Below are 72,089 nucleotides of genomic sequence, written 5' to 3'. Positions count from 1 at the left end.
GAGGAGCTCAGTCAGATTCATAGCACTTTCCATGTTTAGCAGTTGCAGAAGTGCGTATTGAACGAGGATGCAGTGGTACCATTGGATGATATTCAGGTTGATGAGCGCCTTAACTATGTTGAGAGGTTGGTAGCTATTCTTGAAAAGAAGGCAAAGGTTCTGCATAGCAAGGAGGTACCTTTGGTAAAGGTACAGTGGCAACATCAAAGGGGATCTGAGTGGACCTAGGAACCGAAGGCTGAGATGCGGGAGCATTATCCGGATTTGTTCACCGCAATAGGCTTCGAGGACAAAGCCTAGTCCAAGTAGGGGAGAGTTGTAACATCCCGATTTCCTGGTATGATATTTTTTCTTTTAAAAGGCAAGTTTCTCTTCGTACTCAGTGAGTTGATAGCCTCGACTCGACGTTTTGAAAGGCTTTTAAGCCGTACATCTTTTTGGACCAACTCGACGAGTTGGTGAGGAAAACTCGACGAGTTGGCAGCTGGATGAGAAACCCTAAATTTTAGGGTTTTGCACCCTATTTAATCTCCTTAAGTCCTAAGGTTGATCCTTTATCAGCCTCCAAACCCTTTTTGCAGCCCTAGTAAACCCTAATTCCCCTTCCCTCTCTTTTTTTGTTTTAGTGTGGTTCTTTTGGGGCAAAAGGAGAAGAAGTTGCAAGAAGGAAGCAAGGATCTAGCAATCTAAGCTCTCATCTTCAGTTCGACACTATTTTGGATAATTGTAAGTGTTGAAGATCCGATTTTTATCTATCTGTGTAGCTAGATCATGAGTTTTGTCCCTTTTTCTCCTTATTATTCGATGTTGCAATGGATGGGCTTCATAAAGTTTGCAACTTCATGAATCTCCAGGCCGAAGTCACCTTATAGTGGGTTAGATCTAGTCTTTAGCCAATCCTTGATGCCATTCATGGAGTTTAGGTCATATTTTCCCTTATTGACCCATTTTGGGTTCAAGACATGCATGTCTATAAAGCACCAACCTTTGGGACGGTTTTAAGGTTAGAATCTCGTTTGAAAAAGTTGGATTCCAGATCTCAAGGATTTTGTGCTTAATGGTTAAGCCTTTGAGCTTTCAAGCCCTATGGAGGGGTTTTTGAGCATTTGGAGTAACCCCAATGGATAAAGTTGGAAACTTTATCCTTTAGACACATTTGGAGTTCAGATCTGACCCTTAGAGTCCCTAGAATCGAAGAATCATCTGAATGTGTTTAACTGCGGAAAACCCGGTGAGTTTTCCAGCCAAATCGGCAAGTTGGCTAGAGTTTTCCCGGCTTTCTGAGTACTGTAGAAACTCGACAATTTCATAGGTACACTCGACGAGTTGGGTCAACATGGACTGTTGACCTAGACCGTTGACTTTGACGTTGACCATGGTTGACCAAGTTGGACTTTTGAGGGCATTTTGGGTATTTCGGGATTTTTGATGGGCTTGTTCATGATGGTTGTAGGCATTGATTCAGGGGGTAAGATTCAGAGTCACACCTTATCAATTGTGTACTACTTGTGAGGTGAGGCTTCACTGTTGTGTGCGTAAGCCAACAGGCCGAGGCATTCCAACCCGATGGTTGAGGTCCTAGGGTATTCCATCCCGATGATGATTGAACCCATAGTATGTTGGCATTCCAACCCGATGGTTGAGGGCCTAGGGTATACCACCCCGAGGATGATTTGATCCATAATATGTTGGCATTCCAACCCGATGATTGAGGGGCCTGGGGTATTCCAACTAGATGGTTGATTATGCCCAAAGTATGTTGTTATCATAATTGTGCTGTTTTTTATGTATTGATATTTTGGGAGAAATTCACTAAGCTTTGGACTTAAAGTTTGGATTATGTTTCAGGTACCTCGGTGGATCATGGGAAAGCGAAAGCGTGATCATGCACCTCCTCATATTTTGATTTTACAATTTTGGGATTTCTCTGATGTGGAACTTATTTTGAAAACAAGTTGTAATAAATGATGGTTTTGTGGTTGTTTAAAAAGTTTGAAATTTTCAAGAAATTTACGATTGTTACATTTCACTTTCTTGAAATGATAATAAACTTTTTGTTATTCAATTTTTGATCTTGATTTCCATATCTCAATGTGTTGGTATGTATTTTATTACATTATCATGAGTTCATCACTACTGCTCTAGTTTCGTTCATGCTGAATTTTACTAGGCTTGTTATTTATTATTGCTTTATCGCTTTTGTTTCTTTTGTTTTCATTTTGTATAAATTATGTCATCTTTGAAGACACCCAACATGGAACTATAATCTTTGTGTCTTACCCTGTTACAATGTATCAAATGTTTGTTTTATTTACCACATCCAATAATCCAGACATTTGGATTCCTACAAACAAGTAAGTTAATAAATATAATATTATATGATTCAATATTTTTACAAACTATTGTCCAAATGCAACCAAGTTTATGATATTTCAGTAATGTGGTTCCCTCTTCTTTCCAGATCATTAAGACGGTGTACTATATTTTTTGTTCTTTATGTGCTTCTTGATGTTTACTTTGTCACAAACTTGATTCTTGTTGTTGTATAGGATAACTTTAAATTTGAGGTAAATATTTCTTGAATCCTTTATATATCTTTATTGCTCACTACTGAAATTCCATCTAAAAAACTACAAGCTTTTGTGCCTTCTTAATTGTAACTAGTTAAACAACTTAGAGTATAACTTATCTGGAAAACAAGTTTTCTAAAATAAAAGAAAAAATAAAAATAATGTGGTGGCTGAGATGGCATATTGATTGTCGTGTTGGCCGTTTTTGTTATGGCTTTAGTGGAGGAAGCAAGGGAAAGAAGAGGATGAGCTAGCGGAGGAAGCGATTAAGAGAAGAGGACGAAGCCATGGAGCAATGGTTGTCATGCTTTTCGATGACGGGAAGCACTCTTGAGTCCGTAAACGATGAAAATTAAATACGACCCAATTTTTTTTCTTTTAAGATTGACATACGAAATATATATAAAGCATCGTACATTTTTTTAATTTTGATATATGACACTAAAACATGATATACATTTTATATGTTGTAAATTTATTCAAAATATGATACAATTATGTCTTTCGTAACATCTTCAAATTTTACAGAAAGATGTCATTATTTTTAAGGCATTTGTTTTTGTTGTAGGGCATGCTATCCACATATAAATAGTGTTAAATCCATTTACATTCTTTTAAAACTATGTCTGACACTTTTATACATATGTTTCATTACTGTTGTGCAAAAACATGAAAGAAGAACTCTGGAATATGAACATGAATGAAACATTCTTAAAAAACTGGTTATTTTTCAAAAACAGAATAGAAATTATTTTCTTTTAAAAAAATCATTTATAAATGTTAGATTTATGGTGGAAAATAGAGTCATTGTGTCGTGTTTTTGTCTAACACGACACAACGCAATAATATTTTATGTAACACGAACATGACACGACACGATGCCGTGTTTTTTTTAACTAACACAAAAACGAACAACTTAAAAAATGAGAAACACGACACGACACAAGATAATATAATATAACAGTTAGTATATTTAAATAATATTTAATCATCCATAACACGATAGACATAAAAAAACACGACAAACAAATAATAAATCGTGACAATTTTGGGTCGAATTTTGAACATCAACAAGACACGATTTCATGTTTTTTTAAACTTGACATGACATGAACACGAATTCAAATTTCAGTTTCCTCTCAATTTCGTTTCGTGTCATGTCATCAATTACCACCCTTAGTTCGATTACTTAATTTCCTTTTTTTTATGCATCATTAATTGGTGCATGCTAGATTAGGTTCTTTTTTTTACAGCATCCGCTTGGTAATTGACTTCAAGATTCTGGGTCTAAGGATGTAGGGAGTAGTGCCACAAAAACCACACTCCCTACTTTGCCACATAGGAGCCACATAGATGTATACCACACAAAGTGTGGTTCTATGTCATACACTAGTTGTAGGAACCTTGTTATAGAGAAGGAGAGATGAGAAGAGAGAGGGAGAAACAATTCAAGAGAGAAGAGAGATTACGATTGTCGATAGACGTGATAAACACAATGAATGACCTTATATTAGGGCAAAAGGATATAGGTACTAGAACTAATCAGTCAAATGATTGTTAATCATTTAAATTATATTCATTTTTTTAGATTGTTTTTTTTTTGTATATTCGTATGAAGGTGAAGTTGTTAAATACACCCAAGTGGAAGCCTTCGTGCCTCCAAGTGACTGCTAGATTATCTCTTATTTGGTTTTCATTATTATTCATCAGAATTGGTCAAATGGACCAAGATTCTCCATAATTATATGTACCCAAACCGGCCAACAGAAAATGTCAACCAACCAATTGTTTTCATGATATAACTTGATTGGAAACGAAGTATGAGTCATCCCTTGATAGAACTATTTCAATAATATCTTATTCCTCTTCTTAATCATACAATTACACTAAGATGCTCTTTAAGGATCAATTGTGATATAGTTCCACAATCATTAAGATGATCACAAAACACGATACGAAAGTACTCTACTTTCCTTTTAGATTGAAGAAAGTTTTATCTTTCTGCCTAACAGATTCTTCTTATTTTTTCTACTACTCTCTGAGAAGTTTTCAAAGTGTTAAAATTATGCTTAATTTTATAAACACAAACATATTTACTGGAAGCATCAGTAAATCATGATGAATAAAGCTATGATCCTTTGTGGCGGATCTGAATAGTCCACATCAATGTGTATTAGAGTTGGTAGAAAAATATATATATATATATATATATATATATATATATATATATATATATATATATATGTATATATATATATATATATATATATATATATATATATATATATATATATATATATATATATATATATATAATCATGACATACAAAGTATGTCGTAAAAATATGTCAAAAATCATATTGTACAAAACATATGTCGTAATTTAAAGTCATAAATGTCTGTCATAATTACAAAAATGTTGCGAATTATGACATACAAAGTCAGTCGTAAATGTATGTCGAAAACACATGTCGTGTATGTATGTCTTAATTGTTGGTCATAAAAGTCTGTCGTAAATTTCATGACAGACCAAGTGTCTTTCATTTTCCTTTATGACATGAATTTCAATGACAGACATTTGTCTGTCATGTATAGGCATTTATGACAGGCATTTTCTATCAAGGAAAACTTTTTTTCTAGTAGTGATTGAAATCCCTATATAGTCACCAAGTTTCCCAACCTGACCCACTCAATTTATTTGTATCACAAATGTCAATACGAAGCTACATTACATTGAGAGATTAAATGAGATGTAGATCAGTTGTATAAGTGAATGTAAGGTCTGTTTATTCTTATGTTTATGTATTGACGATGACTTCCCAAACTTTTAAAATACATTTCTTCATAAATGCTTTGGTAATCTATTTATCATGTTTTTGTGGAAGAAATTCCACAATATCATTCTTTAAAATGTATACTCTGATTTTCAAATAAAGCATAAACAAATAAGTCTTTTCTTGCCGTGAAATCGGGGATGTCACATTTATCATGACAAGTATTCATTTTTAGACGCACATAAGAAATGAAACATGATTATAAAATAATTATAGTTACTTTTTTATTCCTCTTAGCTACCATATGGCCATATAATACCGTTTAGATACATTACTTTCTAATGTCAATATATTCTTCATGAAACAGACACATAAACATTTGATTTATATATCTATATATTAGTCTATCGTCTCTTATAAAAAGCATCACAAATTTTTTCCATATATCTAACAAACCCATGGCAGATTGTGACATTTGACCACATTGTTCGAGTGTTGTTAATAATTGTCACATTTGTTATGTTTAAGTGTGTTTAAATGTTTCAACTATATTATTAATGGTCAGGAAATTAAACTTAAAATGTCTAAAACAATGACAAGGTTTTTGCAAGAACCTTTCGATACAGTTCTAGTCAAAAATGTGATCGAGCGGTTTTTGCAAAAGTTTGACCGTATATCATTTTTGTAGTAGTGTAATCGGCGTAGTGTTAGTACAATCAATCATATACTCCATGATAACAATAACAAAATCACCCTTTTACAAAAAGAATACATTTTAGGTCTAAGATAGACGGAATTTACATAGCACCAAAGTTCATGCAACAATAAATTGGATCCAAAATAAGGAATATTGTGAAAGTGACAAAGATATCTTACCTTTGTCTCTCTTATTCAAATCAAATCACTCTTCAGTTTAGTTAGTTTTGAGGGAAAAACATAATTACTTCAACTCATTTAGTTTATTAGAGCACAATGTCTTCTGATTTCACCGGCCTTGCCGGTAAGAACTCCAATTTGTCCCATTTTCACCATTGATGCTTGGAAATCTTTAAAGAATGTGTAGCCATGAGACTTAGCTTGAAGCTTGACATAAGCGCTTGTTGTTTTGTCATTTAGAAGTGCAGCATCGGACTGAAACAAGCCTCTCCTTTTCAAGACAACACTGTAGTAGTCCTCATCGAATGATTTTGAACTCCCTGGATCCATTGCAAGGAGTGTGGTTTTGTCGGTTGGAAAGCATATTCTTTTCAATTGAGGTACATACCTCGGGTCTAGGGATGGATCAGTGTCACCTTTGCCTGTAAAATTGTACAACCTGGTCGCAATGGTAGAGCAGTGTGAAATCCCCACGGTGTGTCCTCCTTTAAAAAAATACAACTTCAAATGTTATATTGGTTGTTAACAAAAAGTCATTATAGGGGTATAAGTTCAGAAAAAGTTAAAACTTTTAGTTTCTAAAGCCCGAAAACCTTGCTTTCTTTTCTACCATAGAAAAGTTGCATTTTTTGTCTTTTTTGCTTACGTATTACAAAGAGTAAAACGAAAAGAAAATGCATGGTATTGGGAATTATTTAAAAGGAAAATCTGTTTTGTATACAGTAGTTAAAAAAAAATAGATGTACTGATCAAATACCTGAAAGAACAGCCAGATCTTTAACGTTCAAACCCTTGGAGAGAAATTGTGCTTTGAGTTGAGTAATGTTGGCAAAAGGAGCAGGTAGTGTAAAACTCTCAGATGCTATTGATACTCTTCCATCTCTTCTCCCTAATGGCACTGGCCAATATGGGCCCTTAATCTGAATTAAAAACAAAAAATTATACCAAGGTCAAGGAGTGAACCTCAGATCTCACTTAATTATATATATATAAGAAAAAGAAAAATATATAGATTTATTTTCATGCATGTATTTATTGTGACAATTAATTAAATACCTGGTGGATTGCATCTCGAGCTACCAAAGATAGGATATCTGCACAAGAGACAACACCAGGACATGCGGCTTCTACAGCAGTTTTTGCAGCATCAATAACTTGAAATCCTCTGAGTGAAAGATTTGGAATTCCGTCTTTCTCGGCCTGGTTTTTTCTGGTGGAGTTTATCAACACTGAACCATCACATCCCTGTAGAAACGTCATATATATCATGTTCTATCTTAAATTACAATTAATAATATTAATCAAAATAGATAAGCAATGCACGTTGTTGTTGCACATACCCTCACAAAGCAATCATGAAACTGCATTCGGAGCAAAGCAGCAGCAAGAGAAGGAGCACGATAAATGTAGTTTGCTGTTGTCCTTTTTACAATAGCTTCAGCTCTGGGACACGTCTTTTGGTAGAACCCTAACTTTAGCGGATAGCCATTGGCGACGTCAAAAACAAGAGCAACAAGCAAAAATTGTAGAAGAAGTGCAATGTGCTTTTGGATTGCCATATATATTGCTTACAGACACATGCACAGAAGGAGAGATGATTAGGAAGTTGTAGAGTCTTTAATTTATAGCTTTGATGATAACTAAGTCACCTGTGAATGCGTCTATGGATGAGCTGTTTTAGAGTTTATTTAAAACCAAAACTTTTTTTTTTTAATTACCTTTTAGGTTCATACTATATCTTGTTTTTCATTGTCAACCGTAGCTCCATGTACCAACTATATTCCAATCAATCAGGGTGTGGACTTTTAAACGGTGAATGTGTATTGTATGTTTGCAACAATCTGTAAGCTTTTCAAACTCGGTAAGTATATAAAAAATCCTAACTCTTTATGAATGTTGGCAATATAAAACAAATAAAGAATTTGGCAAGCACTCCGTGTCTTAGAAGTGCTTTCCAAGTAAACAGAAAACGAATTCATAAACAGATTATCAAATTATCGTTCTATGTTTTGTATGGGCAATTTTTCATTTATGAAATCACACTGGTTTATGTAATAATCTTTATAACAAACCAAAGAAACTGAGCCTATCGGTGCCAGAAGTTAATGGAAATGTGTCCTCAACGAATAGGTTGAGGGTTACTCTCACTTGGGCACCAGTAATTAGAAAACGAATTATGGGAGAAATTATATAATTATCAATCTATGTTCCATGGGCAATCTTTATTTATTAAATTATGCTCGTTTATATAATAATCTTTACAACAAACCAAAGGACCTGTGGCCTAGTGGTGCCACAAGTTAATGGAAAGGTGTCCCCAGCTAATAGATAGACCCTTGGAGACCACTTGAACAGAAGTATAGATTCCAATTACAAAAGTTACACTGTCATATTTCTTAAGAAGGAAAGTGAACAAATAATGTATGAGAAAAGAAATTGGTGTGTTGACATTTTATGTTGGTTTAGGTACATCTAAGGAGAATCCTTGTCTATTTGAACAATTCTTACGAATAAAAGTGAAAAACAAATAAAAGATAATATATGCAGTCACGTTGGATGCACGAAGGATTCCTACTTGGGTGTATTTAACAATTTGGTCTGGCATATGAATATACTACGAAAAAAAAAAACTGAAATAATAAGTATATTTTAAACGATGAACAATCATTTCTACATGCGTGTTCTTGTATCTCTGCCCCTTTTCCCTAATGGAATGTCAATCACTACGTTTGTGAAGTCTATCAGAACTATACATATATATGCTATACATGCATGCCCTTGCAAAGACATTTCCAGTGGAAAGCTTTTGTCGGAAAATTTAAACCAAACTGGCAAAATTCCCACAAAAAGGAAGCCCTATATGTAGCGACAAATTTCCGGTATTCCAACAGAAACATTTGTGTTGGAAATCAGTAGAAATTCTATCAAAAAACTGTCAGATACAAATGGAATTTTATTCAATTTTTTTAAAGATTAACCGTATGTTAGAATTTTGTTTGAAATTACAAACAAAATACCTAAACACTACAAGAAATGGGGGCATTAGCGGCGACATGTAATTGACACGTTACATGTCGCCGCTAATGCCTTGCGTCGCCGTTAAAGGCGTTGCCGCTAATGGCCACATAATAGTAATCCACGTCAAACGAGCCCCATCCGTTCGATTTGTTTTTAATCCAAGGGTTGTAACGGAACGAAAAAAGACAGTGACTTTTCCCTCCAGGGTGTCGCTGCTAATAGGTGTTCGTCGCCGTTAATACCTACGCATCGCCGCTAAAGGCATTCACAGATAACCCCCAGCTTCAGCTTCCTTTCCTATGTGAATCGTGTCTTCTCTTACTTGTGAAACCTCCGGCCGACTCCAAGCGACTCCGACTGTCGAACACCCCCAGCCGTCGGTTCCTGCCATAAGACCGCTATCACAGGTTGCTGATCAAACCTCCATTACCGGTGGCCTAGACCTCGATTACCGACGACCTCGACACAACTTGCAACTCCAAAATTTTGACAATTGAAGGTCAAATTCCTCCTTATTTTCTATTATTCCTCTGTTTTGATGGTAATTTGGGTGATGAATCTTTAGTGTAACTCAGACTTTGTTTGGTTGAGTGATTATATATGTATTTTGAGGTATCAAAGTTTTTATGCATTTTGAGTGATTATATATGTTTTTCAGATTTATGCAACATTTTGTATATGTTTTTTTAGATTTGTGTTTATGCTCAATGTGGTGTATTGTCTTGCAAATGAAATTAGGCATGAAATTGAAATTAGATGTGTACATTTGTTTGATTTTGTATATAGGTGTATACATTTGTATGAAATTCAAATTGGATGTCTGAAATGGTAGGTGCTATAAGGTATGGTTGTATGAAATTGGATGTATTGCTTAATTATTTGAAATTGGAATTTGAATTTGATGTATTGTATGCTTAATTGTATGAAATTGGAATATGAAAGTTGTATTGTATGTCCAAAATGAAATGAAAATTGGAAATGAATGTATTGTGTACATGTATGATTATGTGATATTTATGATTAATAGTTTGGTGTATATAAGATGAAGTGATAAAGTTCTTAATTTATAAGTTATAATGTTTGTATTTAGATGCTACTGTTTGTATTGTAAAGTGCTTAATTGATAAGTTAAAGTGTTTTATAAGTTGAAATGTTTGTATTTACATGTATGATTGTATTAGATGTTTATTATGTCTTTTTTTTATTAATAATATGGTTTTAAAGTGCTTAATTTTGTTTGTGACTTAATTTTGGCCATTACAACATTAGCTTAATTAAGTTATTAATAGCAACGTACTTTTAGTAATTTTAAATTATTTATAAAATAAAGTTAAATTAATTTTAAAAAAAATATTAAATTAATTGTAAAATCAAATTAAATTAGTTTTAAAATCAGATTAATATTAATATTAAAATAAAATATAGTTAAATTAATTTAAAAACTTAAACTAATAACAAATAAAAATATTAAATTAATTAGAAAATCAAATTCAGTTAACTTTAAAATCAAATTAAATTAATTATAAAATCAAAGTAAATTAATTATAAAATAAAATTAATTAATCATAAATTTAAATTAAATTAATGTTAACAAAAACTAATAACAAAAAATAAAATATTAAATTAATTATGAAATGTAATTAAGTTAATTTTAAAATCAAAGTGCTTAATTTTGTTAGTGACTTAATGTTGGTCATTACAACTTCAGCTTAATTAGGTTATTAATAGCAACATAATTTTAGTAATTTTAAATTAATTATAAAATAAAGTTAAATTTATTTTTAAAATAATCAATAAAAAATAATAAATTTAATTGTAAAATCAAATTAAATTAGTTTTAAAATCAAGTTAATATTAATATTAAAATAAAATTAAATTAATTATAAAATCAAATTAAATTAATGACAAAACTACACAAATAGTCCATGGGGTATGTTGAAAATTATCACTTTGGTCCAAACATGTTTGGTCCAATTTGTTTTCAATTTTTTTAAAATACCAATTTTTCCCTTTGTATTTTTTCTTTTTCCAAAAAAAATTTATTATAGAAAAAAAATACCCTTTACTCTCTAACGAATTCAAAACACTTTTTGAACAATACTTGTTGGCACCATTATCCGCGATCACCACCACTTGACGACCACCAAATTCTACCACCACCACCCGTCGGAATATCAGAATGGCACCAACACCACCAACATCACCGATCTCAAGAACTACCACTAACATCTGATGAATTTAAATATAATTTATCCATATCTAAAGAACAAAACATTCTATTTTTTCTAATCTGCAAACACAAATTCAAGAACAATCAGTTTACTTTGATCTACAAACTCAAAATCAAGAACAACCAAATCTGTAAAGCCACAAGAACTATCAGATTTTTAACAATAAAACATTACTAGATTTATAAACCTCAAGAACAACTCGATTTGTAAAAGCACAAAAACTATTTATAGAAAATCGTTCAAACCCTAACCAAACCATAACATCTTTATCTGTCTATTCGGAAAGTTCAATTCCTAATTTGGAAAGACGAAGAATAGTCATTTGAGTTCCGATAACGAACAAATATGTAGCTCCAAAAATGAACACCTTTTCTAAGCTCTTCAATGGTGTTGAAAACCTTTTGATGGAGCCGCAGTCTACAGATCTTGAAAGAAAAAGTTTGCGTTTATTCAAACTTTGTCACAACAAACCTTAGTGATACCATGGCATGATAAATAGATCTAGATACCACCTGACTAAGACCTTGACAAAGACAATAGTTTAGGGTTTTTAGAGGTGTTCATATTGAAACCTCCATGGCAGCGGCTATAACTCGGTGACGTCGCTAAAAATCGACATTCGTCTTCATTCTTAACTAGGGTTTCGAAAACTCTAATCCAGATGAGATGGGTGTCGATGTTAAATGACCTGGTGAAAATCTAAATCACTGGTGGCTCACCGGATAAGGAGAAAGACGAAGGTGATGGAGAGAAAAGCGGCTTTTTGAGAGAGATGGAGAGAAGGGCGGCGATTAGAGACGAGGGAAGTTGGGTTGGTTGGTTTTTGGTGTATCTGAATACGTAGTCATCAGTTTTTAGGGGAAGGAAGGTGAAGCTAGGTGAGTCTTGTTAGTGTGAGAGAACTTGGTGCCGAAAAAACCGAGGGTGGGGCTCATATTTTTCCGACATTAGAGAGAAAGGGAGTTGGGGGAGGGAGTATGGGTGGGGTAGGATTATATTTGTTTTCATTTTTATTTAATTATTAATCATAAAATTCAAAATTAATAAACAAAAAAAGGAAAACCAAATAGAGAGGGCATAAAGGTCATTTCATATACTTCCAATTATAAAATGGACCAAACTTGCAACAAAAGAAAAACTTTGGACCTTTGGTGCTAATCTAAACATTTTTGGACCAAAGTGACAATTTTCAACATACCACAAGGACCATTTGTGCAGTTTTGTCTAAGTTAATTTAAAAAATTAAACTAATAAAAAAAAGAAAATATTAAATTAATTAGAAAATCCAATTAAGTTAACTTTAATATCAAATTAAATTAATTATAAAATCAAATTAAATTAATTATAAAATAAAGTTAACATTTATATTAAAATAAAATCAAATTAATTATAAAATCAAACTATATTAATGTTAAAAAAAACTAATAACAAAAAAGAAAATATTAAATTAATTATAAAATCAAATAAAGATAAATTTAAAATCATAGTGCCTAATTTTGTTTGTGACTTAATGTTGGTCATTACAACTTTAGCTTGATTAGGTTATTAATAGCAACATACTTTTAGTAATTTTAAATTAATTATAAAATAAAGTTAAACTAATTTTAAAAAAATCAATAAAAAATATTAAATTAATTGTAAAATCAAATTATGATGTTATAATTAACAAAAATCATTAAAAAGAACATACTAAATTAATTGTAAACTATAATATTATGTAGTATTATATTAAAAGTACGGTGTTATAATAGAAAATAAACAAAAGTATGATGTTATAATTAACAAAATTAGGATACTTTAGTTTAAGAAAATACTAAATTAATTGTTAATTATAATATTATACTTTTATTTATTTTCTATCATAACATCGTACTTTAGTTTAAGTTTCTTCTTGATAATCATCAAGAGCCTAGAAATACCCGCCTAAAATTGATTTAGGAATTAATTTCGGGTTATCCCCGTTTTGGGACTGCTTTTTGAATACTTAATCTCATTTAGGATGTTATCATGTATTACATGATTGTTGGTTTAAGAAAGATTTGGTTGTCATTTTCTCTTTGCTCGTCGGGTATATATATATATATATATATATATATATATATATATATATATATATATATATATATATATATATATATATATATATATGTGCATGGGAGCTAAGGGTAAATACTGCCGAATTTTCCTTAAACATACAATCATGTAATACACGTTTACATATGAGATAAGGTATTCAAAAAGTGGGTTTAGAAGCTTACGTTTGTAAATACTCTATCCAATTCTGATTATTTGTTCATGTGTTCCCGTGTTCGGGATATTTTTTGAATCATCACCTTTATGAATACTTTAGTTGATTTTTGTTTCCCGTAGAGTAAAACTTAAACATTAAACTATGTTTCGGTTGCATCATGTCTATTTATAAAAGCTGGACTACTAATCCACATCGTCAATCTCCCGAGTTCTATCTAGGACTTGACACTTTTGTCAAGAGATCCATGTTCCACCTAGATTATAAAAGTGAAACCAGATGTCTATGTGAGAAATGTGATAATCGTTACTTCATGGATCTGAAAGCAATGAGACGTCATGTTCATATATATGGTTTCAGTCGGTCATACAAAATGTGGATATATTATGGTGAACCTTTAATTCCTCCAGTTGTAGATGTTGTATCGCCAACTAACGAGATGGTTGATGTTACTGACGATGTTATGTGGGAGTCGAGAGAAAATGATACCAACCTCGATGAAGAAACCTTGAATACAGGGGTTAGCGGTGTCAATGATGATTTTGAACAATTGATAGAGGCATTCAAAACCAAGTTATATCCTGGTTGTACGTTTTCTTTCCTTTATTTTTCAGATGTTGATGATCCATTAAGGATGAGTTTAAAATTTAATGGGCAACCCAAGACAGGATCCGCTCCGAGACACGTTATTGATGAAGACATAAAAGAGCAAATAGGTCGTCTACTACTTCGTAAACCGGGTAAACATCCTAATACTTTCAAGGAAAATTTGGATCGGAAAGGATTCGAGTTGAACTGGTCGAAACGTAGCATATTTTTTGAGCTCGAGTATTGGTCTTCTTTGCAGCCACTGTTGTAAAAATCCCGACTAGGTCCCGATTAATCTCCGATTAATCCCTAGGCGCTACTCGACCGATTAGGGGGCGCTTAGAGATTAATCCCTGCATACATAATGAGTGAAACATTATACAACGATGAAATTGTAACATTTTGAGGCATGATTAGTGTTGTATTAATCATATTAACCTATTTTGTTATCATATTAGTGGTATTGATGAACTTTGATATGATATTAGTCATATTTGATATTTTAAAATTCAAAAATTAGCAATTAATGGTCCCCGATTAATCCCCCGATAAATCTCCGCCTATGTCACACCCCCGAACCAGACGGCGGAAACGTCTGGGGGCTGTGGTGACTCAATTGAATACCATCACAATGTATATACATGAAACATAACATCATACAACACCAAACATTGGAATATTACAACTGGTAGCGTTTACATTCAGTACATTGGTTCAAAATATTACATTCCCAAAAGTAGATTGTTCAATACTAGTTAAACAAACAATAAGACATCACTGAGTACATTTTTCACTTCGGTTTACCTGTTACCTGAGAATACAAGTATTTTGAAAAACGTCAACATATGAAATGTTGGTGAGTTCATAAGTAATGTTTGAAATATAGTGGTTTGTATTGTTTTGAAAATCACCAGAAAATCCGATATTTTCTGAAAAGAACTTAGTATAAAAAGTGTGAAGATCCGTAAGTATGCTTGTTTGTTTCTATAAATATAAGAGTACGATTTGTAAAACTCGGTATGTAATTCATAGGTGTATTAATTGAAAACCCTAGGAAAACCCGACGTTTTCCTAATACTTTGCATTAAATAATTTATGTTTTGTTTCTTCGTTACGACAGGTGTATTCGTTGAGCTCCGGAGACGTTGGATTAATTGCGGATTGTGAATTGTTGTAAACGTACATTAATGAAAACGACCAGTTGACAACCGTACAAACGATCCCTTAGGCGTCGTTTGCACTATTCACTTAACCCAACCACCCGGACTCATGTAGCCCCACAACCGAGGGGAAAAGAAGAGGGTGCGAAACCCCGGTATTTCCCTACGTCGTTCAAGGCTATCGTGAATGCGAAGGACCCTTAGTCCGACTCGCATTTGGTGAATTCTCGACTTTACTAGCAGCACCAGAAGGCCCTTGAGGTCCAAGAACACAAAGCCTGTAAAAGTCCTTTTACACGAAATTAGGTCATATAAGACCCAACTACATGTAAGTGAGTTTCCTTCGGGCCTAAAAATCATGTCATCGGGCTAGCTAGGCCCAACAAGCATGATTTGAAACTTTTGGGCCCAAGGACGGTGTATCAACGTCTGGTGTATTCCCGCGTATGTATTGAGTTCTCGAGATTTCCATGTGTGTATTAAATTATCGTCGTGTTAGTAGTTTCGGATTGTTATTGATTCGAGACCGAATCAATTCGTTTGATAACGATTTTTGGTGTTGAAGGTGAATTGTGTTTCGCCGATAGCCGAGGTACTAGTGTTTCATCGTGTCGGGTTCATTGTTTTAGACATTAGTCTTTTACATTTTTCAGACCCTTCTCTTTGGATGAATTTACACTTTTGGACCCTTTATATATAATACTTTTTATTTTAGTCTTTAGGCCATTTTTCTTGACACTTTAGTATCAAACATGTAGAAAAAGTATTTTTCAGCTCAAAGATTTTTGAAAAACAGTTTTAGTCCCTCAAAATGAAACTTTTTCGGCTGGAACCCTCTTTTTCGCAAATTTTACACTTTTGGTCCAAAATAGAGAATTTTTGCATTTTTGGTCCCTTTTAAATATGAAAAGCATTTTTAACCTTTGAAATGGACTTGGGACACTAGTAGTCCCCTGTTTTACAGAAAAATGCATTTCCAGCCCCTCAACTTTACAATTTTCGCATATTGGGCCTTATTGGGCCAAAAAGTTCACTTTTAGCCCATTAAGTTTAAAAATTTACATTTTAATCATTCTAAAGTGTCAATTTCTGGAAAATTCTTTTATGAAACTTTTTTGACACATATTAACCCCCAGAATTTGTATTTTGACATTTTGGCCCCTTTAATTTCATATTTTTACATTTTGAGTCCAAAAATGTGATTTTTAGCCCAAGGAGTTCATCTAAACCGCTTGGTTATTTTTCTAGTAATTACTTATGTTTAATGATATGTTTAGCACTTGTTTCATACTTCATATTGCAAATCTTGATTTTAATGTCCTTGTGACTAGTTTCAACACCATTAACACATAATAATATGAAAATAAACATAGAAATCATACAAAGCATACACATAATCATAGATCTACACATTTGCTTGTATTCTCCCCCCACAAAACTTATAAAAATCGAAAATAAGGGGGTATGAAGCTCACCTTGGGTGTGGTTTCGGTTTTGGAGAAAAAGATGGAAGAATAATGAGGTGATTTTCGGTCCTAGCACACTTTGATGAAGATCTCGGCCTTGAGGTGGTTCTAGGATGCAAGATCATGATTTCTTATGAGTTTAGAGGAGATGTTTGATAGATCAAAGAACCTAGGTCATAGTTTAAGTATAACCTTACCTTGGATGGTGATTTTTGTGGAAAACCTCCTTGAATGCCCTTGAATCTTCGAAATTTAGTGAAGAGGGTGAAGGTGTTTTTGGAGAGTGTTTGATATGTGAGAGGTGATGAAAGTGTATGTGTGTGTGTTGGAATCGGCCGAGACAAGAAGAAAGAGGAGAGAAAAGGGTTGAGTTGACATACATAGATGCATGTTGGTCCATGCATGGAAACATGTGGGACATAAGTGAGGTGGCATGAAGAAGTCAACCCCCTTTCTTCTTGGATTTGGGCCTTGGGCCGAGAATTTGGAAAGGAAAAAGGTTTTTGGGCTTTATTGCCCCTAAGCCCATATATAAGTTAAGTTGGATGATTTTTGACCCAAAAAAAAATATAATATGATTTTTTTTACACTTTGTTGGGTTAGTTTAGGTTATTCATGGTTCATAGTTTTTAATTTATTTCATTCTAGGCCCAATATGGCCCAAAATGTTGAAATAAATGGATGTGGGTCCAATTAGAGCCCATTTAAAGGTTCTAATCTCATGATAGTCAAATTGGAGGCTTATTGGCCCAATGGGTCCAATAAGGAAGTCCTAGTCCAAAATGGACTTAACAAGAGCCTCTAGGGTTTCTAATTGCTTATTGACTATTTGTAGCACTTGTATGGTGTATTTGTTTGAAAATTAGATGTCATAGAGTAAGCATCTTACATGCTCTTTAAGTTTTTGATTCTACATTTTACTTGAGTGTAGAGATTACATGACACAAAATTTCTAGTTGTGACAGCCTAGCCGGTTAATCCCTTGACCTTAGTCCACCGACTAGCTAATGTCGAACTTTTTTTAAAACCTTGTCTGCAGCTGACGCCCAACATAGATGTGATACATGTAGAGAAAAATGTGGGTGATAGTCTTTTGGGTACTTCGATAATGAATTATAAGAGCAAAGACACCAAATGCACGAGAGGACTTGAGAAATTTGAATATCTAGCATAATCAATGCTTTCAAAAAAAGCTAATAAGTTCACTAAACCACATGCAAGCTACTCATTCAAGAAACCTGACCGCAAAATCTTTTGTCAATTTATAAGAGATGTTAAATTTCCTGATGGGTTTGGATCTAACATCAGTAAGAAAGTGGTAGATAATGATAGTAACATTATTGGGTTGAATCTCATGACTATGACATTCTTATGCAACGTTTGATACCGATTGGAGTTAGAGCGTTATTGGACAAAGAAACTTCTACACCAATTGTAGATCTTTGTACGTTTTTCAAGCAAATTTGCTACAAAACACTAAAGATGAGGGATATGAGGAATGCAAAAGAAGACATTATTAGAATCTTGTGCAAGTTAGAGTTGATTTATCCACCAACGTTTTTCGACATTATGATTCATTTAGTTTTGCAATTGCCTAATGAAGCGGTTTTTGAAGGCCCGTTATGTATGAGATGCATGTATCCGTTCGAAAGGTATATGAAAAAACTAAAAAAACTATGTCAGAAATAAGGCAAGGCCGGAAGGTTGTATAGTTGAAGGTTATGTTGCTGAAGAAGCTTTGTCATTTTATTCGATGTACATTCGAGATGTGCATACCAAATTCAATCGTCCTGAAAGAAACGAGGACGTTGTCATTGAAAAAACAAAATTTTGGATGTTTGAGTCCATGTGTCAACCAGCCAGCGCAACGCAAATCAAACATCTTAATATGAGGGAAAAACGTAATACAAAATGGTTTGTATTGAATAGTTTTCAAGAAGTCAGGCAATACATCGAGTAAGTGTTATTATTTTTAATTATCTTTCATGATTTATTGGTACTTTTTTCCATTCATCAATTATATATATATATATATATATATATATATATATATATATAGAGAGAGAGAGAGAGAGAGAGAGAGAGAGAGAAAGATAGAGAAAAAAGTTCATTTATATATATATATATATATATATATATATATATATATATATATATATATATATATATATATAGAGAGAGAGAGAGAGAGAGAAAGAAAGATAGAGAAAAAAGTTCATTTGGTATATGTTTCTATCATCAATATAGAAAATTCAAATCTGAACATCCTGAAAGTGATGAAAAGACCGAATTTCCCAACTAGTTTCTTGAAAAGGTAATAATAATTAACAAACAAATACGTTTGATCGATATAACGAATCAAGAATACATAACACCTCAACATATGTTTAATAGGTTTTTTAGATGGAAAAAGAAAACTCTCTAGAATTCCGCAAAGAGTTGTCAACCCTTTCAATGGGTTCACAAATGGATGTTTATAATTACACCACGTACAGAGTCAACGGTGTTAGGTTTATGGTGCTTAGTCATGATGCACAACGCAAAACACAAAACTCTTGGGTTCTAGCGGTTGGTGAGAATGGAGATAAATATTATGGCCAGTTAGAAGTGATTATGGAGGTGCAACTCCATATGATTATTGATCTATAATATTTAGGTGCAAGTGGTTCGATAAGGGAGATACTCCTGATGATAATTTCATCTGTATCAACACAGAAAAAGAAGTGTACCCAGATTATCAACTCATATATGCTTCGCAAGCCAAACAAGTGTTCTATATCGACAAGCGTATAAATCATCGAAGAAACCAAAACAACAACCCTGGTTGTGTTGTCGAGCATGTTAATCATTAAAGTATTTGGGATCTACCATCCAACAATTCTCATGTCCAAAATGTTTATAGTGACTCTGTCCAAGATGTCGACAATGTGGAGGCCAAAAATGTTGACGTAGTTCAAAACAACTCTTCATCTGTTGCTAGACTTTTATCGACTTCTCACAATACTTTTAAAACAATGTTCATGTAGCTCAAAACAATGTTGATTATGACGATGAGGACGAGACTGAAGTACCTCTGCCAACAGGTATAATCGATAACGTTTATGAGGAAGAGATTGATTATGATGTTGATGATTCTGATTATGATACTGATGAAGAAGACATTGAAGTATATGATGGAGATTTTGATTAAAAAAATCAATTGTTTTTTTTTTTTAATTTTTGAGAAATCATGTATATATATATATATCTAATAATACCCCACAAGACCTAGAAAACTCCGAATCTTAGATGGGGTCCTCGAAACCTCCCATTGCATCATTGCCTCGATCTTGGCCAGGTTAACAAATATTCTCTTCTGATTGACGATGTGACCCAAGAACTGCGCCTCGCATAACCATAACTCACATTTGTAGAATTTGACATATAGTCTCTCCCTCCTTAGGGTCTCTAACACCTCTCGTAAGTTCTTCTCGTGTTGCTCCTTGGTCTTGGAGTAGACCATGATATAATCTATAAGTATTATCACTAACTGATCTAGAATCGACCTACAAATCAGGTTCATGAAATCCATGAACATTTTCGGTGCATTGGTGAGCGTGAAAGGCGTCACCGCGAACTCGTAACGACCATAGCGAGTCCTAAAACCTGTATTATGCACATCATCATCCTTGACCCTCATCCGAAGGTACCCTGATCACAAATCAATCATGGAAAACCAAGATGCACCCTGGATATGGTCAAATAAAATGTCAATCCTCGGGAGTGGGTACGGTTCTTCACTGTTAGCTTATTCCACTCCTAGTAGTCAATGCATATCCTGTGGGAACCATACTTCTTTTTCACAGACAGGATTGGTGCTCCCCATGGAGAACTGATTGGTCAAATAAAACTATTATCTAGCAGCTCCTGAAGCTGTGTAGACATCTCCTGCGTCTCTGGTGGTGCCAAGCGATACGGTTTCTTAGCTATTAGGGTCGCACCAACGACTAGATCAATCCGGAACATGACTTGGCTCTTAGGAGGCACTCCTGGTAACTCATCAGGAAACACATCGGGAAAATCCTGAACAATAGGCACCTCACTCAACGTCGTCATTCCCTACACCTGACTGTGTGCCACATAAGCCAAATACCCCGAACAACCCTACTGAATATATCTCCTGGCTCACGTGGGTGAACAGAGAGCCACACAATGTGAAGCTCCGTCACCAGGATTAACCAATTCTCCCCTACTTGAGGTTCAGAATCTCACTAGATGGCGCTCACACTCAATCATGGCCCCATTAGGGCCTAACCAATACATTCAGATAATAACCTTCGATCCTCCTAGAGGGATCAACACCAAATTAATGGAGTATCTCTCACCAAACAGATTCATAACACACCCACTATGAATCCTCAAAGCACTCACAGTACGGTCATCCGTAATCTCGACCTCCAACAAGTAATCTAGAGTCTTAGGAGCATCAGAAAACTTCTTGCTAAGCACAAGAGATACAAAGGATCGGGTAACACCCGAATCAAACAGAACATGAGCAGACATACCAATGACCAAAAAGGTCCTTATACCAGGTCACATATAATTATCGACATAAATAAGGAAGGCAATAAAAGGTAAGGATAAGTCATATACCAATAACCACATCCGGTGTTGCACGACCCTCATCGGTGGTCAGTTGCAATGCCCTTCTCTTCAGCACAGGAGCCTCCACCTGGCCATCAGTTTTCTTCAAGGTGGCTGGCGCAGGAACTACCACTGCACCACTGACAATCTCGAACAATAGGCCTTTTTATGGTCGGTCTGATTGCAATAAAAGAAAATCAGAGCACCTTTGGGGCAGTCCTTACTCATGTGCCCGAGCTAACCACAAACGAAACATAGTGAACCCATCTATTAACAGGCTTGACCATGCGACTTGTCGCACTTACCACAACAGATCCAACCCTACGGGACTCTGGTGCGTGAATCGGAAGTCTTAGGCCTCTTATTCCATCCCACCGTTGTATGTACCTGCTCCAGCCTCCGCTTAATCCAAAGGTCCAACTCAATCTCCCACTCACGGGCCTTCTTGATCATATCATTAAGGGTCTTGCACCCTAAGAAGCTCACAAACTCCCTAATATCATCTCTCAACATATCATGGTATCTCGTCTTCCTCATCTCTTCATCCACAACATACTACGAAAGCAACAAAGCCCTCTCCCTGAATTTGGTGGTAATCTCCGTTACATTTTTAATAGTCTGATGAACGTCTTGGAACTCCCTCGCCATATGAGATTAGCACTGAGAGTAGTAGTAGTAGTAAAAGGGACTTGGTTGAGTCAAGGTAATTCTTGAGGAAAGTACAGATAGATGTGGAAGGAAGTATGGGCCCATACTACTGGAAGCAGAGGATCCGTACTAGAATTATGGAGAGTTGAGATTTAACCAGGGACTTGTAATGAGCATGAGGTCTCTCGATGTTATGTATGACCCTAAATATTGTATGTTTAGTTTTAGAATGGTGGTTACATGTCAGGGAACAGGAGGTTCAGGGTCAGGGTCAGGTTCGAGTACATGTTCCGAGCCGATTGATGACAGATTGCGCGAGTTCATTGCATCAGAGATTACGATAGGCATCCTTGAGACGACCCCGGTGATTTTCGATTCGATCAAGGAGGGTATCATTGAGCTAATAGAGGATCGCCTTTGGGCATTCAGGAGTGACATGTAACCTGTACAGTTAGTCACTCGCACGCTCTCCTTCAAGGATTTCAGGGGATGCGGTGCGCCGGAATTCTACGGGGTGAAAAACCCTATTGTAGCCAGAAGATGGATTGCGTACATGGAGTCTACACAGATGATGAGCTTCTACCCTGAGGGGTCGAAGGTATGGTTTGCTATTGGGTGTTTGAGGGAGTGGGCAAGAGACTGGTGGGAGGCAGTCAGTGATAAATTGGGAGCCCCAACCATTGAGGCTATGACCTGGTTGGACATTGTGACCAAATTTCGGGCTGAGTTTGCACCAGTTCTCAACATTCAGTAGCTAGCCAGAGAGTTCTTGGATATGAGACAAACTATGGAGACAGTGGTGGAGATTACCGCCAAGTTCAGGGAGAGGGCCTTGTTGGTGCCTCAGTACGTAGGTGATGAGGAGATGAACAAAACCCGGTACCATGACATGTTGAGAGCTGACATTCGGAAACATGCCAGTTACTCGGCGTGCCCGACCTTGGATGACATGATATCCAGTAGGGGTATTCACGGTCCAGTTTGAAACTGTAAAACCGCCCAAACCGATCATCGGTTTGGTTTTACGGTTTGGCTTGCGGCTTAGAACTTTTCAAATCGTGGTGAATGGTTTGGCTTACGGTTTTTAAGATTCAAATTGTATAAAAACCGGACCGGACCGTACGATTTATATATATATATATATATATATATATATATATATATATATATATATATATCTATATATCAGTGTTGTAAAAATCCCGATTAATCCCTAGGCGCTAGCCGACCGATTATAGGGGGCCTAGCAATTAATCCCTGCATACAAAATGACTGAAACAGTAGACAACAATAAAATTTTAACACTTTGAAGAAATTCTACTCAACAGAAACCATTTGAGGAATGATTAATGTTGTATTAATCATATTAACCTATTTTATTAAGATATTAGTGGTATTTACGAGCATTGTTATAATATTAGTCATATTTAACCTTTTAAAATTTAAAGAGTTAGCAATTAATGGTCCCCGATTTATCCCTGCCTAGCCGATTAATCCCTTAACCCCAGTCCACCAGCTAGCTAACATCGAGTGTTTTTTACAACCTTGATATATATATATATATATATATATATATATATATATATATATATATATATATATATATATATATATATATATATTAATTGTTTTATATGTAATTGTATTTTTTGTATTGTATATTAATTTTTATCACTACTATAAAACAGACCTTTAATGACGCGCTTTTTACCACACGCACTGATTAATGATACACAAAATGACGTGCCCATAAAATAGTGTTATCTCTCCAAAAAAATTACGGATTTACGTCACGCATTATTGCGTGCCCTTAATTTAGTGTCTTAAGAAAAAAAAAACACGGAGGGCACTTTATCATAAACGCGCGTCGTTTGTACCTATCGCTATATACACGGAGGGCACTTTATCTTAAACGCGCGTCATTTGAACCTGTCGCTTTATAATTTTAATGAAACGCGCTTTTAGTAGACAAGGGGGAAACGAAATCCCCAAAATTTTGAAAACCCGCCTCGATTTTTCTATCTTCTATCTATCTTTCATCCTTGCAATCCACTCTCCCCTCTCTGATACTCTCTCCTCTATATCTCCCTTCATTCTCTACCTCCCGTCTCTCTGTAAACCCTAAGCCATCGCCACCTCCCTTCTCTCTAGCACGTGCTAGGGTTTTATTTTCTTTCAAGCTTCCGCTTCTCTCATTTTCTCTCAACCCAGTACGTGCGAGGGTTCGGAATAACTGCGCGAATTTGAACAATCAATCTTCCATTTGAACTTCTTTCAACTCTGGATCATCGGGTTTTTTTTTTTCAGATTCCTTTTCCGATTTTGTTCATTTAAGACAAAGAAAGATTGGGACGATGGGTATGTTCAAACCCTAGACCACATTCATGCCTCTCCATCCACACTCGCTACCTTTTCCTCTGTTTCTTCCTCTAACACCATTGATCTAGGGAAAAATCTCCGCCATCTTCAGTTCATCTTCAGTAATATGGATTTGCAACCTCTGATTTTGGAAGGGAGATATCGGGTTTCTGGAATTTTATCGTGATATGAAACCCAATAACTGAAGTGATGAGAAGTCAGGGGTATTTTGGACCATACGAGTCAAATATATTGGAAGGGTCATGACCGGTGACAAGGAGGGGCAAGAAGGGCGGCCCATTATTTTTAGGGGGCCTAAAAATAAAGATAGTTCAGTTTTTCACGTAGTCGCACGCGATAAGGCGACATAGATCGATTGCAGCAGAACACATAGATCATCCACGATTCACGCTTCAACGACAGCATCGACTAACGAGGTCCCAGGGTTGATGTGATTCTGTGAAGGATCAATTTATGCACTCCTACAGTCTTGCTTATTTTTCTGACTGCTAATCAGGTAAGTAATAGATTAATTGTTGTTATCCAAGTCTTCTATCCATGCGTTGGATCAGTTTGTAATTGAATGCCGAAATCAGTTTGTTGAGTCGAATCTTCAGTTTGTAATTGAAATATTGAACGTCGGTTATCACTTATCAGTTTATTGATTTCTAAGTAATGCTTTGTAATCAATTTAGTATTGTTGTATTAAACCAAAATGTTTATGAAATAACTATAGAAAGTCAAACTGTTTTGTATCAAATGGCCCAAGTGAAACAATTTTTGAAGTACAATGACTCAGTATTTATGGATAAACTACAATTAGAAAGCTATATGATAAGTCTTTAGCTGATAAATTTTTGTTGGAAGTTTTATTTTCTATAAAATAAATTAGGAAATATGTATGTAGTTAAATTTTATTTCAACACCATATCAATTGTTTTGTATTTGCTGATTCCTGGAGTTTAACCGCAGGTTCACTCTTTTGTCTGAATCAGATTCTTGGAGCACCAAATGAGGAGGAAATTTTGTTAATTCACAAAATATTCAGGTAACAATTCTCTCATCATTCTGATTATGTTCTTTTGTTCCTTTTTTATGTTCTCATTTTTCTTCATATTGTCTAGATTGTGTCTAGCAGGAGGGAGGGAAGTCCATGATGTGGTTGTGAAAAGTATTCAAGATCTGGCAAAAGCATTCTCACTTTATGATGTTGAAATGCTGGTAATTAATAATTATAATAATAATATCATCACTTCAAAACTTTTGACTTTGGAGAATCTACAGGGCTGACTTTTGTATGCCCCACAACTTGTTTCAGGTAAGAAGGGAAGAATTACTTCAGTTTACTCAAATTGCAATCATTGGGCTCAAAGAAACTGGTGACATAGCATGGTAGGTGAGGAAAGAGTCTAAAACTGTAAAAAAATATGTTGAATTTCTTGTTTTTAAGCTAATTTTATATCTGTTCTTTGTTGTGTGATTTGCCCTCAGAATAGATTTTGAAATCTCACAAATACATCAATGATTGAATAGAATGAAATGCCAGCAATCTGCACATGAAGCCAGTGACAATTCTTCTGAGGCAACAAGCACTGCATCATTAATGGTTAAGTTGTTGATGAAATCAATACAACAATAAACCCTAATAGGAAACCATATGTGAATAAACACACCTTTTCTGATGCAGGAAATAGAAGAACCTGTTACACATATTCAGTTGTGCTGCAGATTGAAATCATTTTTACTGAAGAAACGATTGTTGAGATATGGGGATATAATCGAGACTCATGCTCAGAGAGTATGGTTCATCTAGTTTATTAAATGATTAATTGATTATATTTTGTATGATTGTGTAATTATTGTGCAGGTTGATATATTAAAAGTTCTAGTGGAATCTCTTCATAACTAGGCCTCCAAAACAGAAAAGCGAATTTAATTTGGAGCAGAGGTAATTATTTTATCATTTCTTTTGACTTTGTTTTTAATTTATACAAGTGTATTTTTCTTGACCTCAATGATGTGCTGGTAGGGAAAGAAAAACGAAGCCCTTACTTTTCGTGTAGCTAGAAGCAATGAAGTCAGCCAAATTGAGAAGGTTTGATGGCATTTTGGAAGTTTATTACATTTATTTTATTATCTTTAGATGATTAGATTCTATTACCTTAATTTGAAGATTAGAACATTTTTCAGGAGTTAGGAGCTTAAATTAGTGAGCTTGAAAAGCAAAGAGACAAAATCAAAGCTGGATTGAGAGAGGTAATCTCCTTTCTACTCAATGAGTTCCTCAAAGTCGTCGTTTTTGTCACATCACCTAATAACAGCATTCTGACAACATTGTCTTTACTTGTTATAATTTTGAATCTGTTTTTGAAAGAGGAAAAAGTGATATGTGTGCAATACGAAAGAGGATGATTGCTGGAGGGAAATAATGAACATGTAAGTTTCAACCTTTTTCTTTTAGCTTTCTGATACATCTTATGTACTTTACTAGTGTTACGCAACTTAAATTCACTTTTTGAAGTTAATCAATCTTTGCTGATATGATGGAGTTTCACTTGATTGCTTTCTGTTTTAAATTAACACTACACGACACATGCAATAGTCTTTAAAATTAATAGCTAGTTGGCAGTATGTTCACTCATTATGTACCCTTTTTAAAGTTGTTTAATTAGATGTATAGCTAAACAAGCTAGCTAGGTGCATAATACGATTCATTTGAATCTTGAGTTTTCTACTGAATATTGCTTTGGACTCATAACAGCAGGTTGGGCGCAAGTTTTACACCAATGGGCTATAAGGTGGACTGAGGTGATAGATCAACTAGAGGGGTCATCCTTTTAAAAGATTGATTTTATCGCCTCTATATGTTAAAGGACTTGGTAGATCATCATCCGGTGGAATCTTGAGTTCCATTACTTATGGAGCCAATGAGATTGCTTCTTCTATTCTAGCAAAGTATCACAAGTCAAAGTAAGTAAAACAAAGGGAATTTCAATCGAGTTAATTTAGATAAAGATAAAGGTATAGGGGAATCGTCTATCCTCTTGCATGCCTTCTAGAACCTTTTATGCCATCGTTTTCTATTGAGGCAAGTAAATTCCCACTAATCTGTTTCCAATCTGTAAAATACCGTTTTTACCCCTTCAAATAATTCTTTCTATTTGTTTTATTGATACACAGGTCCTCAAGCAGCTCAATTTGCCCCTTCAACTATCCCTATATGATGATAAGGGAGATATCAAAAAGGCCAAAACCCCTTGGGAGTTCATACCTATTGGCCACAAAATTGGGACCTTTGTTCCATTATTCAAGGAATTGGTAATTAACTAATTATCAATAACAAAATTCAATGTTAAAAATATTTTTTTTTAATTTTTTTTCGTGTACAGAAAGATGAAGAAGTGGAGTTTTTCCGGAATAAATTTTGCTGGCAGTCAAGCTGACCGAGCTGACTAGGCTGTTAAGGAAGAAGCTAAAGCAAAAAAAGTTACTGAAAAGTTGAAGAACACAAAAATTTCAGGTCACTATTATTTTTCTCTGAAAACCCTGAACCTCTGAATATTTAGTGATAAAGCAAAAGGGTTGGTAATTATTATTATTATTATTATTATTATTATTATTATTATTATTATTATTATTATTATTATTATTATTTTATTTAATTTTAATAATGTTTGCAGATAAAAGTGGAAAGAAAGAAAAGGGGGAGAAGTCTGGTGTTGGTGAAAAAGCAAAAACAAAAGGGAGCTGTTGTGGAAAAGGAAGTAACAAAGGGAGAGGATTCTTTTCCATTATTAACTAAAACTACATGAAGTTAAAGTTAGGTCCTCTTCTTTGTGTTGAGTGCTTGTTGCTCTGATTTTGATCTATGTGTTAAGTGCTTTTCTGTTGGTGCTGAGGTTTATCCTCATAAAAGCAATCATCCATATAGAGTTACAGTTAGTAATTTCTTATTGGTATACAATTGTTGAAGTTTGTTGTTGTGTTCCACTATATCCCCGGTGACCACAAGCCACCACCAGAGGACCACCATTAAACACCCCCAATATCCGGTGGCCACTGCCCACAGAACAAGTAAGGATGCTTTGATTTGTTTTTTTACTGATGTGTTGTTTTTCAGTGACCACCAGCCACCATCGGAAGACCACCATTGAAGCCAACCAGGAGAAATCTTGCTGCCACTGCCATATAACAGGTATGTTTTTTTTTATGTTAATTTATTTTGGTTGGATAATCTTATAAATTTCTGATATCTTGTATGCCTCGTATGATTATTTGTATAATTGTTTGAAATTTATTATGGTAAAGTCATCTACTAAAGCAAGGTTGGTGTAAGAGTTGATGACGAGAACATTGTTCCAAGACCTTCAGTGAGTTATGATGATGTCCTTTAATAGCAATGTAGTATTAGGTTATATAGTTAGCAATGATTATTTGTATTTGACATTTTAGTGCAATGAATTATCTTTCTTATTTATTGTATTTTATTTTGTATTTTGTATGACATTAACTTTTGTGCAATGGATTGTATTTTTTGTATATGGTATTTTATTTTCTATTATGAGACATGAAATGCAAATTTAATTTGAAAACTAGTAAATCTAAAAATAATTTTTTTGTTAAAAAAAATAAAAATTACGATACGCAAAAATGTGTGTCGTCTTCATTTATGACATGGCCTTTCTTGACAGGGCCTTCCTTGACGCGCATTTGCGCGTTGTCTGAACGTTTTGCGACGCACAATGAGCGTCGTAAAAGGTCTTTTTTCTAGTAGTGTATATATAAATAATAAAATTTAAAACCCATATGTCCACAGCCCATACTCCTACAGCCAAATCCTTTCTTTTGTGAAATCCAATTGAAAATTCAGAACTATCCGTCTATCCCAATCTAATTATCCCAAACAGGCAACACTCAATAGAGTCTAATCTAGAGCAGGTTTCTTTCTCAATTTATCTTTACCCAAATAGAAAAATACGCACACAGTTCCGCTTATAGCAAGAGTTGAATTCGTTATTCTTCTTCTTCACTTCTTCTTCGTAATCAGCTCCGCTTGCAGCAAGATTCGAAGCCATCTCCTTTCACAAAATATGGAAGAAGGTTTGTTTCTTGTTCTCCCATTCTGAACAAATCGTTTGTGTTTAATCACAGGTTTTCCAAAGGTATTATCAATCAAACCCGATTCAGATTTTAACTTTGTTCAAAAGGGTTATAGAAATGAAAAGACTGAACCAAATTCATTTAGTAAAATGTTATCTCTATTATTTCCTTCCCAAAGCTCAAAGCACTAGCTTGTTCGTGTAGAGATGCCAACATCAAGAGTCATCACTAGGGCATACTTGGTGTATTATTATACTTGGATACTAAACAAAGTTTTGGGAGCTTGATTTAATTATTTAATGCGATTAATGAACTTTTTTTTGTGTGTACAAATTATAAATGGTTGAATGTCAAGGTAATGACCACCACACTAATGTGTGTTATGGGGGTAGAATCGTTCAATTTTTGTTTGGTATCATTTATTTTTACTAGCAGAGTTGTACAACACTAGCAAAATGTTATTGTTAAGATCAGTTGGGGATTGTTACAGGAAACTGTAAATTAGAAGATATATAACATTTACATCGTTGTTCCGATCTTCGATATCATTTGTAGGTTTTGATCTTCGATTGACTGGTTGTTTTGATTTAGGCTAAATGGTTGCTTGACATCTTGTTCTTCCATTCTGATCAAATTCGTTTCTAATTGATTGACAGATTTGGAACGGTTGTGATGAAACTCGTTTTAATATTGCAATATTTCTAACAATATTTGGCAGAATTTTAGTTGTTTTAATAACTTTAATAATGCGGTTTTTTTTTACCAAATTAGTTTAATGGACTCAAATAAAATGGGCCTGAAAAGCCAACCCATGAAACCAACCCATAGTCAAACCATTAGTAACGGTCTCTCTGGTTCGGTTTTAAATTTTCAACAGTTCGCTTCGGTTTTTGCTTGACAAAAACCGTTACTAACAGTTTGGCTTCAATTTGACCTAAAAACTGAAAAAAACGGACTGTGAACACCCCTAATAGCCACGACACGAGAGAGGGAGATTAACATAAAGAAACTTAGGAACAGGAAGGCGGAAGCTGGGCAGGAAACTGGGCTTTCGGTGAATAAACCCAAGGGATTCGACTCGAGGTGGAAGGGTCAAAAAGACCGGTGCCGCTGTGGGAAATGTGGAAAGCCACAAGAGGGAGTTTTTCAGCCACCCTGCGGATTACAGATAGCTGACAGGGCAAGCCAGGTGCTCCTGTGGTGAGGAGCCGAGCCTTCAAGTTGACGGCCGAGGAGGCGCGTATTGCACCGGATGTGGTGACGTGTATGTTTCTTTTACCTAACTTTTATTATGTTTCAGTTTTGATGTTTATGTTTCATGTAATCTGTTTTAGGATCATTCCATGTGAACGGTATCCCAGTGTTGGTGTTATTTGACTCGGGAGCTACCCGATCTTTTGTTTCTCTTGCACTCAGCAAGAGGTTTGCCGAGTCTACGAGCATCTTGGATTGTCCTTTAGAGGTCGATATTACGGTCGATCGATCCGTTCGGGCATCAGAGGTTTATAGAGATTGTGTCTTGAGGATGTATGATGAGCGTTATCTTGTGGATTTGGTTCCCATTCCTTTGCGTGGGAACAAGGTCATCATAAACATGGATTGGTTGAGCCCTACTGGGGTGGTGATCGACTGTGAGTATTAGTTGGTTCGGGTGAAGACCCCAAGTGGGGGAGAGCTGGTTATTCAGGGTGAGAGATCGCAGCGTGGACCGGTCATGTATTCAGCAATGAGATCCAGACGCTACTTCATCAGGGATGTATAGGTTTTGTCGCCTACGTTATGGACACCCAAGAGGAGGGTAAGGCGACCGTAAGCGATGTGCCACTTGTGTGGGAGTATTCAGATGTGTTCCAGGAGGATTTGCCTGGGATACCTCCGGAGAGACAGGTGGATTTCAAAATTAACCTATTTCCGGGTACAACTCTGATAGCCAAGGCACCGTATGGGTTAACTCCTCCTGAGATGTAGGAGTAGTCTACATAGCTGCAGGAGCTGTTAGACAAGGGCTTTATCAGGCCGAGCAGTTCACCTTGCGGAACCTCGATTCTGTTTGTGAAGAAGAAGGATGGGTCTCACCGGATGTGTATACACTACCAAGAGTTGAATAAGGTAACGGTGAAGAATCGTTACCCACTCCTGATGATTGATGATCTCTTCGACCAACTTCAAGGGGCATCTTGGTTTTCCAAGATCGATTTGTGTTCAGGCTACCACCAGATGAGAGTCAGAGATGAGAATATATAGAAGACTGCTTTCAAGACTCGTTATGGCCACTATGAGTTTGTTGTGATGTTATTTGGGCACACCAATGCTCCTACTGCGTTCATGGAACTCATGAACCACGTATGCAAAGCGATGTAGGATCGGTCTTGATAGTCTTATTGGATGAGGTGTCTAAGCCCATAACTATAATTGATATGTACTTGACCTGAAAATAGTGTGGTCCATTTGGGTTGCAACTCTCTGGAACAATTTGATAGGATGGATATTTGAGAAAGAGGTTATTAGTGGTTTATTAATATTATAAGTATAATATATTAAATGAGAAATCATATTATTTAATTAGTATTGGTCAAAAATTAATTTGGAATTAATTTAGTGATCAAAAGAGACTAATTAAATTTGTAGGGACTGATTAGGCAAATCAGTGATATTTATAGTTTGGGCTAATGATCCATGTTGATTAGAAATGGACTAAATATTTATGAGTGTCTATGAAGAGTTAGTCCATAAGGATAATAAGTCATTGGATTAAAAGCGCAAGTAAATTAAGGTTTACAAGTTTAAACCTTAAGGATTCCAGACTATAAATAGAGCCCCTAGCTAGCTAAAACTGTTCCTGTGAGTTCTAAGAAGAGTCTAGCTGATTTGTGTCTCCTAAACCTCTCTCTTAAAGCCTCCTTTTGTTCTTGATTTGTTGTAAGACATTTGAGGCATCATACTAGGGGTGCTAAGCTCTTTAAAGGCCAATATTTACACGCTACAACAAAGATGTAATCTTCTAACTTACTTTTATGATTCATATGTCAAATTGTATGTTAGTTGTATGCTTCATGCTTTGGAAATTTTTTATTGCATGTATAACTAGATAAAGCTTAGATCCAAAGCATTTAGTTTGTATGTGCATCATAGGAGTGTTATATTACATAAAACCCAACAGTGGTATCAGAGTCATGGGTGTTTTCTATTTTATTGATGCAATTGTTTGATTTTCAAAGTTTAAAAAATGACTTTTCTGGCCATTACCTGATGGACTCGACGAGTCCTAAGAGGGACTCGACTAGTTGGATGAATTTAGCCATGAACTCGAAGAGTCCATTGCCTAGCTCGATGAGTTGGATCATCAAAAACCAGAATTTTCGAGTTTTGGCCTGTTTTGGATTAGGATCATTACCACAAATTGTTTTGGTTCATAAAATTTGATTTTATTAATAGTAATGACTATCCCTATCCAATAACATGATGATTGTCAAATTTTAAGATAATTACTTGATTTTATGAAAAACAAACCAATTATTTGAAAATTTGAATCATTTTTCTATACGAACTTGAATTAGGTCAAATTAGTTAAAGATACAATTATTTGATTCTTTTATTAATTTAAAAGATTGATCTAAAGAGTTCATGAAACCTCCATAAGTTATGCATATAAAAAGTCTCATTCATGAAGCAAATTAACTGCATAAGTTATGGATTCCAAGAGTCTTGAAAGCTTAAAATTTTTGATCTAAATGGCTTTGAAGAGTTTCATAACTTGCCCTCAAGTTATGGAAATTGAAAGTCTTTTTTATGGAATTCTAAAAGTTTTTGAAGAGTTTCAAAACTTGCCCTCAAGTTTTGGAATTTAAAATTCGATTAAAAAAGTTTTAATTGGAAATATTATTTACTAAACCTTTTTGACTTCATAATGTAAATTGAGAATTAAAAGTTTTAATTATGGTTTTGTTGATAATTAGTTAAAAGATTAATTAAAAGAGTATTATAAATCCATAATTATATGGTTTGAGTTTAATTAAATTAGAAGTCTAGTTTAATCAATAGATTAAACCACTTAGTATTTTAAATGCTTAAAATACTCCCTTATACTATATAAAATTAAAGGTCTAATATATTATATATGTATAAGTTAAAAAGTCGGTCTTACCGTTAGTAGGTCTCCTTCACGAAGCTGGTCTATAAGTGGTGTTTAAGGGAGCGGTCTATAATATGCCCGCCATTAGGTTTCCATTTTTACCCACCGCATCCTTGACTAGTGTAGGGTTATTAGCCGAACGGGTTTGACAGGACACTTAAATCCTCATTAAAATTATAATGAAATACAAAGTAACTAAACACTTTTAAATTCCCAATCTTAGTTACTTTAGGAAAAATGTGAAATTGATGCTAACCCATGAAATTGCACATTGCACCTTATTGGTCAGTTAGTGGAGCATGTGTCGTTAACCGGCACACTAATGTGGAGTAATGAAGGATGGAAATGGGTTTCTCGTAAATTATCATTGATCAATGGAGCATGTGTGGTTAACCGACACATTGATTAGGTAATTAATGACATCGAGAGTACCAAGCTAATTTTCATGGTTATTCACACCTTATTTGTGATCCTCGGTATCCCACTCACAAACTTGAAGGGCATAATCGAGATTAAACATGCCATTGGAAAGTTCAATGAATCTCAAAAGAATATAGCAATTTCAATTCATTTAAAACTTAATTCGTTTAAAATTTTGTTTTCGTGCTGGAATTGGTAAATCGTCATTTACATACCGACAAATAGTTTACAATTGAATTACGACATCCCTCTTCCGAATTGTGAGTTATTGTGTTGGGCCCTAGCCTTAATATTTCATTTGGGTGTTATATTAAGGACATAAATCAACTAAGCTTGAATTTCTCCCTTGTAGATGTCAAGTTCTAACAACTATGATCTTCCCGAATCTTTTGGAAAAACATTTCCTCATGAAGATGATGTTCCTAGAAATCATTCTTCACTTCCTCCACCTCCTCCAATAATTCTCCCTAACACACATGTTCATCAACTTGAAAAGTTTAAGATCACTCAAGCCCTATTGACAAGTAAACACGAGGATGGAAAGTCTATATGTGCTCATGTCTTGGAGATGAAGTTGCATATTGATAGTGTAGGAATGTTGGGTGTCGTGTTCTCGAGGAAGTTGGCTGTTGACTTGGTTCTTAAATCACTTCCGAAGTCATATAGTGGGTTTGTTAAGGACTACTATGTGATAGATCACGACGTGAACCTTATTGGTCTTACCTATTTTCTAGTTGCCGCTGAATCAGAAATGATTTGGCGCACTGGTAAAGAAAATTTGACTAGAAGATCTACTTCCCAAATTTCCATGGACATTGACAATGGCCACATTGGAAGTCCAGAAAAGCTTTCTCTTCCCAATGGAAAGGCCAAGGGCAAACCGTTTGACCAAATGTAATTACATTTTGATGTTTTGTGGGATCGAAGAAAAGAAAGGAAGCTTAAAGGAAGAGTAAGTTGAATCTGATCGCGAAAAGATAGATTTTGATCGCATGATTTGATGATCGGATTTTTGAGCAACTGCTTAGGAGTTATGATAGATTGCTTATAAATATTTAGAAACATTGTTTTCATTTGTAATTGCATTGTAAGGACACCTTAGTGCATTTGTATGGCTAAGAAGAGGAATCGGGAATTGTTGAAATGGATAAATCAAGAAGATGAGTCATACTTCATTCCAAGATCAATTCTTAGAGTCATACTCCAAGATTGTACATTGAGTGACATATCTTAATTAGGTTTATAACACATCATGAAATGTGGAGTAGAAAAGTTTTCTTGCTCATGCACATTTAGAATTGGTAGTTGTGATGTTTTGTATAAAACAAAGACAAACTAAGACCAAATTAAATGAAGTGTTTTTCTTGATAAGATCCCACACTAACTCTTAAATATTTGTTTGTCAAGGAATGGTTCTTGAAAAGGGAATCTTATATGTCAAGATGTCAGTGGGAATCTTAGAAGACCTTGAAAAGTTTAAGAACTAATCAAGAATAAACATGTCGTTTATCACTAGCACACGACTTGAAGTTTGTAACCTATCGTGTTAACATATTCTTGTTTTTGTGCTCATTCTAGTTAAAGTTGACTATGCGTGTGAGTTCTGTGAGTTCTTAATTGTTTGCATAAGGAAAAACACCTTGGTCAGTGAAAGTTCATTAATCAGTAAGGGTGAGCTGCCTAACAACTTGGAAGAGATGGTAGGCCCATGTGCTGCCAAGTCGCAAGAAATTAAGATTGGACAAGTTCAGTCCATATGAGTTTGAATCTGCTATAGACCTTATCTAATGATAATGGTTGGCAATGATAGTTTCACATGGATAGGAACACATACACCATAAAATCTAAGTGAAATAAGGTTTATCTCCACTTCATGGAAAGGATTGTGAGGAAACACTTTCACTAAGAAGATTTTATGGAGATAGCAGTTGTATTAATTGTGTTCTCAAATTCGATTATGATTACGACATCCCTTTTCATAGTTCGAATTGTGAGAAATGGCAAATAGTTTAAACATTCAGAACTTGTTGATGTAAGTTCTGAAATAGTTTAGGCACACAAATAAGATTTCTAATAAAAAGTGTATGAGCTTAGATAAAGGTTTATCAAAGCATCTTGTATCGAAAATCTGAACATTGGAAAGAAATTCAATAAGTATTGATTTCTAGAAGTCTAGTTGGTTTATGGGTACATGTCAAAGATAGTGGGAGCATAAGTGTTATGTTGGTAAGAATATAATTATCATGATAGTGGGAGCATGATAATTATGTGAAGTGTTGCAAGCTAGCAATGCTGGTTATAGGAAACAAAGGTTAAGAATTTTGCAAAGTTGCAGAATTTGAAAAATTGTTTCGCTGTAGTAAGGGAGAGGATACTTATACTTTATTTTGAATATAAAAGTTTAGATTGAAATTAAACTTAGTCATAGTCATATATGAATGTCATGCTGAAAATGTTTCAACATAGGAAATATTATAGCAAAAGATTGTTCAAGTGTGGTGTCTTTATGTAAGACATTATGAGTCGTATCCCATATGCTTCGAGTATAGGATCGATTGAATATGCTATAATATTCACGTGATCTTATTTTCCAAATGCCTAGGGCATTAAGAGGGAAAAAGGACTAGAACCGGATATAACTAAAGTTATTAAACAACTATCAAGGACGATCTAAGGTTCGCTAAGGATCGATCGCTTGTAGTTAGAAGTATAGTAATGGATGAACCATATTTACATCGTTATGAATAGACATAATTCTATTAATAATGCATTGTCATATGGAAAATATGGAAATGTTTTCATAATGGAAGTTGGATATTAAGAATCTATGTGTACGTTAGAAACCTTTATGCATGAAGGATGTTCAAAGGAATGTACTTTGAATTTGAGACTTTGCTTCCTTGGAATAGTTTTGTTATCAATCTCCTGTTCAAAGTTTTGTAACATCGTTGGAAAAGTCTCTATGACTTTGGTACCTCGACATTACATAAGATATATTGCATGATAGTTTAGAATCTAACACATTCTTATAGTGACAAGAATTAGGTATTCTTACACTAAGAATTTGGAATTGTGAAATGAGCATCATTGAAATGTTTTCGACTGATCTATTTCACAAAATAAGGACCATAGGTAAAAATAGTGTGCATGCTTGGAGCATGGGATAACTATTTTTTCATTCAAGTATTAAGTTGATTAATCAAAACATTATACAATGAATAATGTGTAATCAATATTGTGCTCAAATAAAAGGCTTTATTTATATTCAAAAGTTTTGAGACCATATTGGATTCGATTATTCTTGTGTTTCACTTTGCATATTTTGACTTACCGAATAATAAGACTATTCACACTATCCACAATCGATCATACATTGGAAGTATGTATTGAAGCAAGATTGTCATGAATCTGTCTGTATATTGTCTAAAGTGTTTACACATAACACAAGCTTACTGCAGTGTTCATGAGTACTCCTATAATAAGATATGAGTAGTGGATTAAACCCACACTCATCTGAATCACTTCATGGATTTTATCACGAGTGATTGGTGAGATGAAAAAATCTTATATTCTTGAAACGGAGACATATGGTTGCAGTTTACAAGTCGGTTGCACATTGATGATGTGTAAACGCACCAGTAACTTGGTGTTATAAAACATATTGTCATGTGTGATTTGATGAGTAAATCGAGCACGCATATGAGTCAATGTTTATCCGTTCCTTTTACCCTAAAAGGGATAAAAGTGATATTTGTGGGCCCCTTGATGATTTAGTGATGACAACCCTAAGCGCTTGGCCAATCCTGGACTGATTAGATTTGTTCAATTAGCCAGTCGTCATAAATTGGAAACCGGGAAACAACACATGAACAGAGAGAATGATTATAATCCATGTCCCAATTCATATGATATCTTGTAGAACGGAGGAATATATGATCCCTTATTTAATGGACGCGTCATTTATTTGTTCAGAGTTTGACAACGGTTTTTTGAGAGCTATGATTGCTAGTTGGTTCTTTGAGTCGTACTTGCAGTTATAGTTATTAGACTTATCCAAGTGGGTGACTATTGAATTAGGTTTCTGAGCCCATAACTATAATTGGTATGTACTTGACCCGAAAATAGCATGGTTAATTTGGGTTGCAACTCTCTGGAACAATTTGATAGGATGGATATTTGAGAAAGAGGTTATTAGTGATTTATTAATATATTATAAATATAATATATTAATTGAGAAATCATATTATTTAATTAGTATTGGTCAAGAATTAATTTGGAATTAATTTAGTGATCAAAAGAGACTAATTAAATTTGCAGGGACTGATTAGGCAAATCATTGATATTTATAGTTTGGGCTAATGATACATCTTGATTTGAAATGGACTAAATCTTTGTGAGAGTCCATGAAGAGGTAGTCCTTAAGGCTAATAAGTTATTAGATTAAAAGCCCAAGTAAATTAGGGTTTACAAGTTTAAACCCTAAGGATTCCAAACTATAAATGGAGCCCCTAGCTAGCTAAAATCGCCCCTATGAGTCCTAAGAAGAGCCTAGCCGATTTGTCTCACCTAAACCTCTCTCTTAGAGTGATCCTTTTGTTCTTGGTTTGTTGTAAGACATTTGAGGCATCACACTTGGGGTGCTAATCTCTTGAAAGGCCAATATTTACAAGCTACAACAAAGAGGTAATCTTCTAACTTACTTTTATGATTCATATATCAAATTGTATGCTAGTTATTGGCTTCATTCTTTAGAAAAATTTTATTGCTTGTATAACTAGAGAAAACTTAGATCCAAAGCATTTAGGGTTGTATGTGCACCATAGGAGTGTTATAGTACATAAAACCTAACAAGTCTTCATTGATGATATCTTGGTTTATTCCAAGACGTAGGAGCAACACAAGGAGCACTTGAGGGAGGTGTTGGAGATACTGAGGAGGGAGAGACTTTTCACAAAGTTCTCCAATTGCGAGTTTTGGTTGAACGATATGCAATTTTTGGGGCACCTCGTCAACCAAAACGGTATATTGGTCGATCCGGCCAAGGTGGAGGCCATGATGAGATAGGAGGTTTCGAGGTCTCTATTCGAGATTCAGAGCTTTGTCGGTTTAGCAGGCTATTAACGGAGGTTCATTCAGGATTTCTCCAAGATAGTGGTGCCCCTGACCCGACTGACCAAGAAGTCAGTGACTTTCCTCTGGGGCCTAAGCAGTAGGCGGCCTTCGAGACTTTGAGGCAGAGATTGTGCGAGGCACCGATATTGACTCTGCCAGAGAGCGTCGTGGATTTTGTAGTATACTATGACGTGTCCATCTCAGGTTTAGGCATAATATTGATGCAGAGAGAGCATGTCATCGCTTACACCTCGAGGCAGTTGAATCCTCATGAGGAGAACTATACGACGCATGCCTTGGAGTTGGGGGCAATTGTTTTTGCCCTCAAGATTTGGCGACACTAGCTCAATGGGGTCCGTTGCACCATTTACACGGATCACACGAGTTTGAGGTACTTGATGGACTAGCCAAATCTAAACATGAGATAGAGACGGTGGTTGGACGTGGTGAAGGATTACAATTGCGAGATCCTCTACCACCCGGGGAAGGCCAATGTTGTGGCCGATGCACTTATCCGTAAGGCATTCACGACCCCGATCAGAGACATCTACTTGAGGATGACAGTACTAACTCCGTCTTTGGAGCAGATTCGGGAGGCTCAGCAGGAGGCTATGAAGGAGGACCAACAGAAGAGTGAGCATATCGTGGGTCAGATTTCCTCCTTCGACTGTTTATGTCGCGGTTTATTGACACTCCATCGTAGAGTGCGGGTTTCGTACTTGGGCGGCGTGCGCTAGGTCCTGATGGAAGAGGCACACAAATCCAGATTTTCCATCCATCCCGGGGCAATGAAGATGTATAGGGATCTTCATCTTGATTACTGGTGGCCCTGTATGAAGTGGGATGTAGCCTGCTACGTCGAGAGGTGCTTGACCTGCAGGAAGGTTAAGGCTGAACACCAGAGGCCTCATGGCAAGATGAAGCCGTTTGATATCCTGTGTGGAAATAAGAGGATATTACCATGGAATTCATTACAAAGTTAGCTCGAACGGCGCACGGAGTGGACGTGATATGAGTGATTGTGTATCGATTGACCAAGAGTACCCAATTCATCCCGATTCAGGAGAGTATTTTGATCGAGAAGTTGGCAGACATCTACCTCCGAGAGGAAGTGGCTCGGAATAGGGTGCTAGTTTCTGTGATATTTGACAGGGATGTGTGGTTCACTTCCAGATTCTGGAAGAAATTTCATGACGATTTGGGTACTCGTCTGCACTTCAGCACGACTTTACACCCGCAGACGGATGGCCAGAACGAGCGGACCATCCAGATTTTGGAGGATATGTTGCGGGATGCGTTTTATACTTCGGTCGTAGCTGGGATACCTAACTCCCCTTGGCATAGTTTTCCTATAATAATAGCTACAACGACAGTATCGATCGACCTCCCTTCGAGATGCTCTACAGGAGGAACTGTAGGACCCTAATATGTTGGGGTGAGGTCGATCAGAGTCGTAGGGAGTACCGAGGTGGTACTTAAGATGACAGGGAAGATCCAACATGTCTAAAGTAGATTCCAGACGACCTAGAGTCAGCAGAAGAGTTACGTTGACAGACGCCGATCGGACATGGAGTTCTAGGTTGGGGTATGGTCCTTCTGAAGGTGTAACCTTTGATGGGTGTCATCCGCTTCAGGAAGCGGGGAAAGTTGGGCCCCGCTTATATCAGACCCTTTAGAGTGGTAGCCCAGGTGGGCAAGGTAGCATATTGGTTGGATCTTCCGGAGGAGCTGAGAGAGATCCACAACACTTTTCATGTTTCATAACTGCGAAAGTGCATAGCCGGTGATTCCGTGGTGGTTCCGTTGGAGGACATTCAGATGGATAACAGCCTGAACTACATCGAGAGGCCCATAACTATTCTTGACAGGAAGATGAAGGCTTTGAGAAACAAGGAAGTAGAACTGGTGAAGGTGCAGTGGCAGGACCGTAAGGGCTCGAAATGGACGTGGGAGCCAGAAGACGAGATGAGGGAGCATTACCCCAAGTTATTCCCGACAGCAGCAACAGACTTCGACGACAAAGTCTAATTCAAGTGGAGGAGATTTGTAACGTCCGAGACTTATAAGGTATTATTTATATTTATGTAAGATTAATGAATTAAATTGGTTTGGGCTTGGACCATTGGGTCTAGGGATGAGCATCGGAACTGGGTACCCGCTGCCGGTTTTGGAACCGGAACTGCCTTAAGCGGTTCCGGTTCCGGTTCTCGTTTTTTTGGAACTGCTACCCGCTGGGTACCCGCCGGAACCGGTTAATATATATATATATATATATATATATATATATTATTTCATATAAATATGTGTGTTACTTAGACCGGTTTAGAATATATATTGGTCCGGTTTTGTCCGTCTTTGGTCAGAATTGACTTGATTTGAATCGAACTAAATTGTGGTTTTATCGACAAAAGTTAACAAAATTAATGTAACCGGGTTACCCGCTCCCGGAACCGGAACCGCCGGTTCCGGGACTGGTTCCAGACATTTAAGAACTGCCTAGAGCGGTTCCGGTTCTGGTTCTAACATTCTAGGAACCGCCGGTTCCGGTTCCGGTTCCGATTCTCGCTAAATGAGGCGGGTACCCGCCTATGCTCATCCCTAATTGGGTCCTTATGATTGGGCTGAGAAGTGTCGTACGCAGGGCGTACCATGCCATGTATGCTCAGCGTACTCAAGAGATTAGGATGCGGATGCCGTGCACGCACACCCATCGTACAAAAGGGTACGTGCATCGTACGCATGCAACCTCTAAAACCCTAAAATTTAGGGTTTGATCCCTATATAAAGAACGTTATGCCCTTAGTCCAGCCTCCCTCTCACCTTTAAGCAACTCTCACAAAAATTTAGGGTTTGTGTGTACTTATGATTTGGTAGCCATTTGAGAGCATTTTGGTGTTGTATTGGATATTTTGAAGAGAAAGAAGTTTGAAGAAGGAGAAAGGACTTGAAGAGAGCTTGTAGATCCATGGGATTAACACCATTTCTGACTCATTTGAGGTATCAAACTTAAAACTTGACCAGTGTATGCTTAGTTGTAGTGTTGGGGTGTTTTATGGGTTATTTTGTCTCCATTGTTGAGGTTCCTTGTGTCTTGGTAGTTCCAGACCATAAGAGCTGTCCTTTTGAGCTCTTGGAAGCAATTAGAGTTATTAAAATTGGACCTTGATGGTTAATCCACAACCATGCAACTGTGTGATGGTCTTAAAGTTTGTTTAAGGACTTAAATCATGTTTTAACCCCCATCTATGCATGCAAAGACATAAAGTTTGTAACTTTGTGGATTAGGATGTCTTAAAGGACTTGGATCTATGTTCTGGACGTTAGGACTTAATGGATTAAGTCACAAAATGGGTCCTATGGAAACTGGCCAGTAGGCTAGGCGTACACCCTGGTATACAGTGCGTACTAGGTCAACTTACCGCTACAAGTCAAGGCCAGCGTACGCTGGGCGTACATGTCAAGTATATCGTGCGTACGCATATAGAGTAGCGAAGATGGGTTTTTGGACCTTAGAAGTTTGGGCCTGGATTGTTTGGCGTCATGGCCTACTGTGGAGTAAGGCCCCGGGGCCTAGAACTGAGATTTATGGAATTGGGTCTTTTTGACAATAATGGGCCATTAGAAATTATTTATTTATAGGCTAAGAGTATGTTGGACTTACGATAAGGCCCATTTGAGGAATTGGGCCAAATTTAGAAAATTGGGCCATTGGTGGGCCATTAGTGGTTTTGTGAATATTATTTAGATTTGGGCCTTTCATGTTTTGGTTTTGGGCCTTAGGCATTGGCAAAATTAGTCCAGAGGTAAAATGGTCATTTTACTCTAAGATGGATTATTAGCTTTTGATTAAGTGTTATTGTGGTAATGATAGCTCGAGGAGTCATCGGAGCTACCGTTAAAGATTTCCAACCATGAGGTTTTGCTTTCAGCTTTACGAGGTGAATTACCTTCCTGTAGGAGTGGGTCGAAGGCACCAATGTCGGCCCACTAGTAGTTGTTTATGGTAGAGATGATTGTCTTCGTGATAATTTTCTGGTATGTCATTATCTGTTATGATTTATGTGCTTATTGCTATGTTATTATGTGGTAGTGGTAGGGATGAAATAGTCCCCGTAACCGGTTGAAATAAACCGGAGGGTAGATCGGGCACCCAAATATGCCTGGTAATGTATGATTATGTGGTATGATGGGGGAACTCACTAAGCTTTGTGCATACAGATTTCAGTTTTTGTTTCAGGTACCTCTTCTTCGAAGGGGAAGGAGCCGACATGATTGCAGCGCGTCACACCATTATTTCCGCACATGGGATTCTTGAGAGATATACTTTGATTATGTTTTATTGTGACACGTTTTGATTATTGACATTTGGTTTTGCTATGGAATGACATAATGAATGTTTTTAATACTAATGGTTCCTTTATTACTTATTTAAAAATGAAAATTTTGTCCTTAATTTTTGGGATGTTACATTTACATACGAACATTACCATTGTGCAAAACACGTGAAAGAAGAACTCCAGAATATGAACAAATATGAACAGGAATGAAACATTCGGAAAAAACTGGTTATTTTTAAAAAACAGAATATAAGTTGTTATTTTCATTTAAAAAACTCATTTATATATGTTAGGTTTAGGGTGGCAAATAGTGTCATCGTGTCGTGTTTTTGTCTGACGCGACACAACAAGATAATTGTTTATGTAACACGAACATGACACAACACGATGTCGTGTTTTTTTCAACTAACAAGAAAACGAACCAATTAAAAAACGAGAAACACGACACGACACAACAAAGATGATATAATATAACAATTAGTATATTTAAATAATATTTAATCATACATAACACGACAGACATGACAAACAAATACTAAATCGTGACAATTTTGTGTCGAATTTTGAACACAAACAAGACACGATTTCGTGTTTTTTAGACTTGACATGAACACGACATGAATACGAATTCAAATTTTAGTTTCCTCCGAATTTCGTTTCGTGTCGTATAGTTTTATCGTGTCGTGTCATTAATCACCATCTAGATTATATAATTTCCTTATCTTTTATGCATCATTAATCAGTGCATGCTAGACTAGTTTCTTTTTTTTTTGTTTTGTTTTGCATCATGGGCTCGGTAATTGACTTCAAAAGTTTGGGCTTAAGGATGGAGGGAGTAGTGCCACAAGAACCACACTCCCTCCGTCGCCACGTAGAAGCCACATACGTGTATAACACACAAAGTGTGGTTCTTTGCCATATAGTAGTTGTGGGAACCTTGTTATAGAGACGGAGAGATGAGAAGAGAAAGGGAGAAACAATTAATGATGAGATAAGAGAGAAATAGACGTGATAAACACAAGGAATGACCTTAAATTAGGCAAAAGGACATAGGTACAAGAACTACTCAGTCAAATGATTGTTAATCATTTAAAACTAGGGAAGGACCCCGCAAAGCGGGGTTGGATACACCAAAGCTTTCCCTTTTTTTCACATTTCTAGATACTGAATGTGGACCTAAAATAACAATGAATTTTCCCTTTTTGAATAGTTCATTACTATAATAATAACAATAAACTTTAGAATACTAAACAGATTTGTTTTAAAAAAAAAATCTGAAACTAAAATATTGCATTGTATTTCTCAAATGGTCAAATTAAGGCATCCTAATTTGATCTTAGGGAATGGAGAGGTTTATAGTTGGTTTTTCTCAGCATTCAGACAATTTTACCCTTTCCACCAGCTCATCAATAAAAAAAGGTTGATCGCCATTGAGTTTATCGCACGCCCTGATACCATTCAATTACAAACTATAAATAATTAATATATTTATATAATCTTGAATGAAAATAATATTTTAAAAAATTCATAACTTCAAGTAAATTAGTTTTTTTTTTTTCAATTTTTTTTATTAATCATAAGTCTATTTTAGATTTTCTGGCAATTAAATTTTTTTCTTTTTTGAGTAAACAATTTTTTGAAGTGATAAAAAGACTTTTTTTTTTTTGAGTATTTGGAATACAAATAGGACACCTAGTAATTTCACATACCAGATTATCCATCCAGGCCAGTGCTTCGACTCCTAGAGTCATTGTGTCTTCCATAATACTCCTCCACCTGTTGTCAATAAACCACCAACTTATTGATTATAGCATTCACACGATAAGAAACACATCACCAATTGAATCAGACCACCATCTTCCTAAACCTGAACCATAGACAAAGTTCATAAAACACAAAAAAGAAGAAAATTGGCAGATAAAAATAACCCCCCACCATTCATGATAAAGTTATCTACATATCATTCACAAACTGACGCACTATGATGAAGTATTGAAAAATAAATTACTTCATTTAACCCTGTCTAAATGATGGGCTGTGGAGGGTAAAATGGTCATAAATGATCGAATTTTTGATTTGCGTAATTACTTGCATACCTAAAGTCTTATATGTTAATCATTTCATCTACTCGGTCTCACATTAGGAGAAACCCCATTAATAAACAATCTGTGAAGGACATGAATTCCAAGAATTAAGAGTAGATGAACATGGGGAGTTAAGGGACCAAATACAAATTGTTACGTGAATGGTATGACAATCTGTAGGACAGAAAAACGCTGAAAGTGTCAAAATCTGTTGAAAACAGTAAGAGAAAGTGTAAAAGGCGATTAAAATATTCATTTTTATTTACATATTCATTCTTCGAAAGTGCCTTTTGAGAGTCACTTTTGATAGCTATAACCCTTGAACCAACATTCAATCCAATGGTAGGAAACATATCTATAGCAGTGAGGTAAACACCCTCTGTTAACCACTATCGATGGCAATATATTGTTGATAAAAATTAACACAATCTATCTTTTGTTTTCCGTAGCATCTTTTCAATATCATTATTCAAAAAAATAGACATTCTCAAAAAGAATTTATATATATAAAAAAAAAAGATATGATTTTGAAATTTAGAATGAAAGTTAAGAAAATCCACCTGTTTTCTGTATTCATGACAACAAACTTACAAATCATGAGACGTGAATATTTCTGCAACTGAGATGCTTCAGGAAAGTACTTCATCTCTTGAATTGCAATCTCCCTTACTCCAGCTTCTATGGCCATGGCTGCATAAACAGGTGAGCACATGAAAAAAATGTCGAGATTCTTGATACCTTTTTGGGGAAATAGTATAAAAACTAAGAATTTATAAAAACTAAACATTTAAGAACAAAGAGCAGCAAGATTCCAACCGATGTGATTACCTTGTCTGTGGTTTGTGGGACAATAACAGTCAAAAATGGAAAACATCTTCTACAACCAAAAGTGATCAAATACGGTTATTTGCTTTAGTAGGTAGCAATATAATAATGAAACACATAGTCTGTATTTAACCAATACAAAGCATATGCATAAGCAGAAATCTCAACCAAAAATTATAATCAACATAAAATCAAACAGTTGGTGTGCAAGGATAATAGAAGTTTATAGTTTCAATATGTATTTCTTTTTTATGTCCTTCCGAGGTTCGACGACAAACAACAACGACCAAAAAATTTGCAAATAACTTATAGAAATTAAAGATGAAAAAATAAACAGTACAGTGGAAGACATCTAAAAGAGACTTGTGCCCATCAAACCGAAGACAATAACACCAACAATAAAATCATAATCTGAAGACTGATGATGGGATGGAGAGCTGAATATCGAAAAATCGGAAGATCGACGTTGGAGTTTTGAGGTCGATTACGGATACACAATGGAGACCCTGATACAAAATCGAGAGAAGACGATGAATTGAAGCAGCAAAACATAGTGAAGCAGAGCACACAAATACCGACAATTGAAAATCCAAAATAAAAAAGCGACGGTGGTAGGAGGTGATGGAGACGAACCAGAACCCTTTGGAGGTGGCAACCTGGCGGTGGAGGATTCTATTTCTACGACACCGGCGACTCTGAGTTTGATTGAGGAGGAAGACCAAGCAATGGGTGAGTCGGCAGAATGATCGAGATTATCAACTGAAATTGGGTCTTTAAAAGAAAATGATTGGTTGTGGTGGCGGTGATAGATTAACATGTTGTGTCCAACACATTTAAACACCGTGTTTTTTTAGAAATGAAGCGGTGGAGACGCAAGAAAGAAAAGACGACAGGTGTACATAATGAACAGTATCTTTGTTGAAGAAAAAAATAAAAAAAAAAATTAAAGAAGTGGTCCAATGGGAATCAACTCCTGTTGATCTGGTACTTCTCAATTAGTATATATATAAATGTGTTTATTTTTTCAGATTGTTTTTTTTTTTGTATATTCATATGCAGGTGAAGTTGTTAAATACACCCAAGTGGAAGCATTCGTGCCTCCACGTGACTGCATAGATTATCTCTTATTTCGTTTTCACTATTATTCATCAGAATTGGTCAAATGGACCAAGATTCTCCATAATTAGATGTACCCAAACCGGCCAACAGAAAATGTCAACCAACCAATTGCTTTTATAATACATTGTTCACTTTCCTTCTTATGATATTGAAAATTTTCTAATTGCCAGAGATAAGAAACAGTAGACTCTTCTGTTTTGTTTGATACTTTTTTTGAAGGATAAATCACACACACCTAAATTTACTTGAAATCTATACCTCTGTTCAAGCGGACTCAACTATCAACCTATCTGCTGAAAACGCTTATCGGTCTTTCCAATAACTTCTGGCATCACTAAGCCACACGCCCTTTAGTTTGTTGTAAAGATTATTTAATAAACCAGCATAATTTCGTAAATGAAGATTACCCATGGAAAACATAGACTGATAATTATATAATTTGTAACTGAATTCGTTTTCTAATTACTTAATTGGAAGGAAGTTCTCAGACACGGAGTGATTAACAAATTCTTTATTTTGTTATTTTTCCAATATTCACAAGGAGTTAGGATTTTTGAATATATACTTAGTGAGTTTGAGAACATAAGATATTGTGCCAAACATACAATACACATTCACCGTTTAAAAGTCCACACCCTGTTTGATTGGAATAATAGTTGGTAAATGGAGCTAAAGTTGACAATGTAAAACAAGACAGATTATGAAATTAAAAGGTCATCAAAAAAGTTTGGATTTAAATAAACTCTAAAACAGCTCATCCGTAGACGCATTCACAGGTGAGTTAGTTATCATCAAAGCTATAAATTGAAGACTCTACAACTTCCTAATCATCTCTCCCTCTGTGCATGTGTCTGTAAGCAATATATATGGCAATCCAAAAGCACATTGCACTTCTTCTACAATTTTTGCTTGTTGCTCTTGTTTTTGACGTCGCCAATGGCTATCCGCTAAAGTTAGGGTTCTACCAAAAGACGTGTCCCAGAGCTGAGGCTATTGTAAAAAGGACAACAGCAAACTACATATATCGTGCTCCTTCTCTTGCAGCTGCTTTGCTCCGAATGCAGTTTCATGATTGCTTTGTGAGGGTATGTGAAACAACAACGTGCATTGCTTATCTATTTTGATTAATATTATTAATTGTAATTTAAGATAGAAAATGATATATATGACGTTTCTACAGGGATGTGATGGTTCAGTGTTGATAAACTCTACAAGAAAAAACCAGGCGGAGAAAGACGGAATTCCAAATCTTTCACTCAGAGGATTTCAAGTTATTGATGCTGCAAAAACTGCTGTAGAAGCCGCATGTCCTGGTGTTGTCTCTTGTGCAGACATCCTATCTTTGGTAGCTCGAGATGCAATCCACCAGGTATTTAATTCTCACAATAAATACTTGCATGAAAAAAAAATCTATGGTTTTTTTTTTCTCTTTTTCTATATATAATTAAGAGATATCTGAGGTTGACTCCTAGACCTTCACTAGGGCACATTAATGTGGCGTGTTTATGTCTTTTACATTCTTCTAAAAAAACCTACGTATTATTTTTTGTTTTTAATTCAGATTAAGGGCCCATATTGGCCAGTGCCATTAGGGAGAAGAGATGGAAGAGTATCAATAGCATCCGAGAGTTTTACACTACCTGCTCCTTTTGCCAACATTACTCAACTCAAAGCACAATTTGTCTCCAAGGGTCTCAGCGTTAAAGACCTGGCCGTTCTTTCAGGTATTTATTTGATCACTACATCTTTTTTTTTTTTTTTTTTTTTTTTTTTTTTTTAACTAGTGTATACAAAACAGATTTTCCTTTTAAAAAATTACCAATACCATGCATTTTCTTTTCGTTTTACTCTTTTTGTAATACTCTATTGAAAAGACAATAATATTGTCTAACCTGGTATAAATCACTTTTTTAACGGAGCAGTATATATGAAAAATGTAACCTTTTCTAATCGTAGGAAAAAAAAACAAGGATTTTGGCTTTAGAATTTAAGAGTTTTAACTTTTTCTGAACTTATACCCCAATATAAGGACTGTTTGTTAACAACCAATATAACATTAGTTGTATCTGTTTAAAGGAGGACACACCGTGGGGATTTCACACTGCTCTACCATTGCGACCAGGTTGTACAATTTTACAGGCAAAGGCGACACTGATCCATCCCTAGACCCGAGGTACGTACCTCAATTGAAAAGAATATGCTTTCCAACAGACAAAACCACACTCCTTGCAATGGATCCAGGGAGTTCAAAATCATTCGATGAGGACTACTACAGTGTTGTCTTGAAAAGGAGAGGCCTGTTTCAGTCCGATGCTGCACTTCTAAATGACAAAACAACAAGTGCTTATGTCAAGCTTCAAGCTAAGTCTCGTGGCTACACATTCTTTAAAGATTTCCAAGCATCAATGGTGAAAATGGGACAAATTGGAGTTCTTACTGGCAAGGCCGGTGAAATCAGAAGACATTGCGCTCTAATAAACTAAATGAGTTGAAGTAATTATGTTTTTCCCTCAAAGCTAACTAAATTGAAGAGTGATTTGATTTGAATAAGAGAGACAAAGGTAAGACATCTTTGTTACGTACTTTCACAATATTCCTTATTTCGGATCTTGTTTATTGTTGCATGAACTTTGGTGTTATGTAAATTTGGTGTATCTTAAACCTAAAATGTATTCTTTTTGTAAAAGGGTGATGTGGTTATTGTTATCATAGAGTATTAGATTGATTGTACTAACACTACGGCGATCAAAATATCCCATTAATAACTACTTATCATACGAGCTATGGATAACCTATATTTGTTTGTAAAAAAAAATCATGACATAAATAATAGATGACAAATTTATCTGTCATGGATGTTCCATCATAAATAATTGATGTTTGGCACTAATTTGTTAGTAAAGCATATATTAGTCCCTATGATGGAGCCTAGCGGTCAACGTGCGTTATTCAATATAGGAGGTCCAAGGTTCAAACATTAGCACACCAAAAACATCATTAGTATAATGCGATTTTGACCTCCCACGTGAATTTTGGTGTAACATCATGTTTCAAAAAGTTTATTATTTCGGGATTTTGGGCAATAAATGGATCGATTAAAGATTTTGAGCTTCAAGGGAATAATGTTTAGGTCTAATTAGATGTTGATAATATACGTTACGGGTTCTAATCCATTGTTTGTGTTTTGAAGTCAAAGGATAAAATGGGAAAATTGATGTTTCAGACTCTTGCATGAATTAATAATTTTAGTTCAGTATGCTTTAAGTCAAAAGTAACTAGATCAGGTTGATGGGCTTGTCAATCCCTTTATGTGGATATAAAAATCGCTGAAAACGGAGTTGAAATGAAAAAGTTATGGTTATTTGAAGTTGAGGTGTATTTGGGTTAAACTCGTCACCACAGCATGGCGAAAGCATTCCCAAGGCACAATAGTTACTACAACATGAATAAAGCATTGCCATGGCACGACAAGTTGCCAGGACCAAGTCCATGATTTTTAGGTTTCTCACCATATTTAAGCATACAATTCTGACTTTTTATCCATTTTATGAGCTTACATTACCTCTAGAACCCTTTAGGAGAAACCCTAGCCTCCACTTTCAAGATTTGAGCTCATCCTCTCTCCTAACTCCTATTTTGGATGTTTTTTATGATATTTTTATGAGGTTTAATGATCAAGAAGGTTCTTTTGGTTGCAAGAAATGATGCTTCAAATTTGAATCCATCAAAGACACTACATTTCTAGACTACTATGAGTATAAAGTTTCAATCTTTCTCCTTAGTTCTTTAGATCTCTTCAGTTGTACTTTTTGGCACTTTTAGTCCATTTTATGAGTGATCTTGTAGTGTAGTGAACTCCAACATATTTTGAAGAGTTAGGAATACATATTGGACCTCATGGACTCGGAAACTTATGATATTTTGCATTTCCTTCTAGCCATGCAAGTTATCTTGGTCCTTTAGGTTATTTTGGTGTACTAGAGTTTAGATCTTGAATGTTTGTGGCATTATTATGGATAAAGTTGGAAACTTTATCCATCTAAACATCATGTTGATTCAGATATGAGGGTTGGAGACTTGGACTTAATGGATTAAGTAGAGAAAGATGCATTTTGGATCCCTTTGAGACGTAAAGTCTAGATCTTTGTAGTTTGCACCTTCCTAATGGATAAAGTTGGAAACTTTATCCATTATGAAGCTATTAGGAACTTATCTGATGATTTTAGCTTTGGTCTTTATGGTTTAAGCTCTTATTAAAAAAAAGCTTGTCAGAGTCAAGACTACGACATGGCCAAGGAAGGCCCACGGCATGGTGGGAAGACTTATCACGTCTGTTTTGTCACGACGTATCCACAACATGGCATGATACTCGCCACAATGTGGTATTATTTTTTTTATCAAGATTGGATTGAGTGGTCATAACAAGGTCATTGGTTAGCCACGAGGCGGGCATCCATTGGAGTTGTCTTTTGGTCGTTGACTATTTTACCAGGTTGACTTTTGGTCAAACGTGGGTATAATTAAGTTTTTTACTATGGTTTGGTCTCGGTTTGGTTTTTAGGAAGCTTGGGTTGGATGTTCCGATACTGAGGTAGCTGTTAGGCTTTTGTTGAGTAGTTCAGGTGAGTCTTCTCACTGTACTTGTGGGCCGAAGGCACTAATGTCAACCCACTAGATTGTGTAGGATGATAGTTGTCTTTATGATACTTGAATGGAAGACCTCGGGGGTAGCCCATGACAATTTCATGAAGGACCATCAGGGTAGCCCGTGATAATTAGATGTTAGAGCATAGGGGTAGCCCGTCATATTTCAAAGAAACACCACAGTGTAGCCCATGACACTTGATTGTAAGACCCTAGGGGTAGCCCATGGCATTCTAGGGAAAAGACCATGGGGTATCCCATGACAATTGAATGTATGGTATGTGGTATTTTAGGGAACACACTAAGCTTTGTTGTGGTTTAAATATTTATAGGTACTTCCAGTTTCAAAAGGAAGCCTCTGACTTAATCGTACTGGATCTCCTGAAGATTTATTCTACAATGATTGTTTATGATTTTATTTTGATGTTTTGAGAATATTTTTTACTCTGATCGCCTTTTGGGATAATGAATGAATGGTTTTTACTTATTTAAAACAAAAATTTTACTCGTTAGTTTTGGTACATTACAAGTTGCTATCAGAGCCTTGAGTTTGAGGGATTCGGGCATACTCTCGGGTGTGTCAAAGCTAATACTGAGGATTTGTTAATCTTTTCAAAAAAATAAATAAATTTTCTAAGAATATTTGTATAAAGAAAAAGAGATATGATGCGCATAATCAGCCGACCTCAAGTAAGTGATTCCCAAAATATCCATATGTAAGTATATGTCTAGTATGCCTGTTATTAAATAAATATAATCAGATATGATTAAACACATGAAAAGGAATCATGTTTACATAAATCATATGTTTTTAGATAAATATAATCATATGTGATTTATGTGATGGTTGGTAGTTGTAGGTAATGGGTGGTGGTCATGTGGTGGAGATGAATGGTGATACGTGGTGGGTTATAGTGGTGTTCGAATTAAGGAGGGTAATGGATAGTAGTGGCGGGTGGTAAGTGATGTGGCTTATGGGTGATAATAGGTTTGTGGCACTTGTGAGTGGTGGTGGGGGTGGTTGTGGTGGTGATAGGTGGTGGCGGTGAAGGGTGGTGTGTGGGGGTCGTAGTGGTGGTTATGAGGGGTGGTGGATGGGTTTTTGGTGGTGGTGTTGATGAGTGGCTAATGGTGGGTGGTGGTGGCATATGGTGATGTTTGGTGTTGGTGGTGGATGGTCGTGGTGGTGGTAGACGGTGGGTAGTGATGGTGGTAGGTGGTGATGATGTCGGTTGGTGGTGGTTGGTGGTGGAGATGGTGGTGGTGATGATGGTGATGGTGGTGATGGGTAGTGGACGAAGGTTATGTTGTTGGGTGGTGATGGGTAGTGGTAAATGGCGGATGGTGGTGGTGGTGGTGGGTGGTGTTTGGTAGGTGATGTTTGCGGGTGGTGGTGGTGGTTTTGTTGGGTGATGGGTGTGGTGGTGGTTAGTGATGGTGATGGGTGGTAGAGGTGGGTGGTGGTGATGGATGGTGGTGGGTAGGTGTGGTTTTCGTAGGTGGTGGGTAGGGGTGGTGTTGATGGGCGGCAATGACGGGTGGTGGTTGTTGTTGTTTGGGTGGTGAGTGTTGTTGGTTAGTGGGTTGTTTAATTTTTTTACTTATTTTTTATTTATATTAATATTATTTGATTAATTTAATTTAAAAAAATTGGGTGATCCAAATTTGTTCTCAAATGTTCTCGCAGTCAAAAATATTCTTGATTGAACGCTCTCATATATATATATATATATATATATATATATATATATATATATATATATATGTGTGTGTGTGTGTGTGTGTGTGTGTACGTGTGTGTGTGTGAGTATATGTCTATATGTGCTTCGAACATTACCTTCAACCAAGTAATTCATTATTATCTCTTATAGAACTACTTCAAATGAGTTTCTCAGAGAGTCGGCACGAATAAAGCTTTACCAACCAGCTTGTTTACCTTCACAACCTTAGGCGAACTAACCTGCATACTTAGACTCACGTCAGAACCGATTTCATAGATCGTTTCGAAGCTTGTTTTACTGTTGTTGGATGGGGGTATTATGTTTTTTGTACTTTTCTATTGTTTCTTTAAAATTGATAATGTTTCTACATATAAATTAGTTCGTTTTTGTTCCCAAAAAATACAGCCCCATGTATGCATAGGTTGTTTCTTGCCTGTGATCTTCATAGGTAGTGTCCCTCTTATAGGGGACTAGCTAAAAACAATGTTTGTAGCAGTTGCTATCAACATGAACAATCAGACCTTCCTCATAACATTTGGTCTGGCAATGGAAAATAATCTTTCCTATTATACCTGGTTCGTTATGTGGTTAAGAGAAGCTCTGAGACAATGTAGGGAAGCATCGCTAATAAGAAATATGGACGATGTCATTAGTTCTTGCATAGAGCATGTATTCTCTGTTTCTTATCATGACTATACTTATAAAAGTGTGGTCGAGTATGTTGGATTAATGTCTAAGTCCATAACTATAATTGGTAAGACTTGACCCGACCCGGCATGGTCCATTTGGGTTGCATGGCATCATGCACATGGATAGACTAAATGAGAGAAATAAGACACTTATGGTTATTAATATATTATAAGTTCTAGTATATTAATAATAAGAATAATAATAATATTTAATTAGTATTGATCAAGAATTAATTTATAATTAATTATGTGATCAAAAGAAGACTAATTAAATATATGGGTTGATTGTGCAAATCATCCATAACTTATGTAGTGGGCCAAAGCTCCATGGATAATCAAGTTGGGTTAAACACATAGGATACTCCATGGAGGTTACATAACCCATGGGTCATGGAAATGAAAGGTCATGACAATTAGGGTTTACATGGTGTAACCCTAATTGTAACACATTATATAAGCATCATATTATTCACCAAAATCGGCTACTAGTGTGTGTAATAGAAGGGCTAGCCGATTTTTCATGAAGTGTAGAATTCTCTCAAGTTATTCCAAGTGTATTTGGTGTTGTGTGAACCATTTGAGGTGTCACACTTGAGGCACTTGGCACTCAAGCTTCATGAAGACTTTCTATATGAAAGAGGTATGTATTCTATGTAGTGGTGTTAATTATGATGACATGTGCGGAATTAGAAAGATCTAGTGAATCATCATGTAAAATTCAAGAACACAAGGAGTAAATAAATCTTTGTAAGATCTTATTAGATCTAGAAATATTATACAAATGGGTTTGTATACAATTTCTCTCTCTAGTCTAACACTCCAAATGGATTCTCTTACATAATGGGAGTCACTCACTTCCAATTTATAGGAAAGACTCAACCCATTTACACATAAAAAGAGGAAAGCCTAAAACACTACATCCAAGCATGACTGTGCACCCTAACATTCTCCCCCTCAAAGTTAGGATTGGATTCCTGGCTTTAATCTCCAATGAGCTAGCGCGATAATACCTTGGATGTTCATATTTGTATGTATAATAGAGAAAACATAGATCCAAAGTATTTAGGGTTGCATGTACACTTAGGAGTGTTAGAATGCTCAAAACCCAACAGTGGTATCAGAGTCTAGGCTTGTTTTCTTGTTATACTTACAAAAGTAGCTGAAAAATCGAGTTTTGATGTTGTCTGCCCAGCAGACTCGCCGAGTCCAAGGCAAAAAGCTTGAAACTCGCCAGTTGGTTCGTGCACTCGACGAGTTGGAGCCCCAGACAACATATTTTTGAGTTTTTTTTGCTGGAAATGGACTAGGAACATTACCCTAAGATGTTTTTGGACTTATAAACTTGTTTTTAATGTGGTAATGTTCATGCTAATCCAATTTCAAAGATAATTCTCAATAGATTCATGTTTTGTATTAGTTTAAGGTTTAGACTAATTATATGAAAAAGTTTGATTTGAATTATCTTGTTCTTATGAGTTGCTTAGATTAATAGAAAGTTATGTGAAATTATTGTTTTCAATCCAAATTAATCTAAGAGTTGATTCTAAAATGTGTTTTTGTAACTTGTCCTTAAGTTATACGAAAAGTCACATTTAAGTTTCATAAAACTCATAAAAGTTGGCAATGGTTACAAAAAATGAAGAGTCTTCTCCTCAAGTTATGGAGGTTCAAGAGTCACTTCATTAAGTAATAAAATATGTAACCTTAATTAATTTCATAAGTTACAAAATAAAGGAAAAGTTACATTCTTTAATAATTTAAAGTCTTCTATAACTTGTCCTCAAGTTATGGAACTTGAAGAGTCTTTTAATTAAAACTACTTTACACACTTAAGTTATTTAATTAAAACTACTTTACACACATAAGTTATGGAATTAATTAGTTTTGAATAGTTTCAAAACTTGCCCTCAAGTTTTGGAATTTGAAAACTTTTCACTTATGAATACTTTAATTCCAAGTTAGCCCTTACAATTTTAAAAGTTAAAATTCAACCCTTATACTTTATAATATTATAAGTTAATAATATTTATATATATATATATATATATATATATATATATATATATATATATATATATGTATAAGAGTAAAGTCAGTCTTACCGTTAGTAGGCCTCATTCACGAAGCCGTTCTATAAGGGGGTATAAGGTTACTGCCTATAAAATGGCAATTAATGGGTGTCCACTCTCACCCACCACTTCCTTGACTGGTAGAGGGTCGTTATCCGAACGGGTAGGACAAGGACTAGAATTCTCCTTTCATTAAAAGTATTAATGATAAATACTAAGTAACTAAACCTTTTGTAAATACCCAATCTTAGTTACTTAGGAAAAAGTGAATAAAGTGCTAATCCATGAAATTACACTTTGCACTTTGTTTAAGTCGGTTAGTGGAGCGTGTGTGGTTAACCGGCACACTAACTCGTATTTAACAAGGTAGGCAAAGAGTAACTTAATGTTTATCATAGTATCGATGGAGCGTGTGTGGTTAACCGGCACATCGATTGAGGGGTAAACACTTAAGGGTACCAAGTAATTTGCATGGTTACTTCACACCTTGTTTTGTGATCCTCGGCATCCCAATCACAAAACCTGAAGGGCACACTCGAGATTGAAACATGCCATTGAACAGTTCAATGAATCTCAAAGATCTAGGAGTTTCAAATCCAATTAAAACCTAATAATACATTTCGTTTATCTTGGTGGAAATTGGTGAATCGTCATTCACCTACCTTCAAATATTTTATAGCTTGGATTACGACATCCCTCTTCTAAGTTATAAAATAGCTTGTTGGGTCCTAACCTTAATATTTCATATTGGGTGTCATATTAAGGACTTTAGATCAACTATCTTCAATATCTCCCAAAAGATATATGGTTTAGACATTTATGTTCTTCCCAAATCTCTTGAAACAAGCTTTCCTAAATGAAGATGATGTCCCATGGAAATCATACTTCTTTCACCTCCTCCAATTATTCTCCCTAACCCACAAGTTCAAGGTCACTCAAGCCCTATTGGCAAGGCAAGGTCTAGGTGTGATCACATCTTGGAGATGTAGTCACATATTGACAAGCCGGGAGAGTTGGGTGTCAAAGTCTTGAGAAAGTTGGTGGCTCAATCACCTTCTAAGTCACATAGTGAGTTCTTTTGGGATTCCTATGAAATAGACTATGACAAGACCCTTAATGATCTTATCTATTTACTAAGATCAACTTCCTAAAACTTTATGGACATTGACAATGATGACATTGGATATCTAGTAAAGCTCTCTCTTCCCAGTGGAAAGGGATCGACCATAGTCAACTTGGTTGACCAAATGGTAAAGAGAAAGGCTAAGTCTATGATAATCCCATGTTCCATTACCAAAGTGTCCATATGTTAAAATTGCCAAAGGAAGGGGCATTTGTAACGCCCGTGTTTCTTGGCTTGCCATTTTAACAATGTAATAGTCTAGGTTAACCTTTGTAACCCCAATTTGAAATAATAAAATGTATTATTTGTGAATTATGTGAATTATGTGATTTATTTGTGTGTTCTTAATTATTATAATTTAATGAATTAAGAATAAAATGAGCGTCAAAATTTAAGTGTAAAATAAACTTGATATCATTGGATAATGTTGTAGTAGTTGAAACGAGGTTTCCGAATATATATAGAACGCCCAAATCTGACTTCGTATGAGGAAGTTATGATTTTCTGAAGTTTCGACTGGGTAGTATGCAGCCCGAATACTCAATTTGAGATCGAGCGGTTTTTAGCCGAAACAATCTAAACGAGACTCGAAGATCTCGTTTTTAGTAGCGAAACGATGAAAAGTTAGGTGACAACGGACGTCGGACGAAGAAGTTATGAATTTATAACGAAGTTTTTCTGTCTTGGCCTTCTAAAAATAAATAATAAAAATAAAAGTCAAAATTAGCCGACGGAGTCTAAATGAAAGTTGTAGAGTATGGTCTGACCTACGCGTGTATATAAAGAACGTCGAAAATGAAGCTCGTATGCGAAAGTTACGCAATTTAAAAGTTGACGAGTCAAATTACGCCGAGCGTAATTTGAGTACGCCCAGCGTACTCAGTCGGATGCAACTTGTTTTACCAATACTCGAGTGCCACCAGTCGACGCACGTAGTGACGTCAAAGTACGCCCAGCGTAAATTGAAATTACGCCCAGCATAATCGCAGACCCAGCAGTCTATAAATAGAACTCGAGATCAGCCATTTTCCTTGCGATTTTTCTTACTTTCTCTCTAATTTTTGCATCGTTTTGCGTGCCAATCATATCCCGAAGCCCCGGTATTATTCCCGAGCCCCGAAGCAAGTTCCGAAGTCCCGAGGATCCCGAGAAGTGAGATTTCCGAGCCGAAGCCCTGCCCGCGAGGAGCCCGGTTTTTTGTGAAGATTTTCCAGATCTACGGAGAAACACTGCTTCTGCAAGCCGTAGTGCTGCCCGATCGTCTTCCGATCAAGTGAGTGTCTAGTCATTTTCATTCCAACACAATATTATGAAGTATTCTATATAAAATACGTGCTATGTGTATATATTTTGCTGTTATATGTGTGAATGTATATTCACTCTCTTCTATCACATACATATGATATATTCTCTATGAAATACGTGTTATGTGTGTATGTCTCATCTGTTATGTGGAATATGTATTGATTAAAGCATGCTATACAGGTTTTTAAACAATGTATAAAAATGTATATTTTTATCTACTAATATGTTGGGTAGAACATGGGTAGATAATTGGTGTGAAATAAACAGATGAGAGGCCTCGGTGTTATTGGTGTTATTCTAGTCATTCAGCAGAGTATGGATGACGACCACGGACTATTCTAGACTGTCCTGTGGAACACTAGTAAGCTCATTACCTGTAGGTGTTGTGAACGACGTGTTCATCGGTGTACTCTATCCCCCACATGGTTGCCTTTAGGGCACTTATTGTTGAGGAAGCCCCTCTGCAGTAATGTCTGTCCCGATGAAAATCCTGAATTAGGTTCCTTATAATAGATGTTATTTTAGGGACGTAAAGTGAGGATAACGGGAATGGGTAATCGGGTTTCTTGTGGATTGTTGAAATTAAATATAATTATTATGGGTTGAAAACCCTATATGCTCACCAGGCTCCCAAGCCTGACCCACTCAGTTTATTTGTATTACAGGAAGTGACGCAAGAGCTTAAGATGGGCGAATCATCAAGTTGTTTTGTTTACAAGTCTGTATATGTATATATTTGTTGAATGACTTGTAATGTTATCGTTTATGCTTTATGATCTGTATCGGAACATGACATCCCGACTTTTGATTATGAAATGAAATCATATTTCTATATGAAATGTTTTGATAAATATCTATTTTATCATGTTTTCTTTTTGGGAACAAATTCCGCATCTCTTTTAAAATTAAAAGGATTTACTCTGAAAATGTTTAAAAAGCATAAATGAAATCAGTCTTTTCTGGCCGAGATTTTGGGGATGTCACAGTTGGTATCAGAGCGTTAGTTTAAGCGAACTAGGAATTTGTAGGATTTCTAGACTTAAACTTAGGATGCTAAGTGGAGATTGTGAGATGTGTGTCTGATATATATTATAGACACGAGCACTAGTTTATTTTAGGAAAGTTGCCTAAAATGCTTTTATATGCTAAATGTTATATGTTTCCATATATGATATTATTTGTTCGGATCTACGGTTTGTTGCCAACCAGATCTGAAGGTTTATGTGTTTAGGATTCTAAGCGTATGTATACGATATTAGAACTGGCATGTAATCGTTTGGAGTACTAAGGATAAACTGAAATCTTATCGTGAAAGAGGATCTAATTTCACCTTATTCGGTGTATAGATCAAAAATGGTGAGAACAAGAAGCGGAGTTGGAAATGCTGATGAAAACAGGAATCAACCGCCTGTAATTCAACAAGTACCTGTTGTAGCTGCTGCACCTGAGCCGATAACAATGGCTGGTGTACAAATGGTGATTCAAACGATGTTGGATCGTCAGATGGAAGAAACAAGACGTATGCTTAGGCAGAATCGTGAAGAACCGTCAATTCAAGTGGAAGAGCCCAAGGAGAATGGAGGGCAGTCTGAAGGAGAAAACTTTAGTGGGATCATTGGTCAAGACGACCCACCGATGGTTAGACACAATAACCAGGATAGAGGAAATGATGGGCGTGGGTGCAAGTATAAGGATTTCATGGCGTCCAAACCACCATGTCTATCCGGAAGCCCGATGCCGGTGCAAGTTATGGACTGGGTCTCCGAAATGGAGACTATGTTTGAAAGTTGCGAATGCAGCAACAGGCAGAAGACCGCTCTTGCGATTCCTCTGCTAAAATCTGGCGTGTTGAGTTGGTGGAAGCTGTTAGCTGACTCTATGCCCAATGGAGAAGCAAGCAAAATGTCTTGGGAAGACTTTGTGGAACAACTAAAACTGCAATACTACTCCGAGCAGGACCTTCTGGAAATCAGTAATGAGTTTCAGAATTTGAAGAAAGGGAAATTGAGTGTTACTGAATACGCTGCAAGTTTCACAGAAAAGATGAAGTTTATCCCATATTTGGTGCCTATAGAACTCTCTAAGGTCAACAAGTTTGCCCTTGGACTACCAGCAGACTATGGTCCAATGGTTAAGCAAGCAACCACATTGAAAGCCGCCATCTGGGCTGCTATAAATGTTGAGACCCAGATCAGGGAAAAAGGTCTGGAAAGGTCAGAGGTTGGTGAGAAGAGGAAAATCGATGGATTTTCAGGGTCCAGCAAGAAAAGTAAATTCTCAAAGTCTAGTTCGAAGGGAAGTGGAGGAAAGGTAGAGGCGAAATGGTGCGACAAGTGCAAGAAAAAGCATCATGGGAAGTGTGGCGGGGAAACCACATGCTTCAAATGTGGAAAGCCAGGGCATTATGCCAATGACTGCACCTTCAGCAAGAATGTTTGTTATGGTTGTGGTGAGGAGGGGCACATCTCAAGGGATTGTCCGAAAAAGAAGGAAGCAGCAAGACCCAACATTCCGCCAAAGCCAAAGGCGAGAGCATTCCAGATGACACTGGAAGCTGCTAAAGATGAAGCTGTTGTCGCTTCAGGTACCTTTCTCGTTAACAAATTGCCTGCCTAAATTTTATTTGATTCTGGAGCCAACTACTCCTTTATATCGCATGAATTTGGTAGAAAACTAGCTTTGCGTGTTGATAGACTAGATAATGCCTTATTAGTCAAAGTTGCTAGTGGCAAGTTTGTACCTGTTAGTCATCGTATGAAAAACATCTAAATTGATCTGAATGGCAATAAGTTCCACGAGGAATTATTGCCTATCAAACTTAACGGTTTCGACATCGTTTTGGGAATGGATTGGCTTAGAGCCAATGATGACGAAATTTTATGCAAGAAGAAAATAGTGAAAGTGAACCCGCCTGGGAAGGAATCGTTTATGGTGTACGGAGATAAACGCAGAGTAAACTCTGGAATCATTTCTCTAATGAAAGCCAGAAAATGTTTGACCAAGGGGTGTACATCATACTTAGCATTCGTGATCGACGCTAAGAAGGAAAAGTAGGTGATACAAAATATTCATGTTGTGTGTGATTATCCGGAAGTATTTCCCGAAGATCTTCCTGGATTACCACCCGATCGGCAAGTAGAATTCCGTATCGACTTGTTGCCCGGAACAACGCCAATTGCAAAAGCACCTTATCGATTAGCACCGACGGAGATGAAGGAGATGATGATGAAACTTCAGGAGTTATTGGACAAAGGTTTCATTAGACCTAGTTCATCACCCTGGGGAGCTCCGGTGTTATTTGTAACATAGAAAGATGGAAGCATGAGGATGTGCATTGATTACCGAGAGCTAAATAAGGCAATAATAAAGAATAGATATTCGTTGCCAAGGATTGATGACCTATTCGATCAACTACAAGGTTCAAGTTATTTTTCAAAGATCGACCTGAGGTCATGATATCATCAGCTGAAAGTAAGAGAGCAGGATATAGAGAAGACTGCATTCAGAATGCAATATGGACACTATGAGTTCTTGGTTATGTTGTTTGGACTAACCAATGCTCCAGCAGCATTCATGGATTTAATGAACAGAGTTTGTAATCTGTTCCTTGATAAATCTGTGATAGTGTTCATAGATGACATTCTGATTTATTCAAAAAGCCAAGAAGAGCATGGCAGACACTTGCGAGAAGTGTTGGAAGTCTTGAAGAAGGAGAAGCTATATGCGAAGTTCTCCAAATGCGATTTTTGGATTCGTGAAGTCCAATTCTTGGTTCACGTGGTCAACCAAGAAGGGATAATGGTTGATCCAGCGAAGATCGAAGCTGTGATGAAGTGGGAACAACCGAAAAGTCCCACGGAGATCCGAAGCTTTTTAGGATTAGCCGGATATTACCGAAGGTTTATCCAAGGCTTTTCTTCGATCGCTAGTCCATTAACAGCTTTGACCCACAAAGGGGCTACTTATGCTTGGAATGATAAGCATAGAGAAGCATTCAAGAAGCTAAAGAAGAAACTATGCGAGGCACCGATACTTTCTCTACCCGATGGAGTTGAACACTTCGCTGTTTATAGCGATGCATCTGGGGTTGGATTGGGTTGCGTTTTGACCCAAAGGGATAAGGTGATCGCATATGCGTCTCGACAGCTGAAAGAGCATGAAAAGAACTACCCGACTCATGATTTGGAGTTGGCAGCGGTGGTTTTCGCTCTGAAAATATGGAGGCATTACCTCTATGGCACGAAGTGCAAAATTTTTACTGATCATAAGAGTCTCCAATATCTCTTTGGTCAGAAAGAATTGAATATGAGGCAACGACGCTGGCTGGAATTACTTAAATACTACGACTGTGAGATACTTTACCACCCCGGTAAAGCCAATGTTGTTGCTGATGCTCTCAGTCGGAAAGTCAATCTTGAAAGGAGAAGGCCAAGTGGGTTGAGAATTGAAGTTGTCTCGACTATTTTGGAAAGTATAAAGAAAGCTCAAAGTGAAGCTTCTGAGAAGAATGACCGAAAGGAGGAACGTTTGGGCAAAACGTTGGTGTTCGGTATAAACAGTCATGGACTGAAGGTGTTCCAAGATCGGATTTGGATACCTAAGATAGGAGGAGTCAGAGATCTTCTGATGGAAGAAGCTCACAAAACCATGTACTCGATTCATCCCGGTAGCACTAAAATGTATAGGGACCTGATACCCTATTATTGGTGGCCGACGATGAATCTCGACATTGCGAAGTATGTGGCCGAGTGTGTGACTTGTGCGAGAGTCAAGGCACAACATCAAAAACCATACGGGAGTTTAGAACCTTTACCTTTGCCTATGGGTAAGTGGGAAGACATTGTTATGGATTTTGTCACTAAACTGCCCAGAACAAAGAGTGGTCACGACATGATTTGGGTGGTCGTTGATCGATTCACTAAGAGTGCGCATTTCATAGCAGCCAACGAGAAATGGTCTATGGAAAAGCTTGCGAATTCTTACGTGAAGGAAATTATGAGGCTTCACGGTGTTCTGCTAACGATTGTGTCGGATCGTGATAGCTGTTTCACCTCACGATTTTGGAAAAGTCTACAAGAGGAATTGGGTACCAAGTTGTGTTTAAGTACAACTTACCATCCGCAGACTGATGGTCAGAGCGAACAGACAATACAAACACTTGAAGATATGCTAAGAGCATGTACCCTAAAATTCCTAGGTAATTGGGATGAACATTTACCATTGGTAGAATTTTCCTACAATAATAGTTTTCACTCGAGCATTAAGATGGCACCTTATCAAGCATTGTATGGACAGAAGTGTCGTACGCCGTCTTGTTGGCTTGAGGCTGGGGAAAAACAGTTTATGGGACCGGAGATAGTCCATCAAACTGCTGAAAAGTTGAAAATAATTAGGGAAAGAATGTTAGCAGCTCAGGACCGTCAAAAGGGCTATGCTAACAAAAAGCGAAGACCGATGACTTTTGAAGTTGGAGATTCGGTTTTGCTTAAAGTCTCGTCGTGGAAGGGACTTATAAGATTTGGTAAAAGGGGAAAGTTAAGTCCAAGGTTTATTGGACCGTTTAAAGTTCTTCAGAGAATTGGGAACCAAGCTTACAAGCTCGAACTACCCGAAGAACTGAATGGAATTCATAACACTTTTCATGTGTGTTACTTGAGGAAGTTCACCGGAGAAGTTCCCGACATAATTCCACTTTCGGAGTTAAGAATTGATGAAAACAAAAGGTTGATTGAAGAACCAGAGGCAATCGTTGACCGGAAGACTAAGAAATTGCGACGTAAGATGGTTGATTTAGTGCTTGTCCGATGGAAACACGCGAATGGGCCAAATCTCACCTGGGAGACGGAGAGTGACATGATGAGTCGCTATCCGCATTTGTTTGCTGATGTGTGATTCCGGGGACGGAATCATCCTAAGGTAGGGAGAATTGTAACGCCCGTGTTTCTGGGCTTGCCATTTCAGCAATGTAATAGTCTAGGTTAACCTTTGTAACCCCAATTTGAAATAATAAAATGTATTATTTGTGAATTATGTGATTTATGTGTGTTTTCTTAATTATTATAATTTAATGAATTAAGAATAAAATGAGCGTCAAAATTTAAGTGTAAAATAAACTTGATATCATTGGATAATGTTGTAGTAGTTGAAACAAGGTTTCCGAATATATATATATATATATATATATATATATATATATATATATATATATATATATATATATATATATATATATATATATATATATATATATATATATATAACGCCCAAATCTGACTTCGTATGAGGAAGTTATGATTTTCTGAAGTTTCGACTGGGTAGTATGCATCCCGAATACTCAATTTGAGATCGAGCGGTTTTTAGCCGATACAATCTAAACGAGAATCGAAGATCTCGTTGTTAGTAGCGAAACGATGAAAAGTTAGGCGAGAACGGACGTCGGACGAAGAAGTTATGAATTTATAACGAAGTTTTTCTGTCCCGGCCTTCTAAAAATAAATAATAAAAATAAAAGTCAAAATTAGCCAACGGAGTCTAAATAAAAGTTGTACAGTATTGTCTGACCTACGCGTGGATATAAAGAACGTCAAAAATGGAGCTTGTATGCGAAAGTTACGCAATTTAGAAGTTGACGAGTCAAATTACGCCGAGCGTAATTTGAGTACGCCTAGCGTATTCAGACGGATGCAACTTGTCTGACCAATACTCAAGTGCCACCAGTTGATAGCTTCATTTTGTTCACTTCTTTTTATAGTTTATTTTAGTACATTTCATTAGCATTTTAGTTAACTTCCATGCATATTTTCCCTTTTGTTATTTTTATGACCATTTCGGGGTACATTCTAGTTTCTTGAGCATTATTGCAGATTTTCTTGGAAACTAGCAGGGCGGCACTCTTGGGAGGCGATTGGGCTTGAAAGGAAATGGGGATTTCGTGCTTGATGTCTATGGAGGTGATTCATGGAGTGGACTTGTCAATTGCTTGAAGGCTTGGAAGTGTTGAAGTTTAAATTTGAAAGGCACGGGAAAATTCTTGAGTGTGCAAGATCAATGTTTAGGAGTTTGTAGAAGTTTTGAGTGATGTGGAAAGACAAATTGGTCTCAAATTGAAGAAATGTTGAAGAAAAATGGGCTAGGAGTTGATTGGATTCGAACTGGGCCAATGGATTAGCTGTGGGGGCCCAAAACTTGAAGAAGCCCAAAATTACCCGTCAGAGCCCGCGTCCCGCATATGATTCCCCGCGGCCCGCGTGGATTCCTGACAAGGGCAATTTTGGGATTTTGCTAAGAGCTTTATATTGGGAAGGTGGGTGTGCCTCTTTAGCCTGATCTTGAAGGTCCGATTTTGAGACTTTCTCTCTGGAGTTTGGAGCACTTTTGGAGGCCAAGAACACTTGAAGAATATCTTCTTTTCACCTCTTGATTATTGTAAAATGTTTGGTACAATTTCATCTAACTTTGTTCATTTGAGTTTAGCCATGCTTGGCTAAACAAATCTTGGTTGACTTTTTGTTGAATCTTTTGAACTTTTGTTGGATGTTGAAGAATCCATGAACTTGTTCTTAAATCTTTATGGAATTGTTTTGTGTTTTATCATATTATCACTACTAGTATGTTTTTATTCATAAGTTTAAATATGTTTGTGGTGATTAGTTGGCTAATTTCTTGATTAAGTAAATGATCCTCAAATTAGCAAGCAACAAATGATTTTTGTGTTGTTTTTGCTTCACACAATCATAAAAACATTTCCTCCAACATGGTGGTGAAAGCATTTGACCCCTCTTGGATTTGGTGACGTTTTGGTTCTTAATGCTAGTTGACTTTCACTAATTACATGCTATTTGGAATTAGTGACTTTGACTAAGGAAATTGTTATGAGCTTCTCTAGCCATTTCAACAATTAAGAAAAGTCTAGGTAATCTCAAGCTCCTTGGATTACTATAGCCAAATTAAGGACTTAAATCAAAGTATTACACCATTGGATTCTAATGATATGTTCATCAAAAGTCAAAGTGAGGAAACTTTAAGTCAACCATCCCTCCCTTATTGATTTTACATCAAACTCTTATTTTTGTTGCAATTGTCTATTTAAATCATAGTTAATTCTAGTTTGTTTCAAATATTTCAAAACACCAAATCCCCCCCCCCCACCCCCACATTTTATTTTTATTGTTGTTTTGTAAGTATTTTTACAAAGAGATTTTTCATAGAGTTCTAAATTGAACCAATCTCTGTGGATTCGATCCCTTTACCACTATACACTATTTTAGTGTGTAATATTTAGGTTATTATTTGTGTTGGCCTCAACAACCACCACCAGTCGACGCACGCAGTGACGTCAAAGTACGCCCAGCGTAATCCCAGACCCAGCAGTCTATAAATAGAACTTGAGATCAGCCATTTTCATTGCGATTTTTCTTACTTTCTCTCTAAGTTTTGCATCGTTTTGCGTGCCAATCATATCCCGAAGCCCCGGTATTATTCCCGAGCCCCAAAGCAAGTTCCGAAGTCCCGAGGATCCCGAGAAGTGAGATTTCCGAGCCGAAGCCCTGCCCGCGAGGAGCCCGGTTTTTTGTGAAGATTTTCCAGATCTACGGAGAAACACTACTTCTGCAAGCCGTAGTGCTGCCCGATCGTCTTCCGATCAAGTGAGTGTGTATTCATTTTCATTCCAACACAATATTATGAAGTATTCTATATAAAATACGTGCTATGTGTATATATTTTGTTGTTATATGTGTGAATGTATATTCACTCTCTTCTATCACATACATATGACATATTCTCTATGAAATAGGTGTTATGTGTGTATGCCTCATCGGTTATGTGGAATATGTATTGATTAAAGCATGCTATACAGGTTTTTAAACAATGTATAAAAATGTATATTTTTATCTACCAATATGTTGGGTAGAACATTGGTAGATAATTGGTGTGAAATAAACAGATGAGAGGCCTCGGTGTTATTGGTGTTGTTCTAGTCATTCAGCAGAGTATGGATGACGACCACGGACTATTCTAGACTATCCTGTGGAACACTAGCAGATTCATTACTTGTAGGTGTTGTGAACGCCGTGTTCACCGGTGTACTCTATCCTCCACATGGTTGCCTTTAGGGCACTTATTGTTGAGGAAGCCCTCTGCAGTAATGTCCGCCCCGATGAAAATCCTGAATTAGGTTCCTTATAATAGATGTTATTTTAGGGACGTAAAATGAGGATAACGGGAATGGGTAATCGGGTTTCTTGTGGATTGTTGAAATTAAATATAATTATTGTGGGTTGAAAACCCTATATGCTCACTAGGCTCCCAAGCCTGACCCACTCAGTTTAATTGTATTACAGGAAGTGGCGCAAGAGCTTAAGATGGGCGAATTATCAAGTTGTTTTGTTTACAAGTCTGTATATGTATATATTTGTTGAATGACTTGTAATGTTATCGTTTATGCTTTATGATCTGTATCGGAACATGACATGCCGATTTTTGATTATGAAATGAAATCATATTTCTATATGAATGTTTTGATAAATATCTATTTTATAATGTTTTGTTTTTGGGAACAAATTCCGCATCTCTTTTAAAATTAAAAGGATTTACTTTGAAAATGTTTAAAAAACATAAATGAAATCGGTCTTTTCTGGCCGAGATTTTGGGGATGTCACAACATTGGCTACGAAGCTGCCAAATTTACCTAAGGATGATAAAGTCAATAAGTTTGACTCTACTTCAGGTAAAGTCTACTATCTAACTCTGCTAAGTCTCTATTCTAAGATTCTTGATACACGATGTGACTGGGTCACATGATCATTTTTTAAGAATCAAAGAAAAGTAAAGGAACTTAAAGAAAGAATATGTTGAATCTGATCGCATAGATGGATTTCTATCGCATAGTTTGAAGATTGGATTCTTGAGCTACTTCTTAGGAGTTATGATAGTTTGCTTGGAATAGATAACAACAAGTTTCCATATGGATTGTAAGGATACGTTTTTCCGCAAAGTTTTAAAATACAAGGAAAATTTTTGATTTTATTTATTCTAAAACATCCTTACAATGGCATTTGTGAAAATTTTTGTTTCTTATAAAGATTCCATTAATAGCAAGAGTGGAAATATGAAATTGATTCTTTCATTTGTGGTAATGTCTAAATTTACCAAATAAGGAAAGATTCTCATCACCCAAGTTTCAATTAGACCGGAACTTGGAATCATGCAAGTTGTATAGCATGATGAATGAGAACTTTCAAGTATTGGAAAATTAAGACTAATTACTTGTTCACATGGATGTGTGAGTCATGTAAAGGACTAAAGGATCGGGTACACATTCTTGTGCACTGGCTAAGTCCGCCACAAAAAATAGATAAGACTATTCGTCATAATTTACTATAGCTTAGTAAATATGGTCATACTTACAAGCTTAAGTGTCATTCTGAGACATTGGAAAAGGTTCCAATGTATGACAGAGCGAATAAGAAGAATCAACTTAGGCAGAAGGATAAAAGTTTCTCAAATCTGAAAAGATGGGAGAGTACTTTAGTATCAGTTTTTGTGATCGTCTTAATGATTAAGAAACTATATCAAAATTAGTTCTTTAAGGAAATCTTAGTGCATTGTTATGACTAAGAAGAGAAAATTGAATTGTTGAAATGGTTAAATCAAGAAGATGAGTCATACTTCGTTCCAATACAAGCCTTAGAGTCATACTCCAAGATTGTAATTTGAGTGACATGTTTTAGAGAAGGTTTAAAACACATGTCAAATGTAAGAGTAAAGTTTTCGACTCTTGTACATTTGAAATTGGTAAGTTGTGATGTTTTGGATAAAACAAAGACCAACTAAGGCCAATTGTGTGAAGTGTTTGTCTTGATTAGAATCCACACTATCTCCTGAATATCTGACAAGAAAGTCTTATATGTCAAGAGGACATTGGGAGTCTTAAAGCTCTTGAAAGTCTCAAGAACTAATCAAAAATAAAACTTGAAGTTCTTCACTAGCACACGACTTGAGGTTTATAACCTATCGTGTTCACATATTCTGTTCCCATTCTAGTTAAAGTTGGCTTTGCATATGAGTTCTTAGATTTCTCAAGTGGTTGCACAACAACTTGGAAGCAATGGCAGGCCCTTGAGCTGCCAGATGGCAAGAAATTAAGATTGAGTTCAGTCCATATGAGTTTGGATTTGTCATTATCCTTGTCTTGTGAATATGGTTTTGACAAATTCATATGGGTAGGAACTCATACACCATAAAAATCTAAGTGTCATAAGGTTTCTCTCCGATTCATGAAAATGATGGTGAGGAAACACTTTCACTAATTAGATTTTAGTTAGATAGCAATTGTGATAGTTGCATTCTTAAAGTCGTTAGTGGAGCCTGTGTGGTTAACCGACACACTAACATGGACTTGTGAGAAGTGGCAAAGGTCTAAACAATTGAGACTATGATTACGGCATCCCTTTTCATAGTTCTTAAAATTGTTTAGACACACTTGTGAGCTATCTAAGATAAGGTGTATGATTTTGATAAAGTTTTATCAAAGCAATCTAGTATCAGAAATCTGAACTTTGGTAAGAAAGTCGATAAAGTATTGATTTCTAGAAGTCCAGCTAATTTCTGAGTACATGTCAAAGCTAGTGGGAGCATAAGTGTTATGCTAATAATCATCATGCTAGTGGGAGAATTGATAATTATGATACGTATTGCAAGTTAGCAATGTTAATTATAGAAAACAAAGGTTTCAATTGGGAAAGAGTTGTTTTGCTATAAATAAGGGAGAGGAAATTATACTTCATCTCAAATCTAAAAGCTTAGATCGAGGTTTTAATCGCATTTAATCAAGGATATATATATATGAATTTCATGTTGGAATGGATCAACATACGGAAATTTTGTATATGGGTCCATTATTTGCGTTCTAAAATTCAATTATGATTACGGCATCCCTTTTCATAATCTGAATTATGAGAACTTGGCAAATAGAAATGGAAATGTTATAGCAAAAGACTGATTTAGTCTTTATGTGAGACATCATGAATCGTGTCCCATATGCTTCGGATATAGGATCGATTACATGTGTTATATTCATCCTTTCAAAAAATTTCCAAATGCCTGGGGCATTAAGAAGGGAAAAGGTCTAGAATTGGATATGACTAAAAGGATTAACCAATTGTCGCGGACAATCTAAGGTTTACCAAAGGTTGGTTGCTCAAGGACAGTTGGAAGTATAGTGATAATTCTGGAAGGGCCATATTGACATAATCTGTAAGGAGGCAACTCTTATTCAGAAGTGATAGTCAAAATGGAATCTGGAAATGTTTCAAAGTTAGAAATTATTCAATCTGTGTAAGATTAGGAAACTTAATGCAAGAAGGATGTTTCCAAGGAGTTGATCTCCTTTGGAATGCTCTGTAATGTTTGTTGTCAAGTCTTTCTGACTTTGTGCATAATCATTACAAGAGGATCAATGCATATAAGTTTAGAATCTAACAGATTTCAGTAAATGGCATGAATTTGGAATTCTTGCATTTGCAGTAAGGGTTTGGGACTGTGAAAAGAGGATCATTGGAGTTATGTCAATTGATCTATTTCACAAAGTAAAGATCATAGACAAACATAGTATGCATACTTGGTGTATGGCATGACTAGTGTTTAGAAACATAGTGGACATGCTTGGAGCATAGGACAACTATTGTTTTAAATTCAACAATAAAGTTGATAGCTGAAACAGTATACGATGAATAATGTGTAATCATATGGTGATAAATAAAAGGTGTTTTATTTAGGTTCATAGGTTTTGATACCATATTGGATTCGATTATTATTGTGTTTCACTTTGCATGTTTTGACTTCCTGAGT

The 72,089-nt window shown here is 36.0% G+C and overlaps 2 protein-coding genes and 2 long non-coding RNA genes across 12 annotated transcripts in view; 3 read left to right on the top strand and 1 right to left on the bottom strand.

Moving 5' to 3' along the window:
* LOC111903699 (uncharacterized) overlaps window positions 1-2,065 on the top strand; it is a 5,852-nt gene extending 3,787 nt beyond the window's left edge. For both annotated transcript variants that reach the window (XR_008226046.1, XR_002854265.3), the window contains one exon: window positions 1,849-2,065. This is a non-coding gene — a long non-coding RNA (uncharacterized LOC111903699). The remainder of the gene's footprint in view (window positions 1-1,848) is intronic.
* A 4,127-nt stretch (window positions 2,066-6,192) lies between these two features.
* On the bottom strand, window positions 6,193-7,812 carry LOC111903787 (peroxidase 27). The gene is made up of 4 exons (XM_023899545.3): window positions 7,561-7,812; window positions 7,277-7,465; window positions 6,978-7,140; window positions 6,193-6,705 (listed from the first exon to the last, which is right to left on the bottom strand). Exons 1-4 carry the CDS (start codon window positions 7,777-7,779, stop codon window positions 6,299-6,301), a joined length of 978 nt encoding a protein of 325 aa, XP_023755313.1. The 5' UTR covers window positions 7,780-7,812; the 3' UTR covers window positions 6,193-6,298.
* A 16,380-nt stretch (window positions 7,813-24,192) lies between these two features.
* LOC111903700 (uncharacterized) lies at window positions 24,193-29,099 on the top strand. 8 transcript variants are annotated; one of them, XR_008225697.1, is made up of 14 exons: window positions 24,193-25,077; window positions 25,556-25,608; window positions 25,699-25,781; window positions 25,879-25,952; window positions 26,052-26,166; window positions 26,248-26,358; window positions 26,428-26,508; window positions 26,590-26,655; window positions 26,751-26,816; window positions 26,935-26,996; window positions 27,322-27,878; window positions 27,950-28,080; window positions 28,241-28,755; window positions 28,869-29,099. It is a non-coding gene; the product is annotated as an uncharacterized LOC111903700 (long non-coding RNA). The 8 variants fall into 8 exon arrangements; XR_008225695.1 differs by having other exon boundaries at window positions 25,685-25,781; XR_008225696.1 differs by having other exon boundaries at window positions 25,533-25,608.
* A 19,436-nt stretch (window positions 29,100-48,535) lies between these two features.
* Window positions 48,536-50,395, top strand: LOC111903789 (peroxidase 27-like). Its single transcript, XM_052767065.1, has 4 exons — window positions 48,536-48,774; window positions 48,870-49,058; window positions 49,251-49,413; window positions 49,766-50,395. The coding sequence occupies exons 1-4, from the start codon at window positions 48,556-48,558 to the stop codon at window positions 50,170-50,172; spliced, it is 978 nt and encodes a 325-aa protein (XP_052623025.1). The 5' UTR covers window positions 48,536-48,555; the 3' UTR covers window positions 50,173-50,395.
* The last annotated feature ends 21,694 nt before the right edge of the window (window positions 50,396-72,089 follow it).

Source organism: Lactuca sativa, chromosome 8 (genome assembly GCF_002870075.4).
Source record: "Lactuca sativa cultivar Salinas chromosome 8, Lsat_Salinas_v11, whole genome shotgun sequence".
NCBI lineage: Eukaryota > Viridiplantae > Streptophyta > Magnoliopsida > Asterales > Asteraceae > Lactuca > Lactuca sativa.
The sequence above is the reverse complement of the archived record's forward strand: the minus strand, read 5'-3'. Positions and strand labels throughout refer to the sequence as shown.

What these genes read in the sequence shown, in the direction of transcription:
- LOC111903789 (XM_052767065.1), top strand. Translation starts at nt 48,556, where the DNA reads ATGGCAATCCAAAAGCACATTGCACTTCTTCTACAATTTTTGCTTGTT. An exon ending in TTCATGATTGCTTTGTGAGG is followed by an intron (nt 48,775 to 48,869) that starts GTATGTGAAACA and finishes ACGTTTCTACAG; the next exon opens with GGATGTGATGGTTCAGTGTT. An exon ending in AGACCTGGCCGTTCTTTCAG is followed by an intron (nt 49,414 to 49,765) that starts GTATTTATTTGA and finishes ATCTGTTTAAAG; the next exon opens with GAGGACACACCGTGGGGATT.
- LOC111903787 (XM_023899545.3), bottom strand. Translation starts at nt 7,779, where the DNA reads ATGGCAATCCAAAAGCACATTGCACTTCTTCTACAATTTTTGCTTGTT. An exon ending in CTCGAGATGCAATCCACCAG is followed by an intron (nt 7,141 to 7,276) that starts GTATTTAATTAA and finishes TTTTTAATTCAG; the next exon opens with ATTAAGGGCCCATATTGGCC. An exon ending in AGATCTGGCTGTTCTTTCAG is followed by an intron (nt 6,706 to 6,977) that starts GTATTTGATCAG and finishes ATTTTTTTAAAG; the next exon opens with GAGGACACACCGTGGGGATT.